This window comes from Sarcophilus harrisii, chromosome 5 (genome assembly GCF_902635505.1).
Source record: "Sarcophilus harrisii chromosome 5, mSarHar1.11, whole genome shotgun sequence".
Taxonomy (NCBI): Eukaryota; Metazoa; Chordata; class Mammalia; order Dasyuromorphia; family Dasyuridae; genus Sarcophilus; species Sarcophilus harrisii.
Window position 1 is genome coordinate 141,567,775 of NC_045430.1, and position 72,089 is coordinate 141,639,863.

General features: G+C 33.3%; 1 pseudogene; it reads right to left on the reverse strand.

Annotated features, from left to right (window-relative positions):
* Positions 1 to 23,807: 23,807 nt before the first annotated feature.
* On the reverse strand, positions 23,808 to 26,025 carry LOC100918748 (annotated as a pseudogene).
* Positions 26,026 to 72,089: the final 46,064 nt, after the last annotated feature.

Below are 72,089 nucleotides of genomic sequence, written 5' to 3' on the forward strand. Positions count from 1 at the left end.
GATACTCTGTTTTCACACTCTTGGTTTGATCTTTGCTGCGGTTATTGACTTAGAATGACAGAATCATAGATCCACTAAATGGTATCCAGAATTCTTATTGAATTTCTGGCATATGTGCAACTAGACTATTTGGGAAATGGGGATTTTATTTACAGATACTTTGGAAAAAGTTTGGTGTAATGGAAAAAGTGTTAGATTTGGAATCAGATGAATTGGCTTCAAATTACAGCTCTCTTACTGAATATATCTTGGTCAAAGTTTCTTAAATTCTTGGTTCCATTATTTTCATATTTTTAAGACCTAAGAGCTTTTCCTTCCCCCTTTTCCTAGCTAGGCCAATTGACCTCATTGGTTAAGCCGATGCCCCTCACTCTAAGGGTTCACAATGAATCCTCACTCTGGCCATATTAATGCCATATTTAGTGCAAACACCTTCTCAGCTCAGCCCATTACAGTTTACAAATCTTCAACCAAAGAAATATGCAAGCCTGAACTACCCAGGTAGCTGGGACTGCACTGTCTCAGCAGTGTAGACAGATACCTGCTTATAGTATTTTTCACTTCTAAAAATGTTGGGATGTATTTAGATGTATTTATCTAGATGATGTATTTAGCTATCCAACTCCAAATGTAGGATCCTAAATAAATATTTCTATAAATAGATATTAAGATTTTTTGCATAATAGACATTATAATGGAAAATTTTATCAGTCTATGTCACATGGAATGGAAAAAAAAAACAATTATTTGGCATCTATTGTGTTCTAAGCACGATACTTTATGATTTAAGGATACAAATAGAAAAGCAAAGTAACTTTTTACTACCTAGTAAGTCATATAGTAATGGGGATGACTAACACAGGAAAAAGGTCTGAGTGTCAGTGTGGAGTTTAATTTAATCTGACAGAGGTGAGAATGGGACAAATCAGATCCAGCTGAGAATAGGTATCCAGAAGTAAGTGGGCCATGGGACTGGATTAGGCAAGAAGAAGATCCTTATAGAGGATATTTGTGGTACAACTCTTGAGTATATTTGTAGGGGGACTGCTCTCTCTCTCTTTCCCTGCAAAAGTAGGCAAAGGATTATAGTCACTAAAAGTAAACCAGGGAAGGGAATATAGGGTCCTCTGAGAGCAGGGCTGTGCTTCTCTTAGAAGAAAAGGCTACTCAGTCAGGTGGACCATTTAACCAACTAGAAAACTGAGGCTCAAAGATGTTAAATTACTAGTGTTTCCCCATTTAGCAAGTGTCGAGAATTGCATTCAGACCAGGTCTTTCTTGATTCTAGTCCATTATAACAATTCATGTATTCATGAAGTAGCTACCTCTTCTAAAGGCCAATCATATGCTGCAGCATTACTAGGATGTCCATTAAGATAAGATAGCTGAATTTTCTGCTCAATCACAAGGGTTCCCACTGCTTTCATACTCCTAAGAAGCAAGAACCCATGGACTCCTGAGACCAAAATACACTACTAATATGGAGATTTTTTTTTTCCCACTCTTACTGCCAATTTCACAGTGGGAGGTTTGGCACATTTGCCAGGCCCAAAATGCATTCAAAACCAATCTTCATGGGGATGGAAATCTTCATTGTTGCTATTCCAAGAATGCATGCCTGAAATGCTCATGGTATGTTCTGTAAATACTTCTCAGAGCAATAAATGTTTATAACTCTGCTACTGAAAATTGATATTCCTTTTTTTTTTTCTTTTAGTAAATGCGGACATTTCCTTGAGTGATCTCCTACAGTAGGACAAGCGTTTACATTTTACAGACCTGCGGGTAGACACAGCTGAGCTGACCTTTAGGTTGTTTTAGTTTTTTCTTTATATGATACATTAACAGCTGCTCTCCTAAAGGGTGGGACAAATCCAGTTTCATTTTAGGCCAGAACACTTTTCAAAGAATTTGTCAAGAATTTTGCCAGTCCAGTATTTCTTTAAATCCCTATGTTTTTGGAGGAAAAAATTGAATGCACATGTTTCTGATTCATTTGCCCTGCCTTATCCTTTCCCATTCCCTACTCCACCCAAGAAAAAATTGGTATCCAAAATAGCTTACAGCACACTCTTCATATTATTAGCTATAGTCATATCCTCAAAGGGCATATGTTTCGAATGGATGTTATGGCTGGCAATAGAACTCTGTCCTTTATAGGTTTTTTGGTTTGTATTAAATAGTTGCTATATTTGGATAAAAATGGAACCACTGTACAGATAGCATGTCTTATATCTGAAGCCTTTCTTTTCCACATGACAAATGACAACTTTGGTATTTTGTGGACATGTCTTCTAAAAAATCTTTTATTATTATTATTATTATAGCTTTTTATTGACAGAACATATGCATGGGTAATTTTTCAACATTGTCCCTTGCAATCACTTCTGTTTCAACTTTTCCCTTCCTTACCTCTACCCCCTCCCCTAGATGGCAGGCAATCTCATACATGTTAAATATGTTAAAGTATATCGTCAAGAAAATCTTAAAAGAAACAAAGCAAGAGTCTGTGTCAGGTCTGTTCATACAAGAACAAAAAAAAAAAATTGCATGGAAAGAATGGATGAGATTTCAGTCATTTTCTAATTATTTAATGAAAATCCATGACAAATGACATTAAAAATTTAAGGAGAGAAAGCAAATTTAGAGCCAAAGCTTATATATACAGTGACCTTATCTTTTTTATTTTTTTTCATGGCATTAGAAATAATGAAGTTTGTGGCATAAATGAATTCTAGAGACAAGAGGAAGAAAAGAGAAACAGGGTGAAGAAAGAATCTTAAACATCAGTTTCCTTTGGTTTCTAGCAAACTGTGAGCCATTTCTGTAACTTCAAAATACAAGTAGAGAGATTAACAGAAGATCGGGTATGAGAATTTGCATTCCAAATAGCAAAACAGAATCCTTATAATCAATATATTGGGAGACTAGTGGGTTGAGCTTGGATTATTTAAACCTCTTTATGTGATCACCATCAATAAAGTGCTTTCAGAGAGGTCTTGTTAGTCAATCCTTTCAATTAAGAAGCAAAGAAATAATTCCAGAAATACTAAGTGACCTGCCCAGGGTCACAAAGGTAGAAAATGGAAGAGATTGGGGTTAAAATCAGGGGTCTCTGATCCTAAATCTCAGCACTCTGCACTTCAATGGTGAAGACATAGGGATCAAATTTGAGAGGCAGGTTTCTAGTTACATCATGGTGTTTTATTCTTGTTTGTTTTTCTTGGTGGGTCATGCATAGCTTCTTGTGGAAAATAAATCCCTGAGGTCATGTTTATCTTTCCTGTATGTGTGTGGGACACAATATTATGTGGCTACAAGTTCAGGCCAACTTAATAATGCTAAGAAATAAGCAATATCATGTAGCTTTGACCAAAACAGGCCTTAAATTTTTTTTTCTCCAAATTTTGAAAGTGCTCAGTTAATTTGGCTAATTTGTATTGGAGGATGATAGACTTGTCAGTGGAAGGAAGCTTACAAGCCACTGAGTTTAATCCCCTTATTTTCTAAATAAGGCAAATGAGGCACAGAAAACTTTAATGCAATGTCCTGAGTCACATGGCTAGGAAAATCTGAGGTACTCTTTGAAATCAGGTATTCAATATTCAATGATACCACTTATAGAAGTTAAAAATGGATGAAGGCACCACTTCATTTGATAGCAATGCATTCCCAAGCTTCCTTCAACCTAAATCATTTAGAAAAAAAAAATCTCATTTCTAAAATTTCACTCTTGAATATTATTTGATATGCCACTATTTTTAAAGTTAAAAAGAAGAGACAGGAAAATCAAGCTTAACAATCATCTGCTTTGATATATTTTCCCTCAGTCTATGGTTTTACTTTGGAGTAAATGTTAAATTGAATGGAAAAAAAAAAAAACAATTTCCAGAACTAATAAAAAATCTAAAGAGCTCTGAAAATAATCAGGTTATTGATTGCAACCTCACATACTGAAGAGAGTGCTGGAACTGGACTCAGGAAAACTGAGTTTTAAATTATGCCTCATTCACAGCTGTGTGATGTTGGATAAATAACATATGTTAGAAGCTTTAGCATCTTCATCTGTAAAATAGGGATAATGACTCCTATGGCACAAAATCTAACAAATGGATGGTCAGGCTCAAATAAGATGAATAATATATGGAAAGTTTTTTCTAAACTTTCTCAGACTACTATATAAAAGTTATTAATATTAATGGAATAGGCATAAATGTAAATAAAGTTGTTTCAAAGAATTTAGTTTTATAGGACTTTCACTCCAGGAATAGGGACAAGATCTCTGATTTTACTGGTATAAGGATTTCAGGAAGCAAAAAACTTTTACTACTTCTGATGATCATTTTGTCTACAATTCATAGTTTTAGAGACGGCCTGGACGTGGAGAGGATAAAAAGCCTGCCCAATATCAAGCAGGCCAGTGTTTCTTTCTTTTCTTTCTTTCTTTCTTTCTTTCTTTCTTTCTTTCTTTCTTTCTTTCTTTCTTTCTTTCTTTCTTTCTTTCTTTCTTTCTTTTTTTCTTTCTTTCTTTCTTTCTTTCTTTCTTTCTTTCTTTCTTTCTTTCTTTCTTTCTTTCTTTCTTTCTCTCTTTCTTTCTTTCTTTCTCTCTCTCTTTCTTTCTTTCTTTCTTTCTTTCTTTCTTTCTTTCTTTCTTTCTTTCTTTCTTTTTAATAGCCTTTTATTTACAGGTTATATGTATGGGTAACTTCACAGCATTGACAATTGCCAAGCCTCTTGTTCCAATTTTTCCCCTCCTTCCCCCCACCCCTTCCCCTAGATGGCAGAATGACCAATAGATGTTAAATATATTAAAATATAAATTAGATACACAATAAGTATACATGACCAAACCGTTACTTTGCTGTACAAAAAGAATCAGACTCTGAAATATTGTACAATTAGCCTGTGAAGGAAATCCAAAATGCAGGTGGGCAAAAATATAGGGATTGGGAATTCAATGTAATGATTTTTAGTCATCTCCCAGAATTCTTTCGCTGGGTGTAGCTGGTTCAATTCCTTACTGCTCCATTGGAACTGATTTGGTTCATCTCATTGCTGAGGATGGCCAGGTCCATCAGAATTGGTCATCATATAGTATTATTGTTGAAGTATATAATGATCTCTAGGCCAGTATGTTTCAAAGGCTCATGTCTTCTGGCTACATATCAACTCTCAATCCACTGTGACATAGTACCTATTTCACTTCAAATTGAATAGATGTTAATCTGAATGTGAAAAAAGCAATGTGATTATGATTTAAAAAAAAAAAAAAGAAGTAACTGGGTAAGGGGACAGTGATAATCTCATTAATGCTGTAAAAAGGAGAAAACCAATTCTTTGTCTTTTTAATTGTTTTGTTTTGTTTTTGTTGCCTGAGGATTATAACATTGTAACAAACTCTCAATGAGGCAATTCTTCCAAATTCAGACAGAAAGATGGACAACTGCCCTACACATTACAATGTAATGTTGCCAAGAGCATTGAGATTAAGTAATTTGCTTAGGATCCTTCAGCTATTTGAAAGAATAATGAAGTCAAGAGGAACTTACTTTAAATCCTAAACCTACAACTTCAATCAATCAATTTATTTTATTTTATTCTAAAGCTTTATTGATATTTTTGTCATTTTCAGATAGTTCCTACTTCATGAGAAGTTTCTTATAATAAAGTAGTTAAATTTCATTAATAATGATGACCTCATCTGAAAATACATGCAACACTTCCCATCTGTAGCTTTCTCCTACATTTAAGAAAATTAACATTAATCTGTTTTCTCTCCATTCCACCATACCCCTACTTCATTGAAAAAGGAAAAGTAAATTTCTTGTAACACATATGCATAATCAAGCGAAATAAATTTCTTCAATTTGAAAGTATATCTTTCATTCTGCACTCCCAAATACAGGATCTTTTGTAATGGATATATTTCTTTACTGGTTCCATTGATTATTGTTTTTACACGATTCAAAGTTTTTTCTTTGTTTTTTACCATGTTGTTGTTATTGCATAAATTATTCTAGTTTTGCTTATTTTCTTTTTATCAGCTTATTAAAGTCCTAAAAATTTGTTCATTTTCATATTCTTGATGCTATAATAGAAAATGTTCTGATTCTGCTTACCTCAATTTGTATTAGTTCATATAAGTCTTTTAGTATCTCTTTGATCATCTTTTTCTTCATTTCTAACAGTAAAATAGTACTGCATCAACTAGCATCTCAGAAATTATCCAGCCATTTCTCTGTTGACTGATATCCCTTTTAGTTTGCACCCTTAATTCCTTTGCCACCACACACACACACACACACACACACACCCCAAAAAAAATTGCTATAAATAGTTTTTGTACACACAGGATATTTTCCTCTTTGATCCGTTTTTTTTTTTCTTTTCTTTTCTTTCTTTCTTTTTTTCTTTCTTTTTTTTTTTTTTTTTTTTTTTTTTTTTTTTTTTTTTTTTTTTTGTATATAGGTCTGTTACTGGTATTACTGGGCCAAAGGACAGACACTGTTTAATAACTTTTATCACACAATTCCCAATTGCTTTTGAAGTGGCTGTACTCATGCATAGTCCAACAATGTGTCAAGATACCTGTTTCTCCACAGCCTTTCCAACATTAAAAATTTTCCCTTTTTGTCATTTTTATGAAAAAATTATAATGGATGTGGGATGGAATCTTAGGATTACTTTGATTTGCATTTCTCCAATTAGTAATGATTTAGAGTATTTTCCCCCAAATGACTAAAGATAGCCTAGGTTTCTTCCCTTAAGAACTGCCAATTCAAATCTCTAGACCAATTAGAATAAAATACTTCTTTTTCTTATAAATTGGAATCATTTCAATAGATAATCTTGAAAATGAGACCTTTATCAAAGAAACTAACTCAAAACATTTTTCTCAGTTAATGATTTTTACTTTAATCTTTACTATCTTAGTTTGTGTACCTGCGTAAGCATTATTAAAAAATTTCATGTGATAAACATTATACATTTTTTTCTTCCAAGTTCTTATCTATTCCTTATTTCATTATGGAAATTTAACAGTATTTGTTACATTCTTACTATTTGCCAGACAAGTGTGATGACCGGGGATTTTAAAATCAGCAGGAGTCAGGAATTTAGGTTAAGGGAAAATCTTCAATCTTTATTCTTTTTGAGGTGAAGGGGGATTGTGATAGCAATATGGGCAGCTGCGACAGGACCCAGCCAGAAGAGGTGAAGGGGGATCATGATAGCAATGTGTGCAGTTGCAACAAGATGCCAGCCAGCAGCAGTCTCTTTCCACTTCTCTCTCCTCCCCTCTGCCTCCACCCACCAAAATCGTCATTTCCTATACAACACATCAGGACTTGCACAAAGAGTGGGGCAGGGGCCAATCTTTTTCCAAGCATATATATTAATAGAGTATTGTTCAAATACTATTTAGCCTCATGTGCTTGGGACCTCAGTGCATCAACTCGAGCTTCAGCCCATTACGGATAAGGTGGTTGGTATGAATATAGATATGAAAATAAAAATAATGAATTTATGCTCTCTGGGCCCTTACATTATATCATGAGAAACCATAAATAAATAAGTGTACAAAAATAAATACAAAGTGGCTAAATGTAAAAGAGAAAGGGCATTAAGAATTAAAGGGATCAGGAAAAGCTTGAATTCTGTCTTGGAAGAAAACAAGTATCCTATGAAGTAGAGTTGAGAAAGGAATTGATATCAAATGCTGTGTATGGTCATAGTGAAAACACAGAAAAAGGGTTGTGGAACATAATACTATGTTTGAGGAATAGAAAGAGAGCCAATTTGTATAACTTTATACTCAAGAAAGAACAATATATAGTAAAACTAGAAAGCTTGTTTAGGGCTAGGTTGTGAAAATCTTTCATAGTGAAAAGAATTTATATGGGATTGTAGAGGTAATAGAGATGAATGACTATATTTTATGAAGTAGGGAAATGACACAGTAATACCTGGGCTTAAGGAAAACCACTTTGGAACCTATTTTGAAGACATATTGAAAGAAGAAAAACTTGAGGCATGGCAACCAATCAGAAGTCTACTGCAATTGTTTAAATAAGAGATGATGAGGTATTCACCTAAAGAGTTGGCTGCCTTGGATAAGTAACTTTAACTCTAGGGATCTTAGTTTTCTCCTCTGCTAAATGACAGGAAAAAAAAAAAAGATCACAACTTTCAGCTCAAAATACTGGATTGACCTATAACTGCAAAAAACCACAATTTCTCTATGAATCCTTTATGCAATTTTTATAGAAACAGAAAATGGGAAGGAGGACAAAGTAAAAATGCTATTAATAATGACTAATGCATGATTCATTCAACATTTAATATGGCCATAATACAAAAACACAAATAGTAGTTAAATTTAATCCATACCTCTGGTTTAGGAAAATATTATTTTATATAGTTGGGATGTCTTGCAATATAAAACAGGCCTACAAGGAAAAGCATGTATGTTCTTCATTAGTATCCACTATATACAAAAAAAGATAAGAAACAAAACAACCTGTCTTAAATATAAATTGGCTACAAGTGGATTGTTAGAAGCAATGTTTCTTGTTAAAATGTTTATGTTAGGAACAGTTGATGGATTTTATCTCTTTGTGTTTGATTGGGATACTGGACATTATAGTGATTGATCTTCTCTGCTTTTCATAGGAAACAATATTTTCAAAATTAGAATCCTGACATTTTTTAAGGTTTAAGAAGAAGATGGAGACAGTTAATAAATTTGCCCTTCACAAAGTTTATAAATATAGGTATTTGAGTTTTTATTTTTGTGTACATGTTTTTCATTTCATTTCGTTTTGTTTTGTTTTGATTTTTTTACCTTACATGCTTTGTCCTTCTTAGCAGTGGGTCATGAGTGTCTGTTCTACATTTTTACAAAATCCATCTGATAACTAAAAGAGGAACAGATTTTGGATGCTGTGCTGTCATAGAGAAAAACAATAGCAAAGAAGGTTTTAAAAAGGTAATTCTAATGGAGTTGACAGAGTGAGAGAACCCCCAGATGTCAATGAATCTGCAAAATAAGATTCCTCCAGCTGCAGTGTCTCAAAAGTTTGCCTTTTGAATGGCCTTCAAATTATCTTTTCCTTCATAAATCTCCTCTTTTTGGTTTTTCCCCAGATGAACATACCATTGATGTTTTAAGCAGTAAACACCCATATCACTTTTAATACTCTCTTTAACTCTATTCTGGCTTTCCTGAGTTTTCCTATATCTTCAATCTTACTGAATTTCACTTAAAAAATTATTCAATTTCTGATTGCTTAAACTTGAGTATAGATACAAATCATTATGAAGTTAATGTTTTTAATATATGTTATTTTGATATTTTCCAATTACATGTAAAAATTTAACATTCATATTTTAAAATTTTGAGTTTCAAATTCTCTTGGGCTGCTCCTCCAACTCCCTCTTCCTTAAGACAGCAAGCAATTTCATATTTACTATACATGTAAAATCAGGATAAGCATATATCCATGTTAAAATATTAGAAACAAACATAGGAGGAAAAATATAAAATATTTAAAAAAATTTTTAAAGTAGGTTTCAATCTGCATTCTGAGTATATTAGTTCGTTTCCTGGAGATGCATAGCATTTTTCATCATGAATCCTTTAAAATTGTCTTGAATCTTTGTGTTGATCAGAATAGTTAAGCCTTTCATACTTGATCAGCCTTGAAATAATGTTGTTGCTATCTCCATTGTTCTCCTGGTTCTGCTCTCTTCCCTTTACTTGATTTACCTTTACTTGACTGCATATAAATTTCCCAAGGTTTTTCTGAAAGCATCTTGATCATTATTTCTCACAGCAAGATGATATTTAATTACAATTATATACTACAACTTGATCAGTCATTCCCCAGTTCGTGGACATTCCCTCAAGTTCTAATTCTTTCCCATCGCAAAAGATTTTTGTACAAATAGGTCCTTTTTTCTTTTCTTTGATCTCTCTGGGATACAGACCTTGTAGTATCATTTCTGGGTCAAAGGGTTACTACAGTTATATAATCCTTTGGATATAATTCCAAACTCTTCTCCAGAATGGTTAGACTAGTTTACAACTCCCTCAGCAGTACCTGGAGTCCCAATTTTTCCACATCTCCTCCAGCACTTGTTACTTTTTCTTTTCTGTCAATTATTAGCCAATTTGATGGATGTGAGGTAGTTTGTTAGAGATGTTTTGATTTCTATTTCTCTAATTAATAGTGATTTAGAATGTTTTTTGATGTTACTGTAAATAACTGATCCTTTTTAATCTAGCTGTTCATATCCTTTGATCATTGATCAAATTAACAATGAATCTTACTTTTATAAATTTGATTCAGTTCACTATATATTTTAGAAATGAAATCTTTATTAGAAAAAAATGCGATAAATATTTCTAGTTTCATGTTTTTTCTAATTTTGGTGCTTCATTTTGTTTGTGTAAAGTCTTTTAATTTCATGTAATCAGTTATCCATTTTACATTCTAGGACACTCACTCAATTATAGAGTTTTCCTTTATAGAGCTGCCAGGTATATTTTTTTCAAGCTTTCCTAATTTATTTATTATATCACCCTTTATGTCTAAATTATTTATTTATTTTTACTTTATCTAGGTTTATGGTATGAAATGCTGAACTATACCTAGTTTTTCCCAAACTACTTTCCAGTTTTTCAATAACTTTTGCCAAATGTTGGGTCCTTACCCCAAAGCTTGGTTCTTTGTGTTTATGAAACACTAGATTAGTATGGGCACATCATCTTGTACTGATTACCACTTTGCAATATTGAACTAATCCTGAATTGATATAACTGGTATAACACCTTGGTCATAATGTATGATTTTTGTGATATGTAATCTACTTGCTAGTATTTTATTTAAAATTTTTGCATTGATATTTCTTTTTATATAAAGCTTTTTATTTTCAAAACACATGCATGCATAATTTGACAACATTGATCCTTGCATAGCCTTGTGTTTCAGATTATCTCTTGTTTCCCCTTACCCCTTTCCCTAGATAGCAGGCAATCCAATATATGTTAACCATGTTAAAATATATGTTAATTCCAATATGTATAAACATATTTACACAATTCTCTTGCTGCACAAGAAAAATCAGTTCAAAAAAAAAAAGAAAGTAAATGAGTAAGAAAACAAAATGCAAGCAAACAACAGCAAAAAGAATGAGAATGTTACATTATGATTCACATTCAATTCCCACAGTCCTCTCTCTGGGTGTAGATGACTCTCTTCATCACAAGATTTTAGGAACTGTTATCAATCATCTCATTCTTGATAAAAGTCATGTTCATCAGAATTGATCATCATATAATATTGATATTGACGTGTACAATGATCTCCTAGTTCTGCTCATTTCACTTATCTATCATCAGCTCATGTAAGTCTCTCCAGGCCTCTCTAGAATTCATCCTCCTAATCATTTCTTATAGAACAATAATAATAATAATAAAACAATAATATTCCATAATATTCATATACCATAACTTATTCAGCCATTCTCCAACTGATGTTTCAATTTCTTGCCATTACAAAAAGGGCCACCACAAACATTTTTACACATGTGGGTCTCTCTCCTTTCCTTAATGCATCAATATTTCTTTGGCACTTTGGTGATTCAGTAATTAGAATGCTGAACCTGAAATGAAGATAACTCATCTTTCTGAGTTCAAGTCTGGCTTCAGACATATACTAGCTATTTGACTCTGGCAAACAACTTAACCTTATTTGTCTCAATTCTCGTATCTATAAAATGAACTGAAGAAGAAAATGGCAAACCACTCCATTATCTTTTTCAACCCCAGTGCATCCATGAAAAGTCAAACATAACTGAAGACAATAACAGCAAATTTATTAATTAAAATTTGGTATTAAATTTTTATTCTTTAATTTTGCTCTCCATGATTTAGGTATCAAAACCATATTTGTGTCATAATACACATTTAGTAGGATTTCTTTAACTTTTTTTTCCAAAACATATAATTTTGGGATTACTTATTTTTTAAATGGTTCATAGAATTCACTTGTTAATGCATCTAGTTCTAGCGATTTTTTTTCTTAGAGAACTCATTTATTGCTTGTTCAAGTTATTTTTCCAAGATAGGATTGTTTAAATATTCCATTTTCTCTTCTATTAATCAGAGCAATTTATATTTGTGTAATATTCTTTGATTTCATTTAGACTGCCAGTTTTATTTTCATATAATTGGGCAAAATAACTCCCAATATTTTCTTTTATTTAATTTTCATTAATGGTTCATCACTCTATTTTCATACTAGTAATTTGGTTTTCTTCTTTCTTTTTTGTTTTAATCAAATTAACCAATGGATTATCTAATATATTGATTTTCTCCCTAAAATCAGTCTAAGTTTATATTTTTACTTTGAATTTTATAAATTCTTTGATTTTCAGGATTTCTATTTTGGTGTTTAATTGAAGATTTTTAAATTGTTTAAATTTTTTAAAGTTGATGTTTCAAAATAACTAGTTCCATACAAAGTTTAAATACTTTCTTGTTGTGCTTTTATATTCTTAATACTAGTTTCAAATGTTAACGTGCTTCTTTTAATAAACATAGTGCTTGAAGTGCTTGGTATATAATGGCAGGTACTTAATGTGTGATTGTTGACTGACATGATACTTTTGAAAATTTTAAGTAGAAATTTTCAATTTAATTTGCAAGCATATGTGCATCTAATTTTTTTTCTCCTCAAATTTCTGTACTTAATGTGTTCTTGCTTCCTCTATATTAGGTAAAGACCTGGATGGGCTGAGACTTCTAACCCTAAAAAGATAGATTTCATCAGAAGATTATAGTCATAGATTTAAAGTGGAAGTGAAGAAAAGGTCTTTGTTAAATATCTTTAAATGAGAAAGTCTTAATCTTTGGTTAGAACATTTATGAAGTACATAAAATAAAAAGTATAACTTCCTCTCATGTAAAGATTTGAAAGTAATTGACCAAAATTGTCTAATGCTGCAATAAAATAGTCTGAGGATAAAGTTGTAAGTTGTAAATATAACAGTCTTGAAACTGAAAAAAAAAAAAAACAATACATGCAATTGAGAGTCAAAGAGAAAAAAATGATTTTTAAATGTTTTTTATCTCTAAACTACTAAGAGATTAAGAATTTTATCAGGAATAAGAACACGGTACACAAGAGATAGCTTACCACTTTGTCCAGTATTTTACACCAACCAGAGCCACAGCTACAAATTTATCAAATTGGGGTCAGGGGTTAGATGGATACAAAAGAAATTTACCTGAGACATGGCAATTAGAGAGTGTGTAAAAGCATGCATGTTTAAGAAAAAAAGTGTATGTAAGAGGACATAGTACTCTTCTATGCTGCTGAATGACTCACTACGGCTGGAAAAATGAAGTGGAAAGGGATGAGAAAGCTAATGGTTTATATAGGTTTAGGCTGCAGGCTATGATTTTGGGTTAGGAAATTTATCCTGGTCAAACAGGGAAATCACAGCATGTCCTGGAATAGTGCTTAGAGAATCATTTTTTGTTACTGTTGTGAAGCTAAGTGATATAGAAGTACTGAGCCAAGAATAAGGAAGACTCATTTTCCTCAGTTCAAATCTAGTTTCATACATTTATTAGCTATGTGACCCTTGGCAAATCATTTTGCCCCAGTTTTCTAATCTGTAAAAAAAAAATAAAGTGTAAAACTGGAAAAGGCAATGACAAATAATGCCAGTATCTATGCCAAGAATCCTCCAAAAGGGGTCATGAGGAGTTGTACATGACTTAAAATGAATATACATTGTCCAACATCAGTAAACAAATGAACAAACAAAACCCCATTTTTACCCTTAGTCTGGACTGGTTACAAAAATCACTTCAATAGGGAATGGAAAGAAGGAAGTGATGGTAGAAAAAGAAAAAGGTAATATCATTTTACTGTCTATAGCAATCATGGGATTATGTGTCTGTGATGTCTGCTTTAATTGCTGAATCAATGATATGTCACACAGACACTGCATTGGATTAAAAGTTGGAAGGAACCACAGAGATCACTCAATCTAACCCCTATTATGAGCTGTCTTTGAAAACTATAGCAGCTGATTCATTTTGTCTTTAATCAGGGGAGAAGAATGCTCAGGAAAAACATTTCTGGAGTCATCTGACCATTAGAAATTACTCCTTGGGGATATGGCTCCCGGGGCCTGAGGTTACAGAACACCTGTTATAAGAAAAAATGTATTCTCTCACTGATTTGGGCAATGGCTTTTGCCTCATGAACTCTATAAACCTATTTAAACTTCTTGTTCTTTTTATACACAATATGATTGTAAAGTAATGTAGCCTGTTTAAAATGGGATATTGGGGGGAAAGGGTTTGGTTTGACAGTACCACAAAAAAGGTTTCACATATTCAGAAGAAAGAACTACCATTGGCCAGTTACCCATTGCAATAGCATAAGAATATGATAGATTTTGAGATCTTAGAGTTCATCAAATACAACCTCAATACTTTTACAAATGAGGATATTGTGACTCAGGGACATTAAGTGAATTTTATAGGGTCACACAACTCATGTCTGAGGCAGGATTTGAAGCTAGATATTTCTAAAGTGAAAAACACTGTACTATCCACTATAAGATCTTCCCTAACAAAGTACATATATAGATTGAGAAACAAAATCAAGTCTCCTGTAAGGCAGACAAGAATCTGTAATAGAACCCACTCAGCCATGAGTTCTGAAAACATCGTTTCCATTTTTTCTTATAGAAATCCACTCTGAATTTGCTCCGTAAATAAGAAAAGGTAGCTAATTCAAATTATGAGAATTCACACTTGGTTCTCAGCTCAGTTTCTTCCAGTCCTTGGATTATATGCTGTTTAGGTCACTACAGAGGAAGCCTGGAGAATAAATTTACTATTAGGTTTTTGATAGCTAACAGAACTAATTTATAAACCCTTGAGGATTAAAAATGGCATGAAAGTTGTACATGATGGCTACCGGTTAATTAACAATTCAGGTGAGTGGCTGCTATTTTGATAATCCACATGAAGAGTAAACTGTGGCAGATGGTTGCCATGTAGAATTTATCTTGTTAATATTTATCTTGGATGCTGAATAAGTCTCTCTTTATCCTGGTCTTTTAGAATAGAATCTATTTTTCCATTCTCTTCCTCTGTCCTCTACTCCCTTCCTGCTTTTTCCTTTTCTCCTTTTTCTTTTTCTCTCAATTTCCTTCTGTTTCTTTTCATTCTTCTTCTCTACCTATAACTATCTTTTTTCTTCTTATTTGATTTTCTTTACCTGATCAGTCAGTAATTTTAAAAATATTTATTATTATTTTAATATAAAATTTTGTGCAATCTGTTCTTAATTTAAAATCCCATAAAAGTTGATTTAAAATATTTAATCTTTCAAAGAAAATAAAACTCCAGGGGAAACTAGAATAAGGAGGACTGCTGATTAATCTTTTTGCAAGTGAATGTTTTTTAGAAGACCAAGTTTGTCAATGTAGGGTTTCAAACATTTTTGTAATGATAGATGATGCATTCTTCAATGACATCATTGGGGAAGAAGTATTTATTTTAAAGGAGAGGCTATTTCAAGGATGATTCATAGGGAAAAAAATGTGTAATGTTTAATCATTTCCTACCACACCTTCATGTTTCATAGTGGTTTTCTAACCAAGTATATTCATCTAGCGCTCAGAATCATCATTGGCAAGTTTAAATGGAAGGGGATTGATGGAAGGATCTAGTCAAAATCCTTGACTTTTTTTCAGATACAATAATATCAACCCCATTTTACAGATAAGGTTGCTTAAATGAAGTAAATCATGATATTGGCTTTTAAAATTAAATGTAAATATACTCAACATAGTCAGCATATCCAGCAATACAAGCATAAGGCAAGTGATTTGGGAAGGTACCAGAATAAAGAATTTTGAAACTGATGACAAAGAACATAAGATGAAACACAACTTTCCAATTGCTATGTGTGTTACCCTACGTAAGTCACTTAATTTAAATGAGCCTTTGTTTCTTCATTTGTAAACTGAATAGATTAGAATAGCTGACCACTAAGGCCTTTTCAGTGTCAAATCTATGCTTCTATGACCACTGTGTCTTAGTATTTACTGAAACATATCTCATTATTTCAAACAATCAATATTGCCCCAGTTCTCTATTGTTCTGAAGATATAGATTTTAAAGATTCATTAAGTTCAAATCCTTAAGAAATATCAACACAATCATATAACAAGTGAAACTTGTTATCTTACAATTTTTTCTGTGTAGGAAGTTATCAACAGGGAAGAAATAGACATTGGGCTACAATTTTAAGATCAAGAGTTCCTTGGAGTTCATAAATGAAAAGGAAGCTGCCTAAGAAGCAAAGTTATCCATCAGTGCATAAATTATGAATAAAGTGTTGTTTTCCTAGAGTGGTACTATTATGATTTTATTGATGATATCCTTTTATATACTGTGGTTTCCTTTGTTTAATTAGGCATGAGGGAATGTGTGAACTTGAGTCTACATCTATTCTCCAAGCACATTTTGGATCGTCATTATAATAAACATTATTATTATATACATTGTAGATATATACATATATATTATATACATAATAAATGTTTATTCATTCAACAGACATAGTCAATGGTTTCAAGTGTACATGTCTTTAAATAAGACCTAGGACTACTATTCTTGACAGGAAGTGATGAGTAATTATGATGCCTGATGCTCACAGCCAAAAGTGATCTCTTCCTCTAATTCCCAGTACTTAGTGTATACATTACTCATATGGTACTTATCATACTGTCTTTTAATATGAACTTAAATCATCTGTAAATATTAATTCAAATCTGGAACTATAAGGGACTAAAGGAACATTGATGAAGATAAATCATTCATACATACATGCATATTTACATATTCATAGTTTTAAAGGTATAGGGGACACTAGAGAACATCTGCTTGATCCTTTCCACTTCCATAAACTGAATCCTAGAGAAGAGTTATGATTTGCCCAAAGTCAAACCACCTAGTTCACCATTCCTTTGCCAATTTTCCAAGTAAAAAGTGAAGAGACTTGGAACAAAGTCATATAAAAAGAGACAGAGATGAAGTTTAAATCTATTTTTTATGTCACAAAGTCTAAAGACAAAGCATAGGTACTTCTCCATTCCTTCAAAAAGCATGGCATAGTGAAGACCAAGCTGAATCTGGAGAAAGAGCACTTGAGCCATTCCCAACTCTGCTTTACTTATATGTCATTAAGTCACATATGGTCTCTGGACTTCTCTTTCTCATGTGTAAAATGAAAGAATAGACTAGATGGCTGCTGACTTCAGTGAGTTCACAGAGCTCACACAGAGCTCAGAATCTTTGATCAGCTAAGAGATCCAATGGATCAAGTCCTAGATTTGGAGTCACAAATACCTGTACTTGTCACAGCCACATGCTTGTGACCCCTGGGCAAGCCACTTCTGTGTGTCTCAGTTTCTCATTTGCAAACTGGGGATAGTCACAGCACCCATCTCACAACCTAACTGTTCTAAGGATCAAATAAGATAATATATGTAAATACTTTGCAAGATATAAAACTTTATATAAATGTTAGCTATTATTATTGTTTCATTTAGTTCCAGACTTAGGAGTTCACCTGTGAGAGAAATGCCAGTGTGTAAACTCCATGAAGATGATATATTATTCATATTAAATTTATCTCTAACTTACTGTATATAATTAGATAAATTTATATTGTGGTGTTATTAAATAATTGCTTGGAACTCGAGGTAAAGTGATTTGATCATGGTCCCACAAATAGTTTCTTTCAGATGAAGGACTTTAATTCATATTTTCCTGATTCCAATGACTTGCCTCTATGAATTGTAACATTTATTAAAATGGTTCAATTCTTTCAGTTGAATCCAATTCTTTGTGACCCTATTTGGGATTTCCTTGACAAAGACACTAGAATGGTTTGTCATCTCCTTCTCCAGCCCATTTTACATAGGAGGAAACTGAGGCATATAGAATTAAGTGACTTTCCCAAGATCACATAACTAATAAGAGTTTGAGGCTGAATTTCAACTTCAATCTTCCTGACTCCTGGCCCAGTGCTCTATCCACTGTGTCACCCAACTACTATCAGGAACTAATCTAAAACACAGAGTAGAAAGATAATATTCACAGGATGCCAAAGTAAAATAAAAATTGACCAATGTATATAATGTCATTAAGCAGGTTAATCTAGAAAATTTCAGGCTTACTACAAATTTTAATTGGTATTACATTTTGTATGAAGTCTCTAATAGTCCTCCATTATCTTAATATTTTTTCCTACAAGATTAATCTGAATATATGTTATATATTTGGCTTCAGATACTTACTAGGTATATGACCAGGGGCAAGCCCACTGACCCCTGTCTACTTCAGATTCCTCTTTTGTAAAAGGAGGATATTAAGAACACCTACATATCTGGGTTGCTGTGAGGATAAAATAAGATGACAGTTTTAAAACTTAGCACAGTACCTAGCCTATAATATAAATGTTATTTATTGATTTACAGATAACACATTATATACATACATATATATATACACATGCACATACAAGCAAACATATTTGTGTATATGTGTGCACATATACACACACATATCTGTAAAAATGGTGCACAATATCCGCATACACAGTCACATCAAATTTATTTGTATATTATGTCCCCCAGTAGAACATGGGTTCTTTGATAGAAAAGGCTGATTTTTTTTTCTTTTTTGGATTGTGTTTATCTTTTTAGCTTCTTTGCTTAGAGTAGTACCTGGAACAAAGTAGATACTTAATGATCCTGGTCTACTCTGGCTGGAATAGGGGTACTTGTTCATAAGGTAACCATGTTATGCAATTTAGCAATTTTATAAAGTGATAAGTCATTTCTATTTTGCCTAGATAAAATTCTTTTGAATGAAAGACCTAATGAATTCAGTTCTCAATGAAAGATTTGCATTTCTACTCAGAAACTTCCATCCCATTTTCAATGTATTACTGAAGCACATTCTCTCTAGCTCACTACCTAGAATCACTCTATTTTTAGTCACATCTCATGTTCTTCTCTTATTCTGATCTTTTCTTAAAGATGGAATCCAATAGGAATAAATAATTGGCCCCATTTTTTGCCTTGGATCTTTTTTTTCATGGGGAAGATCTGGGAAGATGGCAGGGTAGATTGGTAAATTTTCTCCCACAAATAGAACAGATTTGTGCCTCAGAAGGAACATAACTAGTGAAAAACCAAGAAGATTTGTAGCAAAACAAAGGGTATAACCTAAGAAGTTCTGAAGAAAGAAGTTAGATATATTTTCTGTGGTGAATTTATGGAAAAACATGAACAATATTTTTACAAGATCAATTGTGGACAGGTTGAAGTTTTTACCTTTGGAAGGAACATGGATGAGATCATAACCTCATTAAAATATCAAAGGAAATATATCTATAAACCTAATGTTTTTATAGAGGGACAGTAATTCCAGAACAGAAAGTTAAAACACTTCAGCAGCATAAATGAAGCAACACAAAATAAAGAAAGGAATCAAATTATTTCATACTAGACTCACTGTCACTTGAGACATCTATGGAGACATGGATTTTTGTGACTTTAACTATGCTTAACATTAGAAAGAAATATTCTATATATATAATAGAAAATATGGCAGTTAGAAGAGGTCAGATAAGTGCCTTCCACTTGGTTTGATGTGTGCCTAAAGAAGAGAAATTTTCTTTTCACCTAATAATTTGTAAGCTTATCAAATCCTTTGGTAAAGGTCTTTAAAATTTTTAGATTGTATAACTTAATGCTTCTATTTTTATTATTTATAAAATGTAGAATTTAAAGAAAAGCTCAAAAGAACATTAGCCTGGGAGACAACTTTTGTATATATTCATACTTCATAAATGCTGCCATTTTATTTTTTATTGATCTCTTGCAAATTATTTCAAGATTGGTAGATGAGGATAGTTATGGTTATTGAAGTCACATCTGTTATGTCTGGAAACAGTATCTTTTTAATTATGACTACACATATGCATCTAATAAAAAAAGAGAGAGATCACTAACTGATCCTGAATTTTGGTTTCTTCTCTTCTCAAAAGATTTATCCATTATGTTAGGGAAGGAACACCAATAACTAATCACTTTCCCTAAGTGTAGAAATTTTTTCTGTCTCAAGATATTGAACTAAATGTACAGTATGTCAAAATAAAAATGACCTTTATCTTCTTTGATTCTTAATAAAGATGATATGCCATCTGGTGATGAGTGAAATATTTCTAACTAAGAACAAAACTAAGAATGAACTTGGAAAAGCAGTATATATATATATATATATATATATATATATATATCTTCTTTATTTTTTTAAATCTCTGCTTTCTATTCTATTCTGAATATGGACAAGAAGAGCAAAATATCAAATATGATTAGTTCTGCAGTATAATCAAAAAATTATGTTTTTTGATTTGTCAACATGTCCTCAAAATTAGCTAGTACTTTGTAAAACATCACTCAGAGTAGAACTTTGGAAAAATATCTTGTACCTACAAGCCCTATTTACAGTGAATTTGCAAAGCATTCTACTATTCTGGCTTTCTCCTGGTCCACAGTAACGGGGCATCATTGACCCATTATAGGCTCTGCAGGCTAAAGCTTTATGCATGACATCTAGAATTCCATCCTAATTAGTGCAGAGGTTCATAGGCACACAATATTTGGAGACACTAACCACCTACTATGTAAACAGCTTTCTAATAGAAGCTGTGATGGTGATTGATACTATCTCTTATTTCCCTTAAAACTGAGATCTTGAAATGGTTATGGAGAAGAACAGAAATGGACTTAAAGTGTAGGACTACATCAAGAAGAAATATTTTTTTGTGTGGGTGTGTCACAGAGCTTCTATCTCTGAAGACTGATAGGCCAAAGGATTTGTTGTTCATTCTCTATTTCAAAGGTTCCAGTGACATCATGCAGTGACCTTGACTTGGGTGTAAATTGGATTTAAGGCAGACTGCCACAAAGTTGTCAGCATTACCCCCTCTTCCAGTGTCACTAAAGTCCACTGGCAAAACTAAAGTACTACTAGTATCCCTGAGAGTGGAAAGGAGATTGAGAGGGGGCTGTGGAAAAAAAAAAAAAAAAAACACTGGCTTTGAAGGTTAAAGAACTGAGCTTAGTTTGATCATAAATTCAAAGATGATCACAGCATAGCTGTGTGATAACTGATGTGTTTATATATCTATATACACATAAGTTATATATGAGAAAAGCACTTCACAAAAATGGCAAACCCTCATTATATCATATTTAAAAAGAATTTATCCTTTGAGATATTAGAACATATGTTTATGTTTTCCTTAGTTTCTTTTATATCAGTCAATATATTTCTTTATCATTAACAATTAATCATATTTTTAACAGAACAAATTATGAACATTGGAGCTGTTACTTTTGCAAATATATCATATATAGATGTAGGTAAAATATATGTGTATTTATAACAATGATATGTTATATATATATACAATGATATATATACAATATATATATATGATAACATATAATAGTTAATTTAAAATTTTAAATTGTTTTGCATATATAAATTAATTTGAGCCTCATAGTAAACTTATGAGGAATAGTCACTATAAATTTTGATGATGATGAAACTCTGTCTCATAAATGTTGAATGATTTGTTCATGGTCACATGACTAGTAAGTGTTGAGGGTAAGATTTGAATTACTATTCTGACCTTAAACAAATCATTTTACATTTCTAGGCTCCATTTTCCTCTTCTAGGCTTCATTTTCCTCATCAATAAAATGAAGTTAAGTAAAATATTTTAGATCCCTTTCAAATGCTAATCCTATGTCTTTTGCCTGATCCTCCACCTCCATTTGAAGGAAAGATCAATAGTGCATATGGTCACTGACCTCTATTATTGCATTTGCTCATGCTCTGGCACTTTAAAGAAAAACCTGAATATCCATTCAGTTTCAGCCTGTTGCATTAATTATTCATTCTAGCTATGTACAATATACAATAGACAAAACACAGCTCTTTTACTTTAACACTATACATGGAAAGTATCATATATTATTAATGGGTAGAGACAGCGAGGGCCAGTATAAAGATCACTGGATCTGCAGAATCACAGCATCCAAGCTCAAATCCTGTGTGTCATCAATTATGCCATTACAGATAGTTATGTAATCTTTGTAGGCCTCAGTTTCTGGAGCATTAAAATAAAGGAGCTGCACTAGATGACCTATAAGTTCCTTTTCTACTTTATAAGCATCATTTTATTATTTATTCAATGAGTGAATTTCACTGTAGTCCTCTGAGAAATTTCCAAGAGCCAGGGCTTGAAGGATTAGATTGCTTCAGCCTTCCTAAATGATCCCAGTTTGTCTAGCTAATAATAAACAAAAAAGACTGGAGATAGCTTTAAATCTCATAAACCTTCAATAATTTCAGCAGTAAAAATAACTCCAGCAGACTGAAAGGTTCTACCTATCCAGAAAGTCTTCCAGAATAAATCTGTTGATGGACTGTCCACTTATTGATAATAATACTCTATCTTTAAAAGATTAATCATCAGGTTGATTAAAGGATGATTAAAACTTTAGTTGAAGTAACTTTCAAGATCCATCTATTAACTTTCCATGGAAGACTGGAAAACTCACACTGATAAAATTAAATATCTTTCATATGTTGATATCATTTAAAACAGATGTATCAGTTTAAAATCTTCATCTTTTTTCACTTTTACTATGAAAAAAATACTGTTTTTCTCTCACATTAACCAATTAAAGAAACATGATAGATAGAGTTGACCTTAATCTATTTTGAAGTTTCATCTTTGACACATACTAGCTGTGTGACATGGGCAAATCACTTAATGTCTCAATGCATTGGCATAGGCTTTCTGGGTAGGTAGATTTCATCTCTCTTTTGAAATATGCTTGAATGTTATGGCAACTACATATTAAAATAAATCATTGGAATAGAATTTTTGTAGAGCCTATTATAATCTTGGACTTGATCTATTATTTTATGGGCATAGATAATCTCTGATGAGGGAACCCCCTTTACCATTGCAGATCAGTTCCCATTCTTTGTCTTATTGAAGACAAGACTTTTCCAAGGACACCCAGCAAGGCACAACTGGAACCCCGGTTTCTCTGACTCCTAGGTCTGCTCTTTATTCATTATGTCATGCTTAATGTATTAATGTAATGTTTTTAGTTTTTTTCATATCTTTACATAATTTGTTACTGTTTTTCAGTTGTGAGGAAAATGAATTTAAATATGTATTTATATGTAATGGTGCTTTGATATATGCCTGGATCATCTAAGATAAAGACATTCATATGGGAGACAGAAGGGACTTGTTCTAGGGAGTAGACATTTTGGTTCCTCCAATGACAATACTAGGAGCAACCTCTTTCTATTTGTTGTGTACTCCTTAAATCTATCTAATGGAGGCACAAGCATTCTATCTAATGGATGGTCTTCCTGGATGAGTGACTTGTTCACCTGAAGCAGGAGTGTTAAGCACTAAACTGGGTGAGAGAAGGGATACATTGTCCTTCCTAGGAGATCATTTTCTATTAAAATGTAGAAGTTATTGCAAAACCCTAATTGTAAAAACGCACCAATATAATCGGACTTTGTAGTAGCTAAGAAGTAGCTACTTCAGTAGCTAAAGAACCCAAACTCTTCAGTGAAATAGCGAATTTGTCAAATTGACAAATTCCCATCCACTCACCCTCTTAAAAACAAAACAAAAAATGAAAAAAAATCATACAGCTAGAATTTTGATATCTGAAATATTTCTATTCTGGGATCTAAATAGTTGAGTTTGGAAGTTCCCAAGGCAATCTGTTTGTTCTCCCTGTCAGTGGCCTGAACCTCCAACTTCATCAACTGCTCCTCCAGCTTCTGAACAGCTTTCTTCTTAGTTTCTACCACCTTTTTAGATTTGACATCCTTTCGGACCTTGGCCTCAGCTTTGGCACTTTTCAGATCTCTTTGAGCATCAGTGAGCTGGTCCTTCTTGGCATCAATCTTAGTCTGCAGGTTCAGCATGGACTTCTCAAAAGTTTTTGGTGGTGCCCTCTGATGGTTACACAGAATTGCAACAGCTCTGTTGGCACGGTTATAAGAAAGGATCTTTGCTGGGATATTTTCATCCGGGGCAGTAAGCTCCTTTAGCTGCTGCTGTAGCGTGATAGAAGCATTGTATGTATGGAAAACCTTGATTGTCAAGCCCTCCATGAGATCTTGAAGGTGTTGAGGATACTACTATTTAGTCTATCAAAAAGATCATCCTCAGGCTGCTTGTTCTCCATAAATAGCTGAAGATTCTTAAAAACCCTCTTCTCAACAGGGACCTTGTTGTAGTATCGGATGGAATCCTTTCCTAGGAAATCAAACTCAACCACGTATTCCTGGCCATCCATCTCTGGATGTAAGTTGATGTGCTCTACTTGGAGGGAACAGCAGCCCACAGTATCAGCTGTTTCTCCTTCTTTCTCATTGCCAGCTCTCAGAGCAAGCTTGTCAATGAAGTATAATGCTACAGCCCTCTGTCGGACTTTCATTTCCTTGGACTTCCAGTCTTCTTGGTATTGGTTCTGGATCTTGTCTACGCACTTCTTCAATATACGGGCTGTCTCATACTTCTGCCAAACCTTCTCCCCCTTGATTCATGAACTAGGGTTCAGCATAATGTACTTGATGTATCCTTGGATATTCTCAGTCCAGGACACCAGCCAGGTAACCTTGTTATCATGTCGAACTTCTTTCCATTTATGTCCAGGGGGAGGAGGAGGAACCTTGGCATCTTTGCTACAGTTGATAATTATATCTTCAGGCATAATCTGCCTTTTCAACATTCCCATCTTGGGATGGTTGCCTCGTGCCTCGAAAAGAACTGGAGGTTCAGTCTTGAAGTTGGCAATTCTCTCTCTGTGACTGTCCATCACACAGAACCCATACTCTTTCAATAGCCTTTCATTTTCCTCTTTGCTTTTCAGTTTCTCTTCCTTGCTCATTTGCTTTCTTGCTTCCAACTGGGCTTTGAAATACTGGCTTATCTGGTTGAAGTCACACTTGCTAAGACTGGTGATATTATTTTTCTCTTCATTTGTCATCTCCTTTCTCCAGTCTTTGAAGAAATTTTTCCTAAAAATATCCTTAGTAGTGTATTCATGGCCAAGCATTTTTTCAAAGAATGTAGCCACTTCTTCTGCTTTGGGATTCAGCTTCATGACTTTACCATCATAGTAGAACTTGACATTTTCTGGCAGAGGCTGGTAAGGTGGAGCAAACACAGGGCCTTTATGTTCCAGGAATTTCCAGTTGATGCCTTCAGGATAGGGCTCTTCTTCCCACCATTTCCATTTTTGCTCCTCCTTTTTCTTGGGCTTCTTCTGCTTGTTATCTGGTTCAGGAAGTTTCTTATCTTTGTTCTTGATTATTTTTGTTTGTTGTCCTCCTCTTCCTCTGGTTTCCGCTTCTTCACTTTTCTGATATCTTCTGTTTTTATTTTCTTGGGTTTATAATCAGCATTATCATCATCTCAAGGTCTCTTTAAAGGCTTGATATCTTCTTTAGGTGAGGCAAAATAACCATCATCAACTGGTTCATCTTTAATAAGAGGAAGGCTAGAAAAAACATTTTCTTTCTCCTTTATTTTTGCATCTCCAGATGGTCTTCCCCTTTCTTCCTTTCGTTTCTCTTTGTCTCTATCTTTGTGTTTGTCTTTGTGTTTGGTTTTCTCCTTTTCTCTGTTTGTGCTCACTATTACTGTGCTTGGACTTTTCCTTGTCCTTCTTGTGCTCTTTGTGTCGGTGTTCATGATCTTTGTGTTTATCTTTGTGTTTGTGACAATCATTCACTCAGAAATCCACATCGATCTGGGAGTTGTTGCACAGTTGATCCCCACTCATGTCGGATGTAGCCGCGGCACTGGCAGGACTGGGAAGGGGGCAGGCGATAGAAGGCAGACTGCTCGGAACCTGGCCTTGAGTAAGGAGATCAGGCCTCGGAGCAAAGGAGGTGGTGGATGAGTGAGGCCGAGGAATCAGCAACAGCAGCAGGGTTGCTATTCGGTCACCAAAATGTGGAGTTCTTGTTCTTTAAAATATAATATGAGGTGGTTCTCTCTGGGAGAAAGCAGGTTTCTCAAAGAGGTTTTCTGGAGGCAGCCTTAGTTTCAGTTACAATCAGTAATTACTCCAAAATACAGCCAGCTGGTAAAAATGCAAACGTTTATTTTCTCCTTCCAAAATAGCCCGGCTAGTTGAGAGCCCTATCTCTTTGCTTGGTTTTAAGAGCTCTTGCAGCTTTGTCCTTTGCCTCTGCTTTCTTCAGCCTCCAGCCAGCACCAAGATGGAAGATGCAATGACTCTCTCTTGTCTCAGAGGGCTTGTGGGCTTCCTTGCAGAGTGCTCCTCTCTGACTCCAGTCAATGTTCCCAAGTACTTCTTTTAAGCTCTAAGAGCTTCCTCCATATATATGATCTCCCAAAGGTTAACTCCTCCTTCTGGAGGCAGGGCTTAAGGGAGGTGTAAATTCGGATATCTCATACTAAATCGTGTGAACTCCAATGAGTACTTAAATATTTCTTGCTTCTTTCTATGAGCTCTCTAAAGGTGTGAACACAAGCATTATGCTCTATCAGTATTAGCAACCCATCACCTTGCAAGGATTCCCTCTAAGGTGTGCACCAACAAGCACTGTATCAATTCTATTGAGTTAACACCAGAATTCTGACATCTCCCTTGAGTTTTCACTTTGTTTCAAGTTGAGTTGACACTAGGATTCCAATACTCTGATCCCCAAAATAAAAATGGACTTTTAGTCTGATTTGTTTTTACCCTTCAGTTCAAAGTGGAAAAAAAAGTATCATCCTAAATTCAGTAGATTGAGCCATCATGTTCTTGGAGCCAGGATTCCCAAGCAGATACTACTATGGGATTGGCAAGAGAGCCCTAAGAAGTCAAGGTACCATGACAGGCTGAAATAGGAGTGACTTGGAATTTGGAGGGATTATGTCTTATATTATCTGAGTTAAACTGTGAACCTAATTTCATCCTTTCCTCATAGAGTGAGGCAGTTTAGAATGGAGAGGATTTTGCTGGTATGGTAAAATAAAATAGTCTTTTAGAGTGGTGATAACACTGAGAAAGAATGGTCATACATGATTATGGAGAATAAGAAAAGAACAATAGCATAAAGACAAAGGCAAGAGTAAATATGTAAGAGGAAGAAGCAGATGGTATGGAATTCTTTAGACAAGTTAAATGTAGAGCCAAAATGGAAAAAAATAAACACAGGAACTCTCTGAGTTGTCCCCCAAACTGCTCCAATATCCTTTAAATCAGTGGTTCTCAAAGTAGGGTCTAGAGAATCTTGGGGATCTCTGAAACCTTTTTAGGGGGACTACAAATTCAGAAATAGTTTTTATTTCCAATATGGTAAATGTCTATAAACATAATCCAGATAAGCAAAAATTCTTTAGAGAGATCCTCAATAATTTTTAATAGGATAAAGATACTGAAAACAAAAGTTTGAGAACCACTGCTTTAATATTAGTTCTAAAGGCATCAAAACATGAAAAAAGCATTTATTTGCAGCCAAAGACAATTTAGAAGAACATCAGAAAAGATTTGTGGTGACAATTTTCAGATGAAGAAATTAAAAACCATTTCCAGTCATATGAAAAAATGCTCTAAATTATTATTGATCAGAGAAATTCAAATTAAGACAACTCTGAGGTATCACTACACACCTCCCAGATTGGCTAAAAAGGAAAAGATAATGGTGAATGTTGGAGGGGATGTATAAAACTGGAACACTAATACATTATTGGTGGGATTGTGAACTGTTCCAACCAGTCTGGCAAGCAATATGGAACTATGTCCAAAGGGCTATCAAACTATGCATACCCTTTGATCCAAAGGTGTCCCTATTGGGTCTGATATCCCAAAGAGGTCTTAAAAGAGAGAAAAGGACCCACATGTGCAAAAATGTTTATAACATCTTTTTTTGTAGTGTCAAGGAACTAGAAACTGAGTGGATGCCCATCATTTGGAGAATGGCTGAATAAGTTATGGCATCTGAATGTTATGGAATATGATTATTCTATAAGAAAGGATCAGTGAGATGATTTTAGAGAGCCCTGGAGACACTAATATGAACTGATGCTAAGTGAAGTGAGCAGAACCAGGAGATCATTATACACAGCAACAGTAAGATTATATGAAGATCAATTCTGATGGACTTGGCACTTTTCAATAGAGAGGTGATTCAGGCCAGTTCTAATGGTCTGGTGGTGAAGAGAGCCATCTGCACCCAGAAGGAGGTTTGTGGGGACTGAATGTGAACCACAACATAATATTTTTACTTTTTTTTGTTGTTTGCTTGCATTTTGTTTTCTTTCTCATTTTTTTTCTTTTTGATCTGATTTTTCTTGTGCAGTACAATAAATGTGGAAATATGTATAGAAGAATTGCACATGTTTAACATATATTGGATTACTTGCCATCTAGGGGAGGAAAGTAAGGGGAAGGGAAAGAGAAAAAAAAATGGAACACAAGGTTTTGCAACAATGAATGTTGAAAATTATCTATGCATGTATTTTGAAAATAAAAAGCTTTAATAAAAATATTAAAGAAAAAAAAGAGAGAGAGAGAAGAAAAGGTCTGTAGCACCAGTGAGGGAGTTTGGCAAAGTCACAGTGCAGGCCTCAATGCTGCAATGCTGGCCCTACATTCAGGACCAGCAAAGCAACAACAGGTGTTGAGCTTCTAACAGCCACAGAACTAGCAATTTCTAGCTTTCTCAGCACAGAGACACCAAAGATAACTTGAAAGGTCAGCAGAAAATGTTTCAAAGTAGGGGAAGAGAGCCTCAGGAAAGCAAGATTGGGCATGGAGTAAAGAGAGGGGCAGCAATTTCCAAAGCTTCAGTTCACACACTGTCTCTTTATTAGCACTGAGGACTCTGCTGCTTTAGCACACTAGAACTTACAATAAAAGAGGTCAGGTCTTTAAAAGAATCTCTGAAAACATCTCCATCAACTCCTGAAGTTTAGAACAGTGTACCATTCACAATGGAAACTGAGCCCTAATTTAACATTGAGTTTAAAATGTAATAGTAAAATACAAACAAACAAACAAACAAAGCCTTAATATAGAGAGTTCTAGGAGTAGAGCCAGGAAGCTGTTCAATTTTTCCCAGTTTCCTTCAAAAACCATATGAAATCAAACTTCTATACAGAGTCTGACAGAAAGAAATCACTCTCCATTTAAAGAAAGATTGGAAAAACTTCAAGAAAGATCAGTCTTGTTGGCTAAATGGGGAGCTCAGTTCAACTCAGCCCATGTCCCAGAAAGCCAGTGAGAAGATCATAATCACAAAGATAAACAACTGAGAGTGTCAGTCCTGGCTTAGTAGCAGAACAATCCAGTAGGGAAGACTGCAAGCACAGATCAGAAGGCAAATTGCCTGTCTGGGAAAACCGGCTGAGAGAGCAAATAGAGCTACTCTCTGCTGGGAGCAAGACACCAAACACAAGGAGTCCCTGTGCTCAAAGGCAAGAGGGTAGAAATAGAAAAGAACTTCATACTATGGTGACAGGGAAGACAAATATACCAACTCAGACAAGGAAAAAAATGCCCATGGAGAAAACTCAAAGATAATATGAATTGGTCTCAAGCCCTAAGTGGATTCTTAGAAGTGCTCATAAAAGATTTTAAAAGGCACATAAGAAAAGCAAAAGAAAAACTGGAAAAAGAAATGAGAGGTATTAAAGAGAGAATCAATAGCTGGGAAAGGAAAACAATACCTTAAATAATACAATTGGGCAAATACAAAAAAAAATCACCAAAGAAAAAACACCTTTAAAAGTACAATGAATTTGATGAAAAAAAAAAAGTTACAAAAGCTAACTAAAGAAAATGATACATTAACAACTAGAAACAGGAAAATGGAAGCTGATGACTCTGTGTGACATCAAGAATCAGCTAAACGAACTAAAAAGAACTAAAAATCAAAGAAATTGTAAAATACTTCATTGGAAAATAGCTAACCTAGAAAATATGTCTAGGAGAGACAACTGAAAAATTACTGGTTGAGAAATGCAAATTAAGACAATTCTGAAGTACCACTATACAGTTCTCAGATTGGCTAAGATAGCAGGAAAAAATAATGATGAATGTTAGAGGGGATGGGGGGAAACTGGAACACTAATACATTGTTTGTGGAATTGTGAACTTATTCAACCATTCTGGAAAACAAAAAGGAACTATGCCCAAAGGACAATCATACTGTACATAGCTTTTGATCCAGCAGTGTCTCTAATAAAAAAAGGAAAAGGATCTATCTTGGCAAAATTTTTTATAGCAGCCCTTTTTGTCATGGTAAAGAACTGGAAACTGAATGGATGCTCATCAGCTGGAGAATGGTTTAATAAGTTAGGGTATATGAATGTTATGGAATATTATTGTTCTAAAAAATAATCAGCAGGATTTCATAAAGTCCTTATAGACAGACTGATATGAACTGCTGCTAAGAGAAGCAAGTAGAACCAGGAGAACATTGTACACAGCAATAATAAAATTATATGATAATCAGTTCTGATGGACATAGCTCTCTTCAAAATGAGGCCAATTGTTCTTGTGATGGAGAGAGCTATTTGTACCCTGAGAGAGGACTGTGGGGACTGAGTGTGGATCACAACATAATATTTTCACTTTTTGTTGTTTGCTTACATTTTGTTTTCTTTCTCATTTTTTTCTTTTTGATCTGATTTTTCTTGCGCAGCATGATAATTGGGAAAATATGTGTAGAAGGGAGTTTCTGAGGAAGGAAGTCAATATAGCAGAGTAAAATCAGGAAGCTGCTTGAGCTCTCCCAATTTCCCTCCAAAAATTACATGAAACGAAGTCTCTGAACAGAGTCTGATGGAATGAAAAAACTCTCCAGTTCATGATATACTGGAAAAAGTAAAAAGTTCACTATCACTGGGGTGAAAATGGTAGTCAGCCCAGTTCAGATAGATCCTGGGAAAACCAGTGAGTTGCAAATCAGAGTGGCAATTTTCAGTCCAGCTTAAAAGGCAAACTCTGGGAAATCAGGCTGTTGCCTGAAAAGATCAGGCAAAGGTACTTCCTTCAAACAGAAGGAGCCCTTTTGCTTAAAACCAAGGCTCAGAGCTTCACAGGAAGTGTGAGACAGCACCCCCTTTACCATAGGAGCAGAACCTGACCCATAAAAGTAAGAAAAGAAGAAATGCCAAAAGCAAAGAAAATGAACAAGAAATGGAAAAGAAATTTGACCATAGAAAGCTACTATAGTGATAGGGCAGACCAAAACACAAACTCAAACGAGGATAAAATGTGCACAAAAGATATCTCAAAGATATGAACTGGTCTCAAACTCAAAGATGTTTTTTTGAAAGTACTCATAAAAGACATCAAAAAGAAAATAAGAGAAGAAAAATGAGAACAGAGATGAGAGGTATGCATTAGAAAGTCAATAGCTTGGAAAAGGAAGGAAATTTTTTTCTGAAAAAAACAACTCCTTAAAAACTAGAATTAATCAAATGGAAAAAGATACAAAAGCTAACTAAAGAAAACCACACATAAAAACTAGAATAGGACAAATTGAAGCTAATGCCTCTGTAAGATAGCAAGAATCAGTCAAACAAACTAAAAAGAACTGAAAAAAATGGAAGAAAATGTAAATATCTCAGTGGAAAAACAGTTGACCTGAAAAATAGATCCAGAGGAGACAATTTAAAAGCCTACCTGAAGATCATTACCAAAAAAAAAAAAAAAAAAAAAAAAAAAAAAAAAAAAAAAAAAAAAAAAAAAAAAAAAAAAAAAAAACAAAAAAAAAAAAAAAAAAAAAAAAAAAAAAAAAAAAAAAAACCTGTTTAGCACTCTTCAAAAGATCATTAAGGAAAACTGTGATATTCTAGAAACAGAGTGGGAAACACTCATTGAGATGATCCATCCATTATTTTCAGAAAGAGCACCCATAAGGAAAACCCCAAGGACCATAGCTGCAAAATTCCAGAACTATAACCTCAAGGAAAAAAAATACTACAAACTGACAGACAAAAACAATTCAAATATAAAGGAGCAACAGTCAGGATCACCCAGGATCTGACAGCTTCTACAATAAAGGATTGGAGGGCCTGGTATATTATATTCTTGGGAAAGCAAAGAACCTAGTGTTACAACCAAGAATTAACTAGCCAGAAAGACACAGCATCATCTTTCAGAGGAGGCTATGGAGCTTCAATGAAGTAAGAGACTTTGAATCATTTCTCTTGAAAAAAGCAGAAATAAAAAGAAAACGTAATCTACAAACACAAGATTCAAGAGAAGCATAGAAAGGTAAAGAGGGGGAAATATACATACATACATACATACATATATATATATATATAATTTAAAGATTAAACTGTTTACATCCAGATGAGAAAACAATATATTTAACTGTTGACAAAGATATCTATCACTGAGGCAGACTAGGGAGGAGAGGCAGAAGTAAGAGGTAAGAAAGTAAGAGGAGAAAGAAGTAAGAGGAGAAAGAGGAAAGAAAAGGGAAGGACAGGGTAGAAGGAAGGGCAGAAGCACAAAATTTATTATGCTTCAGCTGAAGTAAAAAAAGCAGAGACAGCAATTCTGATCTCAGATAAAGCAAAAGTAAAAATAGAGCTTATTAAAAGAGATAAAAAAGGAAAGTACATCTTGATAAATGGTGCCATAAACAATGAAACAGTAACAATACCTAAATGTATATGCACCAATAGAGCAGCCAAAATCCTAGAGAAGAATTTAATTCAGGTACAGGAAGAAATAGACAGCCAGATTATACCAGCAGGGGACCCTTCCTCTCTCAGAATCAGACAAATTTAACCACAAATCAAACAATAAACTAGGGAGGTTAATAGAATTCTAGAAAACCTGGGAACATACCATACAGTACTGTGCAGCAACAACAAGATTATGTAATGATCAATTCTGATAGACATGGCTCTCTGAGGTGATTCAGGCTAATTTCAATAGACTCATGATAGAGAGAGCTATCTGCATTCAGAAGGAGGACTGAGGTCTGAATGTGGATCACAACATAGTTTTTTTTTTTTTTTTTTTTTTTTTTTTAAAGCTTTTGTTGTTTGCTTGCTTTTTGAGTTTTTTTCTCATTTTTTTTCTTTTTGATTTAATTTTTCTTGTGCAGCATGATAAATGTTGAAATATATATAGAAGAATTGCCCATGTTTAACATATATTGAATTACATAGCAGGGGTCTTCAAACTTTTTAAAATAGGGGGCCAGTTCGCTGTCCCTCAGACTGATGGAGGGCCAGACTCTAGTAAAAACAAAAACTTTGTTTTGTGGGCCTTTAAATAAAGAAACTTCATAGCCCTGGGTGAGGGGGATAATCGTTTTCAGCTGCTGCATCTGGTCCATGGGCTGTAGTGTGAGGACCCCTGAATTGCCTAAGGGACAGACTGGGGAAGGGAGGAAGAAAAAATTGAAACAGAAGATTTTGCAAGAGTTAATGTTAAAAAGTATCTTTGCATATATTTTTAAAATAAAAAGGTATAATTAAAAAACATAATATTAAGAAATAGAGTGGCAGATGAATGGAATAGGTTAACAATATATGACAATAATTAGTTATTAATCCACTATTTGATAAACCCCCAAACTTTAGCTTCTGGGATAAGAACTCAATATTTCACAAAAATTGCTGAGTAAACTAGAAAACAATATGTCAGAAACTCAGCAAAGACCTACATCTTACACTCCATACCAAAATAAGGTCAAAATGGGTACATGATTTGGACATAAAGGATGATATCATAAATAAATTAGGAGAACAAAGAATAATTTACCCATAAGATCTTTGGAAAATCTGGAGAAGGAATTTATGGCCAAAGAAGAAATAGAGAACATTATGGAAGGCAAAATGGAAAACTTTGATTTCATTAAATTAAAAAGGTTTTGCACAACCAAAACCAAGCCAAGATTAGGAGGGAAACAGAAAACTGGGGGGCGAAGGGGAATTCACATCTAGTGTGCTTTTGATAAAGCCTCATTTATAAAATATATAAAGAACTGTGCCAAATTTAAAACAACACAAATCATTTCACATTTATAAAAGGTCAAAGGATATGAAGAGACGATTTTCAGATAAAGAAATTAAAATCATTTAAAGTCATTTGAAAAAATGCTTTAAATCACCATTGATTAGAGAAATGCAAATTAAAATAATCCTGGGCTACCACCTCATACCTCTAACTTTGGCTAAAATGATAGGAAAAGATAATGATAAATGTTGGCAGGAGTATGGGAAAACTGGGACACTAATGCATTTTTGGTGGATTTATGAAATGATCCAGCCATTCTGCAAAGCAATTTGAATCTGTGCTGAAAGAACTATAAAATTCTATATAATCCTTTAATCCAGCAGTGCCACTACTGGACTTATATAAAAAAGAAATCATAAAAAAGGGGAAAAGACTCACATATGCAAAAATGTTTGTAGTAGCTCTGTTTGTGATGGCAACAAAGCAGAAAATTAGTAAATACCCATCAATTGGGGAATTATTGAATAAGTTATGGTATATGAAAATAATGGGATACTATTATTCTATAATATGATGAACAAACTGATTTCAGAAAGCCTGGGAAGACTTACATGACCTGATGCTGAGCAAAACCAGTAGAACCAGGAATACACTGAAAACAGTAACAGCAAGATTGTGTGATGATCAATAATGAAAGACTTGGTCCTTCTCAGTGGTTCAGTGACCCAAGGCAACCCCAACAAACTTTGGGTGGAAAATGCTATTTGCATTTAGAGAGAGAACTATGGAGAATGAATGTAATTCAACACATGTTATATTCACTTCTTTTTTTCTGTGCATTAGATGAATTTTTAAAATAAATAAATTCACTAGAAAAAAGATAAATGACAAAAAGGTATGAACTACTCCCAAAGACCTATAAAATCATTTCTTTCATTTGACCACTACTAGACATGAATCCCATTAGGTTTTGTTTGTTTATTTGTTTGTTTGTTTGTATTTTTAAAGAAAGGATCTATAAGTACAAACATATTTATAGCAGCTCTCTTCTCAGGACAAAGAATTGGAAATTGAGGGGAGGTCCATCAATTGGGAAATAGTTGAATCAATTATGGTTTGTGATTATGATGGAATATTATTGTTGTATTGGAAATGATGAGCAGGATGCTCTTAGAAAAACCTGAAAAGTCCTCCATGAACTCATGAACCTGCAAATCTTTAACTTATGTTTCTTTAAGTCTATAAAAAGTAGAGCCTATAGTGCCAATCTTGCTTTTATGACCTTCATCATCATCATTATTATTATATTTGCTGAGGCAATTGGGGTTAAGTGTTTTGCCCAGGGTCACATAACCAGGAAGTGTTATATATTTGAGATCAGATTTGAACTTAGGTCCTCCTCACTTCAGAGCTGGTGCTCTATCTCACTGCACTACCTAACTGGCCCACCTTCATTATTTTTAACAAGATATTTCAGTCACACTCTTCTCATTCTTAGTTTTCTTTTGCCTCATTCCTATCTGCCCTGACCCTCCCACCCAACAGAACAATTCACATGTACATTAGTAGGCCTATTTTCCCACAAGCCATGCAAACATTTTTGTTTTCCAAATTCCAGTGGATATGAAGTGGAATCTGAGAGTCCTTTTAATTACCATTTCTTTCATTATTAGTAATTTGTAGCCTTTTATCATATATGGTCTTTGGTAGGTCACATTTCTTCCTTTGAAAATTGCTTGTCCAAAGAATTGAAAATCGAGTGGATACTCATAAACTAGAATTAAAGAATTTGAATAAAGTTTCTTAAACTGTGTATTGCAACTCCACATTGATGTAAATGAATGTGGAGTTTGTGAAATGATGATTTATTACCAGTAAATGTTTGATTGGTATGCCTATTTTACCTACCTATATATCTGGGGGTCACATAAAAATTTCTTGGGTGAAAAGATTCAAGAAATACTGGATTAGAGAATGGCTGAAGAAATTGTGCTGTATGATTGTGAGAGAACACTGCTGTGACCAAGAAATATTATTGTGCAGGTTGGTTTCTGAAAAACCTCGGAAGACTTATGTGCTTTGATGTAAATTGAAGTGAGAAGCCGCAGAACCTTGTAAATAGTAATGAAGATACTGTAATGTTGATCAACTTTGAAAGACAGAGCTACTCTAATGAACACTTTTATAAAAGACAATTTCAAAGGACCCATAATGAAAAATGCTAACTACTGATAAATCTATGAACTCTGTGTGTAAGGGTATCTATTTTTTTTCATATTCCTTTTGTTCCTTGCTTTTTGTTCTTTTCTTTTGTCTTTTGCAACATGGCTAATGTCTAACTATGTTTTACATGATATCACATGTATAATTGATATCATATTGCTTGCCTTCTAAATTGGTAGTGGGCAGGCTAGAGGGAGTTGGAAAAGCTGGAAAGGAATATTTTTAATGAATATTGAAAACAAATAAATAAATAGAAAAAATGACAAGTCAAGAGTAATGACACTTTTTACACAAAAAGTGAATCATTGATGATGTAATAAGAAGGGATCAGGCAGGCTTTTGTAAACTGTATTCTACAGAAGATTCCCTTTTTATAGTCACACAACTGACAGCAAGATTCAGGAAGTATTAAATTCCACCAATTATTGTTTATTAATTCCTTGAGTGAGGAAATAGATCCAGTAGAGCAAAATGCTGTCTCAAGAGTTTATTTTTTCTTTCTAATAAGTTGTCTTTCATGCATATTAGAATTAAATGAGAGTCCTTGAAATATCAAATAATTTTGTTTGATGGTAGATTATAAATATGAAATCACGCATTTTTTGTGAATTTAATTTAAACTCCTTCTTGAAAGGTCAATCTTTTAATGTCAACATTGTCTTGTAAATGCTATGTGGTTGTAAGTCTTGGAACACAAATCTTTAAAGAATTAGTAACAATTTATCCACAAGGCAGTGGAGAAACACATACTAATTTTAGTTGGATGTAACATGTTACTATCCTTATGGTAACACCTGGTTTCTGGGATGAGTGGCAAAGCAAAGGGAATTGCCTTCTAGGATGATGGATGAGGGTAGAGGCCTGGAAAGGAAGCAAAATAAGTAGTAGTTAAGGGTAGGGCTCTGGAACTACTAGTTGGTGGTAATTAGTCAGCAATTGGTGGTGGTGGTGATGGTAAGGCAGGTGGACTTCTCCACAGTAACTGTTTTCTTCAATAATGGCTTTGGGGCTGTGGCCTAGAGCAGATTCTGTGGTTTGAGGGCATTGCTATTCCCAGAATTCTTGAATTACAAGTACTGGGCTATCTCCATCATTCTCTAAGGGGAAGTGGTAATCAAGACCATAGAGACAGTTTAATTTGATGGCACAGGCTACATCCCATCCCTTCTTACACTGATTTTCTTTTTCAACTAGTAGTGATTATAGTATATTGATCTAATATCTATATGCTTAGCTTTTGATTAGGTAGGCAGAGACATCATCATTCTTACCTCTTTCAATTCCCCCAAACATTTTAGAATCAGATCACTTCTCTCTTTGGGATGATTTCTTTTTTCTAGTTCAACATCCCCCACTCTCCCCGGTGGATTTTCTTTTATTATCAAACTGCCAAAATTGACTTACTTTATTTGATCTTTTTATTTCATTTTGCAGGGATAGAGGGAACCACTTATTCAGCCATCTCACCAAGAAGTCATGGGATCATAGGTTTGAAAGTAATGGGATAGTAAATGTTTTGAAACATATTTGAAGGGGGGGAAATGATTTCATTTTAATTAACAAGAAAAAGCAGATGGCATGCCTGTTAAATCATATCAGGTATTACTCCTCCAAGAACTAAATAATTGCTTTTAAGGAAAGTGATTTGGTTTCCATTTATTCATTTATTTATATATCTATTTTCAAGCTTTGAAAACAAAAATATGTTAGCTACTAATGAAAATCAAAATACATTAACTATAGCTAAGCCATAGTATGGTCAAATAGCAAATATTCAGAGAAAACAATCAGTTTAAAAGAATATTTTAAATATGAATATAATTTGAATACAAATTTAGGGTACTGGGTTTAGCTTATTTACTTTTTGTGAAAATTATTTTTTTTTCTGTTTTTAGCATTGAGGTAAAAATTTTTATCAAGCAAATGAAAACATTTTAATCAATTCAAAATAATTTCTCAAACTTCTGTGTGTCTAGTGTTTAGGTTTATATGTGTACTTTAACTAATACATAACCAAGTCCATCTCTCACTTCTGGAAGAACTGAGTTATTTGGGAAACAGGATCTTACAGTGTATATATATCTTTTTGACCATTTCATATCCCCATGATTTTACTTAAGAATAAATTTCAAAATGGGTCTATCCTTGGCATTTGCTATAGGTAATTATTTTATCTGTGTTGCTGCAGAACTACTTTTATTGCTTGTCACTTGCTTTGCTATATCTCTAAAGGATATTACAGGCCCCCTTTCCCCCTTCCAATTCTACTCAAGATTCAGTTTTTTAAGTATTTTTCTTGGGTCAAAGGCCTATCATTTTGCAATTGTTATATATTGCACATCCTTAGTATAAATTCACATGAGACCAAAATAAGTTTGCCTTTAGAATCTTAATGTCAGAAAGTAGTGTTTTGAATTAGTAATGGGAACTAGTACTCTAGTCCTATTGTCTTCTTTTTTTTTTTTTTTTTCCAAGAGGGCTTACAGCCATATGTGACTGAATTCATTCAGGTTAGGTCTTTTTACATTCCTTGGGTAAACAGAATGAGGCAGCTCGGTTCTATTTTCTTTTGAAGGGTGATCTTTGTAACTTTATCTTTAGAAATCAATCTCAGGCATATTGCTCTGTTCAGTCACCTTTTGGATCTAGTGACACCCAGATTTTGACAGCCATGGAAGATGGGTCACCTGTTATGGAAGTGAATGCCTTTTCCCATGAGATAACATCACACTCCTTATTTCTAGTGACCCAGGTCAGGACTCAATGATACTTACAGAACAAAGCTTTTCAAAAACTACTACCTCTATGCTTCACTGGTTCAGAAAATCTCTTGGCAAATGTGCACATGTCTACATTTTCAAGTCATCTGCACTGAGATCAAGAGCGGAAACACACTTGTCTGATCAATGTATTGCTAAATGGAGGACATATACGTATGTAACATTTGTGTGGCTTTTCAACAACCTAATTTTTGAGTAGTTACATCCAAGATTCTATTGAAATATTTTCTGTATTGGGTGGGAAGAATTCTTTACTAATAGTGAAGAAAGTACAATGGCCTTAAATGTTCTTGATTTCCCCAGTTTCATTTGAAAAATAATGTTTTAATGTTCCTCCCCACTCATTGGTAATACTATTCCTTCCTCCCAATTACTTTTTGCAAATAATGATTTCCCCCAGTAGATGATAAGCTTCTTGAGGGTAAGGTACATATATATATATATATATATATGTCTTTCTACCCCCAGCTTCTAATATAGTACTTTTAAACAGGGAGAGGACCAGAAAGATAAATGGAACATAAAATGTCTACTTTATGCCAAATTCTTGGCTATACTTGGGGAATATTAGCTCAAACTTTTAAAAATTACCTTCAAAGGGCTTATATTCTAATAGAGGACTGCAACATATAAAGGGAATTACAAAAGAAAGCAGGAGAGGTGGCAGTGAGGAATGAAAATGATAAGGGAGTGGTGTGGAGTCATGGTTCTGGGCAAGATAAGTTAAAGATTTACCTATCAGTACTAGAGGCCTAGATGGCAAAGTCTAAGGTTTCATTGTGGAGGAGAATTGGGATGGTGCTCTCAGGAAAAATATTATGGTGTGGAGACTGCCAAGAGTTATTATGATATGGAGAAAGAGGGAAAGAGGCAATAATAATACTTATCTTACAATATGTTGCACAGTTAAACCACATTAGGCATTTGATAAATGTATGCTGAACTGAATTAATTCTATTTTGAATACTTTTGAGACACAAAATAGGTGTCAAATTAAAAAAAAATTCATAGTGAAAAATAAAATCAATGTGGGAATGTCGTTATCATAACAAGTTGGATTTTCATATATTTCATCAAACATTGAAGAAATTTCTCTGCTGCCGTATTTCACTAAATTTTATTGTTTTACTTATAATTTTTGTTGTTGTTGTTGTTCAAAAATGTTGTAAGCAGTATTGCAGTTATAAGCAGTGACTTCATTATTTCTTCTGGGAACTTGAAGTCATGGTCCTAACTTCTATTACTGCCAAATGGCTCTAGAAAAGATGGGAAGGAAGAAACTGAATCTTTATAATACAATCCTGATGTCTAAGCAAAGATTAGATTTAGAATCTGGGTCACATTGCCTTGAAAATTCTCAGTGTGGAAAAATAACCAATTAAAGTTAATCCAGTAATTAAATATAAACTAAACAAGCCCCAAAGTCTTTTCTCAATTTGCCAAATGAGTAGATAGTTTGAAGTGCCATACAACTGAACTTAGAAAATGTTCAAGGAGTACAAAATTATAAATTTTCAGCAGAGATTAGGTTTAAAAAAAGATTGATGACCCACTTGCTAATGTGGGAGTAAAGAACACAGTGCATATTGAATTACCTTAGTTCAGTTTGATATGTAGCACTATGTTCAAACCACCCTCCTTGACATGTTCTCAGAGTTATATTATAAATGTGAAGCCCAGACCTTCCTTAGAAAGCAGATTCAAGACATTTCAACTGGCTGCTATTCAAACTAGTAAAGAAAAATTATACCTATCTTTTAGTTTTAAAGGTGGAAACATAAATAACTTTTTCAGGGAATAGGATCTTTTATTCCACTCTCACAACTAGACCAAAAAAATTCAATAGTGCTTTGTTAGGAAGTGGAAAAGAAACTTTTAATGTCCTTTTTATTCCGTGAACAAGATTAAAGAAACTAAACAAAGTCTTTTGAAATGAAGCTGGACCATTTAAAAAGAGAATTTTCCAGACACATGAGCCTACAATACGTTTGTGTCCTTAAAAAAAAAAAAACAGTTAAATAGGCACTTCAGGGACTTTTTCATTATTTTGTCACTTTTATTACCAAATACATATTAAATTATGCAAATGTTAGTTCTTATTTGTAGCTCTAAAGCAATAAAACTTCTTTTATACATAAAATTTAGGAAATAACTAGAATTCAGTGCAAATTTTATTCACAATAAAAAAATTAGCCATTAAACAAAATGGTCACTTGGAAAGCTATTGTATTTCTAAGAAATCTAAGGACATGCCCATGCTTTGAAAGTCAGATGCTATTACTCTGAAGATGACTGAGCTATCCAGAGAAAAACATCTGAGAGGTTTCTGTATCTTAGTGTATATCCATGTGTATTGCATTCATGTGTGCCTACATGTGTGGGTTTGTATATTTGTGTAGGAAAGAGACAGACAGACACAGAAACAGAGACAGAGAGAAACAGAAACAAGAAAAGACAGAGAGACTGAGACAGAATCAAAAAGAGACAGAGAAATAAAAACAACTTGTAAGCCAAGAGACAGTCAGTTAGCCAAGTTTAGGTGATAATTTCTCAGTTTTTTGACAAGGGAATACAAAAATTACTATTAGAACCACATTCCTCACATCTAGAAAGTTAGCCATCTTATGGTTTAGCTTTTTGTTTGTTTTTGGCCGAAGCTTCTCAGGAAACATATTTATTAAGATATAAAATTGGTGCTATCAGAAGCACTGAAGGAGTTATCCATATTGATAAAATATGAAGAACAGAAGTATTGAGACATAGCTATGGCTCTCCAATGATGTAGCAGTGGTAGTAGTAGTCATAATAATAGTAATGATAACAATTCTATTATATTATCTTTAATATGTTATATCAATTATACTATTAATAATTATTCAAATATATTACATATGTTTATAACACATGCCACAAATTTTATTCAGTATTATCTTTTTATAAAATATACAACTTATTTTATATTTATTTTCAATAAATTTTATTTATCGTATATTTCATTATGGTTATATAATGAGATGAATATACTTATAATATTTATAATAAGTATAATTAACAATAAAAATTTTATAACATAATATTAACTTAGTATTTATATAGTATTTTAGTGTTTGCAAAATGATTTACATGGCTTCTCATTGAATCTTTACAGTAATATTTGTAGGTAAGTTCTCTTACTATGTCCATTTTTCATAGGGGAAAATAACCTGAGAGAGATTAAATGACATAACTAAAAATGTTTGAGGCAAGATTTGAACTATTCTTTCTAACTTTAACATATGTACTTTGCCACTAATGGATTATTCTTTTTAAAAAATATTTATGTAATATTTTATTCTCTTCCTGCTATCCCTTCCTCATTGAGAAGATAAGAACTTTGATGGGGTTAAACATGTGCAATCAAGCAAAACATTTCCATACTAGTCAAGTACTGAAAGGAAACACAGAATTTAAAAAAAAAAGGAAAAAAATTTAAAAAGATGCTTCCATTTACATTAAGATTCCATCAGTTCTTTCTCTAAAGATGAATAGCATGTTTATAATAAGTCCTTTGGAATTCTCTTGGGTCACTGTATTGCTTAGAAAAAACTAAGTCATTCAGGGTTGACAATCCTTACAATATTGCTGTTGTTTTGTACAATGTTTTCTTAATTCTGCTCAGTCACTGAATCAGTTCATGTAAGTCTTTTTAGGTTTTTCTGAGAGCACCCTACTCATCAATTTTTATAGCATATGAGTGAAACAAGCAGGGCCAAGAGATCATTATATACTTCAACAACAATACTATATGATGACCAATTCTGATGGACTTGGCCATCCTCAGCAATGAGATCAACCAAATCAGTTCCAATGGAGCAGTAATGAACTGAACCAGCAACGCCCAGCGAAAGAACTCTGGGAGATGACTAAGAACCATTACATTGAATTCCCAATCCCCATATTTTTGCCCACCTGCATTTTTGATTTCCTTCACAGGCTAATTGTACAATATTTCAGAGTCTGATTCTTTTTGTACAGTAAAATAACGGTTTGGTCATGTATACTTATTGTGTATCTAATTTATATTTTAATATATTTAACATCTACTTGTCATCTTGCCATCTGGGGGAGGGGGTGGGGGAAAGAGGGGAAAAATTGGAACAAGAGGTTTGGCAATTGTCAATGCTGTAAAGTTACCCATGCATATAACCTGTAAATAAAAGGCTATTAAATAAAATTAAATTAAATTAAAAAAATTTTATAGCATAATTGTATTTCATCAAAATCATATACCATAGCTAGTTCAGCTATTCCCCAAATGATTTGTACTGCTTCAATTTGCAATTCTTTGCCACCACTAAAACGACTGCTATACACATTTTTTTTTTTTTTTTTGCACATTGAGGTATAGGTATCTTTCTTTCTTTCTTTTTTTAATCTCTTTGAGATTAAAAACTTGGTAGTAGTATCTGAGCTGTTTTCATAAAGAAAATGTATTTTATATTTTTACCTTTAAATAGTCATCTAAAATCTGTAACCTCTTCAAGTTAAACACAAGTTTAGGTGCTTCTATTATTTATCAGTTTTTGCTAGAATAAATGGAATAGTCTTTCCAAGATTTGAACACTGAGTATATTGAGGAAGAGGGAATATGCCCCCCCCCCAAAAAAAAAAGAAAGAAAGAAAAAGAAATATCTCAAGTAATCTGGAGAAAGAAGATAATACACATATATGGTATTATAGAATTATAAGATCATGGACATAATTTTGGAAAAGAAATTGAAGGCTATCTGTTCCACTATCCTTATTTTCTAGATGAGGCACAGAAAAGTTAAGTAACTTATCTAAAATCACTTAGACATTAAGTGGCAGAGCCAAACCATGTGACAGTCTTTCCTTTTCCTTTAAAATGACCCTGTGTATTGGAGAACTTAGAGTTTCCAGTTGTCACGTCATTTTTGATGAATCCATATTATGAGGATACAGTAAAGAAATTGTGACTTTAACTTGCAGAAGAGAAGTTCAAATAAGATATGGGAGTTGTGATTTAGTACTTGAAGTTTACCATATGTAAGAAGAATTAGATTTGATATGTTTGGTTCCAGAAAGCAAAATAAGGGGGAAAGGGCTATAAAGAGACACGTTTAGGCTTGATTTCAGAAAAAGAAATCCTAATAGTTGGAGCTATCTAAAAAAGAAAATGTATTGTCTAGGGAATAATATTGAGTGATGGGTTTCTCTTCATTGGAAGTCTTCCAGTAAAGATTATGTAGGGATTATTTTTGAGAACAGGTTAAGCAATATGACTGCTTCTAGTGCTCTAATGCTATTATTATGTGGATTGAGTTAAGAAATTCAGGCTAACACATATAATTACTAAGTCCAAAGAGGAAAAAATTAGGGGCAACAAGGGCATCTCAGTGTATACTGAGTACTAGGAACCATCATTAAAAGCTGCCACCAGAAAGCAACTGACTTTTTATTTTGTTTGCACTTGTCCTTAGTGGCCATAATTGTTATCACTAACATAATCGATCACTCCAAAGTACTATGGACATATTATCCAAAAGGTTCTATAATCCCAAAAACCTTTGATATTTTTATTTTCTTTTTTTTAAACATTTACTTATTTATTTATTTTAAAACACGTTGCTTTAATCAGAACAAAAGGGAAAAACCATGGGAGAGGGGAAAAAACAGAAAAAAGAAGTAAACATGGCATGTGTTGACTTACATTCAATTTCCATAGTTCTTTTTCTGGAGACTGATGGCATTTTGTATCCAAAGTCTATTGGGATTCCCTTGGATATTTATTTTCTTATTGATCATTCACTTCTTGATTCTTACATCCTAGTAACACTCCCCTCACCAAAAAAAAGATATTTAGACTGAAATTACTACATTAATATTTTTTAAATTTCTTTTTTTATGGTCCTAGACTTGTTCAACTTTAATTTTCTTGCCAGATTGAGAGATTAAATTTTAATAAATTTTCCAGGTTGATAGTTGAATTTGAGTATATAGGACATATTAAGGTTTCACTGTCTATTCAACACTCTCCTAAAGCTCATATATTGTCCAGACTGAGTATTGCCAGCACCATGTTTATCTGAAATCTAAATATTATAAATAGTTTAGTGTAGAAACATATGCGAACCCTTGAGGCTCAAAGTAGGATATGATAACATTGATATTGTTGTTTTGACTCTCTTTAGAGTGTTAAGAAGACTTACTGACTGGTGATCTGCTTTTATTTTTTCAAGAAATATATTTACAACATAATACTAAATTTATCAAAGAAAAGCAAGAAGAAGAAAAATTAAAATTAATACAGATTCCCCAATTGATATATGTTCAACAGATATGAATAGGCAGTTTTCAGAAGATGAAATTAAAACCCTTTGTAATCATTTGAAAAAATGTTCAAAATCACTATTGATGAGAAAAATACAAATTAAAACAACTTTGAGTTACTGCCTCATGCATATCAGATTGCCTATATGCCACAAAAGGAAAATGAAAAATGTTGGAAAGGATGTGGAAAGACAGGAACATTAATGCATTGTTGGTGGACTGTGAACTGCTCCAAGCATTATGGAACTATGTCCAAAGTACTCTAAAACTGTGCATACCCTTTGACCCAGCAATACTACTACTATGTCTGTATCCCAAAGAAATAAAAGAAAAAAAGGGCAATATGTAAAAATATTTATAGCATTTATGTTTGTTGTAGCAAATAATTGGAAATTGGAGGGAATGTGCATTAACTGGGGAATGGTTGAACTAGTTGTGGTAAATGATTGTGATAGAAGATTATTGTGCTATAAGAAATCATAAATATTAGGCTTTCAGAAAAAAAAATTAGGAGGACTTTTATATGAATTGATACAAAGTGAAATGAGCAAAACCAGGAAAACGTTGTACATTATAACAGCAATACTGTAAGGATGATTAACTGGGAAAATCTTAGCTACTTTTGTCAAAACAATAATACAAGACAATTCTGAGGACTCACAATGAAAAATGTTATCCATCTCCAGAAGAGAACTGGTGGATACTGAATACAGATTAAAGACAAATTTATTTTTTACTTTATTATTCTTTTTTGGTTGGTGGTATTTTCTTTTATAACAGACAATGTGAAAATGTTTTGCATGCCTGAATAAGTATATAATCTACATCAAATTGCTTGTCTTCTCAAATAGAAGGGAAGGAAATGAGGGAAAGAAAGAATGTGGAACTCAAAAATTTTAAAAATCAAAAGTTATTTTTTTATATTTACATGAAATTGAAAAAAAATGTAAAAATAAACATTAAAAATATAAAATATGGGGGAGCAAGATGCGGAGAAACAAGCGACTTTCTAAGCTTTCTTCTCTTCCCTCTTTATCAATATTATATCAACTCAAAAATATCTTGACTGCTACAATTCATAAAAGATAAGAAGGAACAACCACCAGCTGAAGAAAATCCAGTCTCAAAAAGGTTGGTTCCGGCCAGGGGAAGGCCCGACAGGGAAAAAATTAGTTCTGAGGAGAGCCTCAAACGGGGCACAGATCTCACACAAGCCAACCCCAACCCACAGTACAGGACTTTTTCCTTGGGGATTTGATCCTGACACAGGAGGGGCCCACCGGTTAGCCTCAATCTGCGCAGTGGGGGAGCTTGGGCCATAGAGCTTTTCAGGGCGATTTGCTAGGCGAATGATGGGGCGAGTTGGGCATTCGCATCGCTGCTTACCTTCAGTCCCCGGGAGGTCCGGTTGGGGCAGTGACACTTTCCCCCTTAGCTCTGGGGCAATCGCCCACAGCCCAACTGGGCCTTTTTCTGCCATCTGAATCCACTTCCTGGGGGGGAAGGGAAAAACTCTCTCAGAGCACTCCCCATCCTGGGCCAAGTGGTTTACATCTCCTGCTCAGCAGAGGAAGTTGGTAACCCGTTGCCCTAGGAGACATACTCTGGCTTTAAAACATGAATAAAAAATGAAAAAAAGATCGACAGCTTCTTGGAAAAGAGCAGGCCAGCAAACCTGAAGGACCTCAAACAGCAAAATGCATCAGACTGTCCTCCTTTACATGATGCTCTAGAAGAGACCATTAAAAGTTTAAAGAGTTAGAAGATGAATGGGGAAAGGAAGAAATTTTACAAGGGCAAAACTTCCGAAATACGAATTGGAAAAAGTAAAAAATTCCCAGGAAGTGCAGGGAAACAAAATTGGTGAATGGAAAAAAATTAAGAATTCACTAGAAAGTAGGATTTATGAATTGGAAAAGACAAAGAACTCTCAAGATATTAGGATCTGTGAATTGAAAAAAAATAATTCACTAAAAAAAAATTGGTGGAAAAAAAATTCACAGACCAAAAACAATACATTTAAAAAACTCAATTGACATATAAGAAAAAGTAAAAAAAGCTAATGAAGAAAATAATTCTTTAAAAATTAGAACTGAACAAATAGAAACTAAATTATTGAAGACACAAGAATCGTCAAGCAAAAAAAAAACAAACTGGAAAAAACCATAATTATCTACTTCAAAACGAAACTTGAAAAAAAATCTAGGAAGAAATCCCAGGATTATTGACTTTCTGCTATATGAAAAAAGGCCAATACTATTTTACAAAAATCATCAAAAGAACTTAATCAAAAATAAAAGGTAAAAAGCATTGAAAAATTCAAACACCCCCGAAAAAACCTAAAAAAAAACCCCAAAATATTGTCAAATTTCAAACATCAATTAAAAAAAATTTTACAAGCAAAAAAAACATTTAAATACTGATCCACAAAAATCACCCAAAATCCCCTCTACATTAAAGGAAAAACCAAAATATTCAAACACAAAACATCAAAATCAACATCTAAAAACCATCATAACATCATTATGAAAACAAACTCAACCCCCCAAAAATCAGTAAAAAAGGCCCCACTATCACCGTTACTTTTAAAAATAACTTCTTGCAAAAGACAAAAAAAAAAAAAAAAGCAAAAAGCCAAAATCACTCCCGGACCAATGATACAAAACCCCAAATTCTTAAAAGAAAAAAATCCACAACAAAAATTGCAAAAAAAAAACCCACCAAATCATCACATTCAAAATCACTCCAAATCCAACAGCAAGTTAAAAAGAAAATTTAAAACAAAATAAAATATTTAAACTTCTCCAAAAAATCAAAACTTTAACAAAAACAACCACCACACAAATTGCATCAACAATTAAAAAAAAATTCTTGGGGGCAAAAATAAAAAAATAACCAAACAACATTTTTTGGCCAAACCAATCAATAAAACTTTTTAAACCTAAAAAAAAAAAATTCAGGCCAAAATCAAAATTTAAAAATGAAAAATCAAATATGGGGAAGCTGACCAATCTAAAACTTTTATAACAGTTACCAAAACATTTGAGAAAAAAAATTGATCAGGGAAAAAATTATTCAAAATAAAACACAACAAAACAACCTATCGCAAAACCCAAAATCCCACTTTTAAATAAAACACTTTTATTTGCAAAATTAAACTAAAGGCGAAAACTAGGCATTATCCATACAACCCTAACCAAAAAATCAAAATTTCAAACCTGGGCAAAAAAAAATAAAAAAAAAAAAAATATTTACCTCTCAACCTGGGGGGGCCAAAGAAAAAATTTTACTGCCGAAAAAACAAAAAAATTTTGTAAACAAAACAATCAACAAAAAGGGCAAAAACAAAATAAACCCCAAACAAAAAGGCCCACCAAAATAAAAGAAACCAAATAAAAATAACCATTTTTAATTAAAAATTTTAAAGGTATAACAGCAATTCTCAATGAAAAATTAAAAACAAAAAAAAGCTCTCAAATTAACAAAAATGCAAAAAAAACTCAAGTACCACAACCCCGTCAATTTTAAATACAAAAAAATAAATTGGAAAAGGGGAAAAAATGGGCATTACATTTTGGGGATTGGGGAAAAACCATTTTAATATTTGAACTATCTCAAAAATTTCCCTTTTAACCCCTCCCATGACTACATTAATTCCCAAAAAATTATAAAAAAACCTGGGAAAATTTTTGGGACCCGTAGGGAAAAACTAAACTGAATGGATGTCCATCAGTTGGAGAATGCTGAATAAATTGTGGTATAGAAAATGGAATATTACTGTTCTTGAAGAAATGACCAAAGGATGATTTCAGAAGGCCTGGAGACTTAAAAGAACATGCTGAGTGAAATGGCAGGACCAGGAGTCATTATATCTTCAACAACAATACTAAGATGACCAGTTCTGATGGATTGGATCCTCAGCAAAGGACAAACCAAATCATCTCTAATGGGAATGAACTGAACTAGCTTCCCAGAAAAAAGAACTTTGGGAATGACTAAAAAATTTTGAACCCAATCCCTATATTTATCACCCTGCATCATTTCCTTCACAACTAATTGTACAAAATTCAAGTCATTCTTTTGTACAGCAAAGAATTTTTGTCATTATACTTATTTGTACAAATTTATATTTTAATATATTTAACATTCTGGTATCCTGCCATTCAGGAGGGCCCAGGGGAAGGGAAAAAACAAAGGGTTTGGAAGTTAAGCTTAAAACCATTTATTCCAAAAAAAGGCCAAAATTAAAAAAAAAAAAAAAAAAAGAACTTGGGATGGCCAAAAAAAATACCCCAAGCAACAAAAAAGAAATATTTAAATGAAAAAAAATTCCATTTTTCAAAAAACCAAACTAAAAAAAAATTTTACCAACCAAAACTCAAAAAAAAAAAAAATAACCGAAATTTATTTTCTGGGGAATCAAAAAAAATACTGTATAATTTATTGAGAAAAACAAAAAAATAATTGGAAAAAGGGATATGGCAGAAAATGGGAAAAAAAAAAACCCCTCCACAAAAACAAAAAACAATCAAAAAGAAAACCACCCACAAGGGCCAAAAAAAAACATTTGGAAAAATTTCCCCCAAAAAAAAGGGGGGGGGAAAAAAAAAGGGAAAAAACCCAAAAGGGGGGGAATTTTAAACTTTGCAAATCAAAAAAAGGGGAAATCTAATCACCTTTGGGTTGGGGAAAAAAAACAAAAAAAAAAAAATGCCCCTGGGGCAAACAATATCAAATGCCCCCTTTTGCCAAAAACCAAAACAAAAAAGGTAAAAACGGGAAAATCCCAACAAAAAGGGAAATTGCAAAAAAAGCAAAAATTGCAATTGGAAAAAACACACCTCAAAGGACAAAGCCGGCCAAAAACAAAACCAAAAGGGGGCAAAAAAAAGTTAAAAGTTCAAGAAAAATAGCCAAAAAGTTAAGCCCCTTCCCTTGGAAAATCCCCAAAACAAAAGAAAAAAATTAAAAAAAAAGAAATTAAAAAAATTTGCTTTAAAAATTGAAATGGGCCCACCGCCTTTTAAAAGCCAAAAAACAAAACTCAAAAAAATCAGAAAACAAAATGAAAGCCTTTTCACTGACAATCTACACAACAATTGGGGAAATGGCCAAAAAGGAAACAAAAATCTCATCTTAAAAAATTGGGTAAAACCAAATTAAGTAAATTAATAATTTTCCCTCAAAAATGCAAAGAGGACATCATCCAAATTTTAAAAGAAAGGGCCTTAGACTTACTTAAAAACAAAAAGAAAAAAAAATTGGGTTGCAACAAAACAAAAAATCCTTAAAAACCACCAATCCGGAAATTTAAAATTAAAAGGGAAAATTAAAATAGGAAAACTTTAACAATTAAAAAACTAAGGGGCTTTACCAATAAAAAGTAACCTTTGGAAATCAAGGGAAAAATGAAATTGATTTAAAAAAAAGGGGAACTTTCCACCAAAAGGGAAAAAAAAAAAAATTGGGCCCCAACTTTATGCCTAAAGAAAAAGGAAAATTTACCTCCAAAAATAAACTTCCCCAATAACAAAAAAGTAAATTTTTGAATATCCCATTTAAAAAAAAAGAACAGGCAATTAAACAACTCCCTAAGAAAAAATCCCCAGGACCAGATGGATTTACATGTGAATTTTACCAAACATTTAAAGAACAATTGGCCCCAATGCTATATAAATTATTTGATAAAATAGGGAATGAAGGAGTCCTACCAAATTCCTTCTATGACACAGACATGGTACTGATACCTAAACCAGGTAGGCTGAAGACAGAGAAAGAAAATTATAGACCAATCTCCCTAATGAATATTGATGCTAAAATCCATTTATATTATTATAGTCAATGTGTGTTAGTGTTTTCCTATTTCAAATTATTTTACTTCACATTTGTTCTTAAAAATCTTACAATTTTTCTCTCTTTTCACATTTATCATTTCTAATGACACTGTACTATTTTATTACATTTATATATTAAAATGTGTTTAGCTATTTCCCAAATGATGAATATCTACATATATAATGTCTGGGCTAGCTCTCTGGAGGGTCTCAGGATCAGTCAGAGTCAGGATCAGTCAAAGTCCTTGGTCTTTAGGAGGAGAAGTGAAGGAGGCAGGCAAGCTGCCACATGGTTCATCAAAGATGGGGCCTAAACTCTAAAGTCTGAAGCCTGAAGTCTTTCCTACTGAGCATGCTGTGAGAGAGACTCTGACTCTTTCTCTCAGCCCTCAAATCCTTCCCTACTATTACCTCACCACACTACATTCAGCAATTGTAAGGAGAGCCATCACATCACCATATCATTTAAGTATATGTTTATAGAACCACTATATCACATTGAGTAAGTACTTAGCCTTCAGTACTCTGCTGTTCTGGATTCAAGTACATCTTTTCAGAGTTCTAGCCCCCTACATAAAAATTTTTTTCAGTCAATCTTTTTCAGTCAATAGTTAAGTGGATAGGGCACTGGACCTGGAGTCAGGAGGACGTGAGTTCAAATTTGGACTTGGGGATGTATTAGTTTTGTGACCTTGGGGAAGCCATATAATCTCACCAGCCTTAGTTTCTTCAACTATAAAATGGGAACAGTCTTTATATCTCAGGGTTGTTTTATCTTAATATTTGCAAAAACACAGCACAGTGTCTGAAATGTGTTAAGCACTACACTACTACTTAAACCTAAATATTTTGACATTTATTGGACTTTGACCTTCATAGATAAGGTGATTGGCAATGAAATCTCTGAGTTAAAGGCTATGGGCACTTAAATAATTTTCTTACCATAATTCCAAATTTCTTTACCAAATTCTTTGTCCACTTAACAGTTCTACTTATCAGTGTTTCTGGTTTCCATAGCCTCTTGTAAGTGGCAGGCCTGATGCTGGCACCTTGTGATTTCAGCTTCCTAATTTGAATGAAATGAGTGCTTAAAGATCAGTGGCATTTAACAAAAGGAGGTTTACTGAGTCTTAAAATATCAAAAATATGTAATAATAAGGCAATAATACTTGGCTTTTATAGAGATCCTTCCCACCTGTACCCTCCTCCCCACTTGCTCCATATGGTAACATGTCTGTTCAACTGTTGACATCCACAAAGCCTGAATGGTAACCATATGGGTGAAAACTCATGCCCCTGAGTGAATTAAAAAAAATATATCAATACAGCTAGAGGACACCAAGAAACTACCCTTAAGAGGCACCCCTTCAGGCTTGCCTTACCCCCAGGCCAGACTTGGCTTTTTTGCCTTCTACCAAAAAAAAAAAAATCTAGTTTAATATGTTAGAAGAGAAGGGAAAACTATGATGCATATTGGTCTTATCTTGCCTTTACAATATTGACTTTTCCGGTCTTTTATCATCTTTGGCAATTTTCCAGGAACAAGGTAATTTTTTTCCCCCCTAATTTTAATTTATCTTGTTATGATTTGGAATAATATTTTATGTGGATGTTAAAAGTATGCAAATATTCTTTTGAAAATTTTTTTCATAATTTTTAATCTATTATCTTTTGGAAAATGGCTCTTAAATGGGGCATTGTTAAAAGATAATCTCTCAAAGTATATCACCTAGAATTATGACCTTAAGTGAGGTAAACATTGTAAATGTACAAGAAAGATTTGTGATTTTCTCTTATCCTTAAATTCATGTGGGAAAACTCCCTCTACCAAGGCGGGCAAACTGTCTGCAATTTACACAATTAGCTCTCTGAGATACACAGAAGTTGATTGACTTGCATAAGATCCATATAAAGTGTCAGAAACACACATGAACCCTTGTCTTCCTAAGTTGTCATAGTATTCTTTCCATTTTGCCAGAACAGCAACTATTAAATAATTATTAAATCATAACATTTGACATCTTCTGAGGAAGACCTTGAGACATTGTGTTATAATGGAAATAGAATTGGAATTGAAGGCACTGACGGACATTTTCATTTTAATTATATTCCAGAAGCTGAAGTAAATCTCTTAAACCCTATGGGTCTCAAGCTCCTTATGCATAAAATGGGGGGGGGGGAGTCTGCACAAATGACTATCCATAAACCTCCTAACTTTAAATTTTAGCACCCTACAATGTGAGTCTTTGAGTTCAGAAAATATTATAAGTAGGAAAGAAGTCCTGAAGACTTAACTTCATAGAGAAATAAGTAATGTAATGTCTATGAAGGAATTGTAAAGAAATAAGAGTTGCCTATAGCATCTATTGTTCCCTCAATAGTATTTTAATTTTTTTCCACTTACATGTAAAGGTAGTTTTCAACATTCAAATGAATGTAAAATTTTGAGTTCCAATTTTTCTTCCTCTCTTATTTCTCTCCTCTCTCTAAGATACTAAGCAATATAATATAGGTTATATATGTACAATCATTTAAAACATTTCCATATTAGTCATTTTGCAAAAAAAAAAATAAAAATAAAAGAGAAAAGCCTCAAAAAGAGAAAACAAACAAAATAGTATGTTTTGATCTGTATTTAGTTTTCACAATTTTCACTCTGGATGCAGATATGATTTGATCTGCATTTTGTTTTCATAATTTTCACTCTGGACACTGATAACATTTTTCCATCCCAAATCTATAGGATCTATTTTTAAAAAGTAAAGAGATGAGATCATTTTTTCATCATTTACAAAAAAAGACCAAAACTTAGTCATTAATAATCTGCCTTCAAACTCACTGTTTGACAAAAATTGCTGGGGAAAATGGAAATTAGTATGGCAGAAACTGGGCATTGACCCACACTTAACACCATACACCAAGATAAGATCAAAATGGGCTCATGACCTAGGCATAAAGAATGAGATTATAAATAAATTAGAGGAACATAGGATAGTTTACCTTTCAGACCTGTGGAAGAGGAAGGAATTTATGACCAAAGAAGAACTAGAGATCATTATCAATCACAACATAGAAAATTTTGATTATATCAAATTAAAAAGTTTTTGTACAAACAAAACTAATTAAAACAAAATTAGAAAGGCTCTGGGAAAACATTTTTTAATAAAGGTTTGAAAAGGCCTCTTTTCCAAAATATATAGTGAATTGACTCTAATTTATAAGAAATCAATCCATTCTCCAATTGATAAATGATCAAAGGATATGAACAAACAATTCTCAGATGAAGAAATTGAAACTATTTCTAGCCATATGAAAAGATGCCCCAAGTCATTATTAATCACAGAAATACAAATTAAGACAACTCTGAGATGCCACTACATACCTGTCAGATTGGCTAGAATGACAGGGAAAGATAATGCGCACTGTTGGAGGGGATGTGGGAAAACAAGGACACTGATGCATTGTTGGTGGAATTGTGAATACATCCAGCTATTCTGGAGAGCAATATGGAACTATGCTCAAAAAGTTATCAAACTGTGCATATCCTTTGATCCAGCAGTGTTACTGCTGGGCTTATATCCCAAAGAGATCATAAAGAAGGGAAAGGGACCTGTATGTGGAAGAATGTTTGTGGCAAACCCTTTTATGGGAAACTGGAAACTAGTGGTGCCCATCAATTGGAAATGCTAAATAAATTGTTTATATAATATTAGGAATTATTGTTCTGTAAGAAATGACCAGCAGGATGATTTCAGAAAGGCCTGGGGAGACTTACATGAACTGATGCTGAGTGAAATGGGCAGAACCAGGAGATCATTATATACTTTAACAACAATACTATATGATGATCAATTCTGATGGACGTGGCCAGCTTCAACAATGAGATGAACCAAATCAGTTCCAATAGAGCAGTAATGAACTGAACCAGCTACACCCAGTGAAAGAACTCTGGGAGATGGCTATGAACCACTACATAGAATTCCCAATCCCTCTATTTTTGTCCACCTGCATTTTTGATTTCCTTCACAGGCTAATTATACAATATTTCAAAGTCTGATTCTTTTTTGTACAGCAAAATAACTGTTAGGACATGTATATATATATATTGTATTTAATTTATACTTTAACATATTTAACATGTACTGGTCAACCTGACATCTTGGGGAGATGGTGGGGGGAAAGAGGGGAAAAATTGGAACAAAAGGTTTTGCAATTGTCAATGCTATAAAATTACCCATGGATATATCTTATAAATAAAAACCTATAATAAAAAGTAATTTTAATAAAAAAATAATTTGCCTTCATTCTTGTGCTGTTGCAGTTTAAAGATTTATAGTACTAAAATGACCAGATCTCTCAAAAATCTTGCCACTTTAGAACTCTATATTTCTCATGGTGCAATGAGTCTGTTTCTTTAATTATATCAGTCATGCTTGTATAAACAGGGAAATAGAAGGAAAAAAAAGTGAATTCTTTGATCATTAAGATTTGAACTCATTACTGAGGTTTTTAGACTGCCACAAAGCAAAATGATCTGTGAAGCTTTTCATTTTGGAAATAAGCTTTTCTTTTTTTTCTCCACACTCTTCCATTTTCCCCCTTGTTTCTAGATCACTCCATTGTGATCAATTTCTCTTTCCTTATTACTTACCATTTCCTAACTATTCTCTATGGTCTGTCTAAGTTCATTACCTAAGTATTCCCTGGTTGCCTTGTTCTTTAGGGGCTGAATACTTGATCTTTCAGTAAAAAGAAAAAAAAAGTAACTTTTAAATTAAAAAAAACATATATTTTTAAAAAAATAAAGAATAGTGCATTTATGGGAGTCCTTCAATGGTTGTTATTCATTAACTAGTTCTTTCCCTAGAGTAGCTTATTTATGGGGACTTTTGAAGAAGGCAGCTTTTGTTCCCTTCTCCTCCTTTTATCTTTGGTCCCACCACCCCCAGTCTCAACCCCAAACAGTCCTTATGCCTGAATCAGTAAGTGTTCTTTCTTATAGGTCAAGCTCCTACAATTACTTCAACATTCAGCTGGAAAAGTCATTACCTGCAGACTCCTGCCTAGTATGTATATATCATCAAGCAGTGCCATTGTGTATGTTGATCTCCCCACCAAGGAGCATTTTGATCAGAATCATGACGTGACAAATGATTAAAATTCTAGCCTTGATGAAATTTTTACTGAAAAATTTAAGCTTTAGGGTCTGAACTTTTTCCTTTACTTGTATATAGTCTTGAGAATTAAAAAAAAAACACTTTATATGTCATTAAAATGAGGAAGGGGAAACATTACAAATTACATTATTACCAAATATCTTAGGATTCTAAACCTATCTGAAATCAACTAACAGGTATATGAAGTAACCTGCTAACCTGCCTAAAATGCTAAGCAACTTTAAAGTAGTAAATGAGAGCTTTATTTTTTCACCTGGTTCTGTTCCAATTTCCCCTTCTATCTACAAACTTGTTCAGATTCCTCCAATCCAAAATAAAAAAAAAATTAAAGAAAAGATTTCACTTAACTCATTCATCCTATCTATCCATTTTATTACCAAACATTTTTAGGGAAATGTCTATCCTTTCTGTCTATATTATTCTACTGAAACTTCTTCCTAAAATTCACTTATGATCTCTTAATCCTTCAAATTCACTGCTGTTTTCTAAACCATCTTCCTTTACCTCACTTCAGCTTTTTGCTCTGTGGACTACTCTTTTGTCCATCTTCCTTTTTTGGCCTTAGAGACTCCAGTAATCTACTGGAATTCTTTCTATCTTTCTTCAGTATCTCTTTTTCAGGTTCTTACTATTGTGGAGGGTAGAGCGAAATGGCAAAAAAAAAAAAAAAAAAAATGTTGTCCAGAGAGATTAAAATGTACAAAAGTCCTCAGAACCCAAACCTGTCTTTAGAATTTTTACACAATGTTCCAAAAGTCTTAATACAATTGTTAAGCTATTAAAGCCAACTCTGAGCTACAGACTCATATTATCAATTTCTTATGGGCCATCAACTCCTTTTAAAAATTTCCATTGACAGCACTTTAGAATTAAACAATAAATAGGCATTATAGGTAGCATTGTGGTTAAAGTGCCAGAGTCCAAGTCAAAAAGACCCCCCTCCCTCAGTTCAAATCTGGCCTTGGACACTTAGTAGCTGTGTGACACTGGACAAATCATTTAATCCAGTTTGCTTCTGTTTCCTCATCTGTAAACAAACTGAAGAGGGAAATAGCAAATCAATCTAGTATCATTGCTGAGAAAACCCCAAAGGAGGTCATGAAGAATTGAACATGAAACAATTGAACAATGGATTATTGTTGGGATCAAATGATAAAATAAATGAAAAACTTTTAACACAGTGACTAGCACATAGTGCTATTAAAATGTTAGCTATTATTAGTTAATTTTAATTTTTTTTTTTACCAAGGACCTATTATGTTTCAGGTACTGTGCTAATTGCTGAGAGGGGAAAGTTGAAAAAATAAACATGAAACAATCCTTACTCTAATAGAGTAAGAGATTGGGGAAACAATAGGTAACAGATACTTGTACATCCTAAACATATATAGAGTAAATAACAGGTCATTTCAGAGATGGGAAAAACAACAAATAGCAGATGGGAGAAGGAAATAGCAATCAGGAAAGGCTCTCATTATTCTCACCTGAATAATTTGAAGAGATTTGCCATCCCCCACTCTCTTTACTTTACCCTTAGTCCTTCAACTTATCCAGCAATCATAAAGTTTATTTCTGGCCACATATACTATGAAATCAAGTAATACAACTAGGCAGAGGGAAAACAATATTCTTTTTGGCTCCCCAAAACTATAGAGTTGTAAAATAGTTCTGTTGGCTTTCCTTGGCAAAGTCTGGACAAATTAAGCAGCAAGTTATAGGGACCATTTGGCCCTAAACCACATGGAGAGTCCTAAAAAAGGACACAACTCTTGGGTAGAGGAAATATAAACTAAGAATCAGATTTTAGACTGAGGGTAGTAGTTAACTTGCAAAGTCTGCTCAATGTTCCAAAAACCTTGGAGCCAGAGGTGAGGAATCTTCTAGACAAGAACTATCCTTACTGGTTAAGATTAAGAGAAACAAACAGATCCTGCATTATAAAAGAAAAACTGGACTCCTTTCCCCTCCAAACACACTCAGTCCCCAAACTCAGGTTAGCAGGGAATTTTGTATTATTCTAAAAAGAATTATATTTTATATTGATACAATATGCATTGGGGATACAACAATAAAAATCAAAGTCTTTGACACCAAGGAGTTTTCATTCTCTTGGGGAAATACATTTTAAAAGGTAACTATATAACCTATGGACTCATAAAGATTTGTCTCTGTGCTTGAGGTAAATTCTCAAGGGGATTGGTTTCTCTCTTTGATACCCAATATTTCCATTATATTTGGTATAACTTGTGCCTAGATATCTTCAAGGGCAGCTAGATGGAATAGTAGATAGTGCTAGGACAAGAGTCAGGAAATTCCCAGGTGGATCTGGACTTAAACAGATAATAACTGTGTGATCCTGGGCAAGTCACTTAACCCTGTTTGCTTCATTTTCCTCATCTGTAAAATGAGTTGGAGAAGAAAATGGCCATTCTATTCCAATATCTTTATACCTCCCCCCAAAAAAAGGTTTTTTTTTTTTTTTTAAAGTATCAGATATCAGAAACTGCTAAAATGAGTGAACAATCTCAAGTTTTCTCCAAATGTCAATATCTGAATCTCTGATATACAGATTTGGTCAGTATACAATAGGAAACATTTTTTTTTATTTCACCCCACAGAAAATTCATAAGATATCAATGAAATTCATAAGACAAATAATGATGGAGATCCTATGAACATATCCTATGAATATGTTAAATAAGGTACTTCAAATAATCAGTTCTTCCTGGACAAAAATAAACTTAATCATTTGAAATAATATTTTATCAAAAGTTTATTAAACCTATTAAAATGAGGCCCTTTACCCTACAATACTATGCAACTTCTCCGTGACTCATAATACCAGCTTTGAGTTAGAAACAAAATTTACCTTTTGCTGAAAAATCAAATCCATTCTTATAAGACCTGAATTTCTCCAAATAAATCAATTGCTCTCTAATTAGGATGTTTCATAGGAACAATGTGAATTGTTCTGTTTTCTCTAAGATTACAGGATAATTGGCAATCCTTTCTCTTTAGATGTGAGGTTGTCCAAGAGGCAACTCCAAAAGCCCATGTAATTCAGGAAATCTCCCTTCTCTAGCTAGAGTTCTGGAGGGATGATGCTGCTGAGAGAATTTATAATTGCTTTTTTTACCTTAGTAAATCTAGTCAACAAGTGATCCTGCCTTTCCCTATCAGACTACATGCAAGCACAACTCTACTACTGTCATGTCCTTCTAATATAATGGTGTCAAACTCAAATTGAAAGAAGGACCACTAATCTATATATAAGAATCTTAGTGGGTCTGATATGGATTTATTTTTTAAAGTAATGTTATCTATGTGATATAGTATTTTTATTTATTTTCTTAAATATTATTGAGTTACATTTCAATCTGGTTTGGGGAACATGTTGGTGTTATGATCTTGTTTGATTCCTCTATTAAAACCAAACAAAACAAAACATGAAACTTGCTTTCACAGTAGTAATAATGAAAGGGAAAGGAGAGTTCTGAAGACAATAAATATTTATTAATTGCTAAGCATTGGGGATAAAAAGAAAGGCAAAACCATAGTCCTGCCCTGAGTAGTTCGTATTTTAATGGACAAGATAAAATACAATTACATATATTTAAGTTCTGTACAGTTCATATGTCTGTCCAAGTTTTTTGAATTCTTTATATTATTTCTTAAAATGCAATAAAATTTAATCACATTGTTATATAGTTTACTAAGCCAGACGTTCCCCTGTTTAAATTCTTTACTACTGCAAAAAATTCTGCTACAGATATTTTTGTTTATGGCAGTAGACATTAAACAGATGTTTGTAGGATTGAATAAATGCATGTTTGTTGAATTGTGAATTTTTTTTGTCTTTGGATAGAATTGTTATTTAGTTCAGTTTTCCTTATTTAAAAAGTTATGATCATAATTTATTTTATTAGCTTTGAATTCATAAGCTATATAATGATAATCATAATAAGGACTTCAGTCTTGATGACTTGAGAATTGTCAAAAGAGAGAAAAATAATGACCATGAATTTACACAATCCCTTAAAGTACTGCACAGGAAAAATCATGCAATAAAAAAATAGAGACCTTATTGGCAAGGAAAATTAGAGACTTTTTTTTAAAGTAGCAAAGTTTTATACATTACATTTTATACATTAAACGATTAGAAAACACATAAATACTATACTATCGTATAATAGTAAACAGTAAATAGTGGCTTATCTGTGGCCTTCCCACTTTATTTGAGACCCTAAGAAGTAGGACCAACCTGAAGAATTGGTGGAGCTAAAAGAGGGAGTTGGTGCAACCGAAGCCTCCTCAGCCCTCTATTTCCATAATACCAGGATATACACAATAAATATGGTGTTTTTTCTTGACAAAGACCTACAATTGCTTGTAGTAGTAGGTGCTGAAAAGGTCATAGCTTGTGAACTGTTGTGAAGTGGGCCCATTTTCTGTGTTCTTTGGAATGGAAGAAATCCAATGGAAGCTAAATTGACATTCCCATTATGCTAAAAATGTCCCTTAATGCATCGGTTGTATTGGAACAAATTCAATTTTTCCAAACACATAGTTTTAGATGAGAGAGAGAGAGAGAGAGAGAGAGAGAGAGAGAGAGAGAGAGAGATGGAGTTTCCAGTATCTCTTTAAATCTCAGCATTAGGCTAGAAAGTAAAGCCCCTTCCAGTTCTAGAGTTATGACTCGGTAGTCCTATGATTCTGTCCCATTTGGGAGCTCCTTTGCTATATATCAGAGAGAGTCTTCTTAATGTTTACATTTGATAAATTTCTCTAAAGCATAGAAATATCAAGCCTTGAGGATACAGTCCTTCTTGCCCTGGGCCAAATAGAATATAAACCTAAAAAACACGCTTAAGCTCTCTAGTGGGAGGCTGGGTTTCCCTCCCTCCCCCCCTCCCCCGGAGCTGGTCACTGCTCAGTTCCGTATTGTTTTACTTCCACCCAACCTCAAACATACCTTGGGGCGACTGGAGATACCCACAATTCAACTACAGGAGCTAAAAGGAGCAAGCACTATTCCTGCAACAGGTCAATAGGTAAACTTTTTTTCCTTTTTTCCCCATCTTCAACCAAAGAAAACTCCTGTGCTCTTAGACACCTGACTATTAATCTTCCAAAGAAGATACTATAAGAAATTTGAAATTTGGGTTGCTGGAATGTTCTCCTCTTCACCCTCCATCTTCCCTCTCCTTTCCCCTGCTCATGTCACCTTAGCAAGGAAGAGTAATCCTATCTTTCTTTATAATATAGCAAAATTAGTCAGTAGATTAAAAAACAAAAACAGATAATTACTATGGGAGAGACACTGTGCTAATTGCTGGGCATAACAAGGACAGAGAGTTCTTGCTATCAAGGAGTTCACATTTTAATAGGAAAGAGAACATGCAAATGACTGTCTGCAAGCAAAATATATACAGAATAAATTGGGGAATAAGTGTTTATATATGCATCTATTACATACCAGGTAGTGTGCTGAGTTCTATTTACAAATATTTTCTCATTTGATTCTCACAAACACTCTTCAAGGGTATTTTTGGAAGCAAGGGAATGACACTGAGAAACTAATGTAAATGAATTGAAATTATACACACACACATATGTGTACACAAATACATATACACATATATATATGTATAAGTATGTACATACACATATACACATACATACACACAGACACACACACACACACACACACACACACACATATATATATATATATATATATATATATATATATATATAATCAACTGTTTAGCAATCTCCACATTCCATTTTCTGCATTGGTGAGCAAACAGAAGTGACAATAGCTTTGCATAAGCATTTCCAGTAGGAGTTAATATTGATAGGCAACTACCATTCTACATAAGACATTTTGTCCCCAGCCATATGCTGAATTTGGCCACCTGCTGACCTTTAAAAAGTTGGGTCAAAGGACAATTAATTTCAGCCTCTGGTGTTGAGTGCTTTTCCACCCTCCTGCAGCTCTTGCTACCATACTTCTCACTTGCAGATGAAGAATAGTAGACACAGCAGCTGCATGATATTTTTCACTTTTGTGAAGGTACTAACAGCTGAACTAATGAACATTGTCAGCAAGAGATAGTTATATAGTAAAGTGATCAAATAAGGCAATCAATGCTTATTTATTTTATTTGACACTGAAATTATAGTGACAAATTAAGATGTAGGTATGTGAACAAATGGTCTCATCTTCCCTTGCCTTTCTTTTAGTGTAAAATGTACATCTTCAGAAAGATTGCAGATCAGTTAGATACAAGATTTTACACCAAATAACAACAGGAGATCACTCACAATGTATTTTTGGATAACAGTTACACTATCAGCATCAATCTCTATTCTTATCTGAATTCAATTTTATGAGACATCACACAGATATTTTAGGACATGAATGCCAGTCAATTATCACTAAATGGGTTAATGTGGAATTTAAAGTCTTTGGAAAAGTGAACGAGTGATTCTACAAAGGCAAAATAAACATTTTTTGGGGGGGAAAAAGATCACAATTCTTTCTGGCATCCAGAAAAAAATTTCTCAAGTGGCTCATATATGTCTGCATTGACAAAAACTATGTTAATTTAAGAGAGAAAAATGTTTTAGCTGTCAATGATGTAAAAAAAAAATTTACTATGGCAGAATCATGAATAGGATTATTAGTTAGTAGATCTAGAATCAGAAGGAATTTCTTAAATCATCTAGTACAGTGACACGAATTTCTCCAATTGCAAATTATTTTCATGGTTCCTTGTTTTTTCTACCTCAGTTTGCCCTGTGAGCCAGTATAGTTATGTAAATTAAGAGTTGTCCACACTTTGTGGTGTTATATGAAGTGTTTTATTGCTATTATTACTTCAGTTGCCTTCTTACCAAACTATAACTAATAAAGCTACTTGTTCAAATATCCTAACTGATTCCACAGCAAATGCTTTGTGTTTTTTAAAATTCCAAGACTGAACAATTACTTTCTTTGTTCCTCCTGTAATCTCCACTAATCTCACTTAAAGGTCTTGGTGCTTTAATGGACCAGACCCAAAGGGGTGGGAAAAAAAATTAAAAATGCCCATTACATCTTCAACGCCTCTGGTACTTGAGCACCTCTGGTACTCTCCAAAAGGACTACACAGTGAAGCCCAAAGCAGCCCCTCATGCATTTCATGAATGTGAAGTCATGGAGGAAGGGAGAGTATAATTGATTCTACTTAAGCTGATCTATTGAAATAATAAAACTGATTTATATACATTAATTACATGCTCCAAAATTTATCATGAGAATAAGAGCAGTATATCTTTAAACTATCTCTTCCACACATAAATCCTTAGGGACATATTCAAATTAATTTTATTCATATGCCTAAAAGTAAATAAAACACAGAATAAGTCCAAAGACTCCAGTTAATGGTGGTAAGGATTTTTTTTAATTGCTAGAAAAACTGGAAGTCTAAATCATTAGACCCACTTGGATTACACCATCTCTATAGCAGCAAGCCAACTTTTCATACACTTGAAGACAACAGCTATCGTGACTTTCTAATTCTTCTCTTACCACCCTTAACATGGCCAGTTCTTTCAATCACTTCAGATAAGACATAGATTCAGTGACTTATTTGCCATTCTCTGTACATTCTCCAGTTTATCAATGTCCTTCTTAATTTGGAGCACTCAGATTTGGATAGGAGATAGTTCTCACATTTTATAAGTGGATCATTCCATAGTCCTCTATAGCAAGAAAATTTCATGTTCTATGTATGTAATGCAATGTGAATATGTGATGTAATGACCCATTTCACTCATCTATATAAAAAGAAAGCATATCCAAAATAATATCTTTAAGCAAACCACAAAATGTACTAAGATGCAGATATTTTAACTATTGTACCATTATAATAAACAGAATTTGAAATAAAAAGTAAAGTTAAGGATATATGCATGATAGTATATGGTAAAGTTAACATAGATATACAGTATGCTGCCCCTTCCCTTTCCACTGAACCTGGCCTATCATTCCTGTTTGACCATACAACTTTTAAATTATTATTTAAAGAGATTAAGAGATTGTTTAAGAGATTAAGAGATGTTTAGACAGTAGCTCACTTTTAATCCCTCTTATCCGATGATAGCAAGCAATATTATTCTCAGATAATCTTTGAACTTTTAAAATTTTGAAGTACTTTAATCCATCCTTTCAATACAAGAAAAAAATGTACTAAAATGATGTGCTTCTGCCAACTTTTTTTTTCCTTTAATTAATTAATTAATTTTTATTTAGTAAAGCTTTTTATTTATAAAACATATGCATTGGTAATTTTTCAATATTGACTTTTGCAAAGCCTTCTGTTCCAAATTATTACCTCCTTCCCCCCAAATCCTTCCCTAGATGGCAGGTAGTTCAATCATGTTAAATATGTTAAAATATATCTTAAATCCAATATATGTATACATGTTTATACAATTCTCTTGCTGCATAAGAAAATTGAATCAAGAAGGAAGAAAAAATTGAGAAAGAAAACAAAGTGCAAACAAATAACAATAGAAAGAGAGAATGTTGTGTTGTGGTCCACACTCAGTTCCCACAGTCTTCTCTCTGGGTGTAGATGGTTCAGTTCCACTGAACAATTGGAACTGGTTTGAATCATCTCTTTGTTGAAGAGAGCCATGTCTATCAGAATTGATCACTGTGTAGTCTTGTTGTTTCCATATATAATGATCTCCTAGTTCTTCTCATTTAACTTAGCATCAGTTCATGTAAGTCTCCCCAGGCCTCTCTAAAATCATCCTGCTGGTCATGTCTTACAGAACAATAATTTTCCATAACATTCATATACCATAATTTATTCAACCATTCTCCAACTGGTGGATATTTATTCAGTTTCCAGTTTCTTACCACTACGAAAAGAGCTGCCACAAACATTTTTGCACATGTGAGTCTCTTTCCTTCCTTTAAGATCTCTTTGGGATATAATCCCAATAGAAACACTGCTGGGTCAAAGAGTATGTACAGTTTGATCACTTTTTGAGCATAGCTCCAAACTATTCTCCAGAATTGCCGGATCTGTTCACAATTCCACCAACAATGCATCAGTGTCCCAGTTTTCCCACATCCCCTCCAAAATTTGTCATTATCTTTTCCTGTCATCTTAACCAATCTGAAAGATATATAGTGGTACCTCAGGGTTATCTTAATTTGTATATCTCTGATCAATAGTGATTTGGAGCATCTTTTCATATGACTAGAAATAATTTCAATTACTTCATCTGAAAATTATCTGTTCCTATCCTTTGACCATTTATCAATTAGAGAATGGCTTGAAGTCTTATAAATTTGAGTCAATTCTCTATATATTTTAGAAATGAAGCCTTTATTACTACCTTTGAATGTAAAAATGTTTTATCAGTTTATTGCTTCTCTTCTAATCTTGTCTGAATTAGTTTTTATTTTGTATAAAACCTGCCAACTTTTTGATGTGAACTTTTTTGATATGGCCTTCTTGAATCTTTTTCAGCAATCTTTGTGACTAGAAGCTTATCCATATTCTCATTCAACTTTTTTTTTTCTTCATGAGACCCAATGAATTTCTCCATATCATTATCATCCACTTTCAGTTCCCCTTCTTGGGCTAACTGGATAATCTTATTACTCACATCATTGATAGTTTAATTTTTGTCAGATCTATGAAAATTTGTAATGAACCATAAATATACTTTTTTTTAACCAAACTCTTTTCTGCTGTATCTTCTCATGCATTTTAAGTCAAATTTGCATAATGTGAATTTACCCAAAGTGAAAATTGGATGTACTTCAGAAGAGTTTTGAGCAAGAAAAAATATGAAGGAACTAACATTTCCTTATTTCTGAAAGCTATACACTTTTCTTAATGAAGGCCAAAGTCATATTAACTTTTTTGACTATCCCAAAACACTGCTTGTTTGGCTGGAATTTGACAATAAAACTAAGATCTTTTTTCAAACAAGATTTTATCCTTCCATCTAACAAAAGAAATCCAAGAATTTATATTGCATTTCATCTTACTTGATTTGGCTCATTTCTTTATCTAATGTTATAAATGATGAAACTAGAACTCAAAGAAACTTATGTGTAGAAATCACTACAAGATCATGTAAATATAAGTATTACTATTAGGTCTAGAACCTAGCAATCCTAGGTCAATTGTTGTTGTTGTTGTCCATTTGTTCAGTTGTGTTCAGCTCTTCATGACCCTGTATGGGGTTTTTGTGGCAAAGATACTGGAGTGGTTTGTCATTTCCTTCTCTAGTAGGCAAACAGGGACCAAGTGTCACAGCTAATGACTATATGAGGCTGGATTTCAATTCAGGTCTTCCTGACTCCAGGTCCAACATTCTTAGCCATATCACCTACATGCCTTTACTGGTAGTATTACATACCAGTGATCTATCATATAAGATTGTAGAATACAATGCTATAGAAATTCAAGAAAAAAATATTTCATGGTCCAGAGTTTGGGAAGCAAATCTATGATACCTTGTATGAAGTTCCCAGAGATTTGTTTGCAAATACAAAATAGAACCTTTTAAAAAATGTATATTCTGAGATAGTATCTGGGAACAAAGAAAATTTCAAGTGATTTGCCCAGGTTCACACAACCATATATATCGAAGGAAAGATTTAAATCTAGATATTCCTAAGATTATCTTTATAACTTCTCTTCTTTGCTGCCTTACATGTTTAGCTCTTAAGGAAGCTTAGAAAGAAGTATGTTCTCATAGAGAGGAAATAGGACATATCTCTCAAGGTAAATAGCATGAATAAAATATGCAAAGGAAAGCATGCTATATTAAGAGAACAGTAAGGAAACCATTCTAATCTAATGTCAGTTTATTATGTCAAACTTAATTTTCATTTTCTTTAGTAAATTTGCTATTTGAATACATCCCTAAATATGCTACCCTAGATAAGGTAATTCAATTATTATATGCATTGAAAATGAGACTCAGGAAAAAATACGTAATATGTATTTAGTCACTTAATCTTAGCCCAAAGTTTATTTGGGCTAAGATTAAGTGACTAAATACATATTAAAGGCAATTTTATTAATTTAGTGGGCGCATTTTTCTTTTTACTTATTGTGGGAGCAGGTGACTTTTTTTCTCCTTTTATAGGGTCATTGAAAAGATATTTTTTATTGTTTTATATTGTATGGATAATTGACTTTATATATATATATTGAGATTGTGTTACTTTTCCTGGATTATTATTATTACCTATATATTCAGAAAAATATTTTAATCATCATGATGTAATAATAGTTGTATATTTAAAATATTAATTGAATAAATTCAAAACATCCATTCTATGCGACTTAAGGAGTCTAAAGGTGGAGAGAAAATATAGGCATATATGAAACTGTAATTTCAAGAAAAATATAATCTATGATAGAATGACCAATAGAGAAGGAATTCAGAACAATCTTTTAGGCAGTGGTCACTTTAACTTTATCAAGAGGTATGGACTAATCCCCTTCTTACTTTTCTCCCCAAAACCTACATCCACAGTAGGACTTGGACTTCGGTTATTGATGTATGTCCCAAAACAACTGCTCTTCCTTTGCTAAACCCATCCAAGAGAGGGACAGTGGAGACTGTTATTTCCTGTTGATGAAATTTCTTCCAGAATAAGGATCTAACTCTCTTATTCATTCATTCACTTTGTTACTCAAACTAAGGTAACATGACCATTTTTCAGGGATATTGTGGAAAAGATTCCTCTATTTTATGAAAGATTCGATTAATAAGCTCAAATAACACTTTCAGTTCCAAAATTCTATGATTCTGTTAGCTGAATATTAGGTGGGTTTTGAAAGAAGTCCAGATTTTGTTTTGACAGAGAGAAAGTGAAAGAGATTCAAGGTATCCAGAAGAATTTGAGGATTAGACATGTTGAACAAGACAAACAATTTAAATTTCAGTATTACCATAGTGATTAACTAGCCTGAATAAATGAATAAGTTTCAAGTCACCATTTCATATGAATACAATATTGTATTAACTTAGGCTTAGATCTAAATGGCAATTACAAAAATGATTAGATTGGAAAGAATTGATCAGTTCAATTTACGACAAATTCACCCAGTTTATACCTGGAATCTTTGGCTTTTCCTTCACTAAGACAATGCTAAATGAATAGATGTAATCAAATGTATGTAACTTGCTTTATCTACATATGAAATAAATGTGGTAGGGTATACTTGTAAAATTTTAACAACTGACTAAAATGTATTCATGACACTTTTAAGTTTAATCTGAATTTTTTTTCTCTATCAATTATTAAGTCCAGACAGTCAATAGAACAGGAAATTAAGCCCTGTAATGCAGCATAGGCTATTTCCAACATGCAAATGTTCATAATAAAAATGTAACAATTAATTAACATGAAGAGGTTAGCTCTAATATACCCCTAAAATATGTATATCTATAATTAAAACTTCCACCATTATAAATGTCACAAACAATAATTGGATACAAAGGTCCAATTCACATGGATCTACCCAAATACTCATGTCTATTTCATTTCATTATTATATAAATTGAAATGTTATCAAATATATTTTAATTTAATTCCATGCTTAGCTTGAATAACTTTATAGTAAGGGTTAATGTATTTTACAAGCATACTTCTTTGTGTGCAGATATTATAATTTCATATGAAATGTATCAAACAACTTTCTGTCACTTTTTTTTGTGAAGAACTGAATAATGTTTTAGAATGCTTGTTTGTTTACTTTTAACTAGTATTTTATTTTCCCAAATACATGCAAAGATGATTTTCAACATTAACTTTTGCAAAACTTTGTGTTTCAAAATTTTCTTCCTCTGCTCCCTAAGAAAGTAAACAATCCAATATAGGTTAAACATGTGCAATTCTTCAAAAGATATTTCCATATGCATAATAAAGATCAGATAAAAAGGGGAAAATGAGCAAACCAAGAAAACAATATCAACAACAACAAAAAGATAAAAATAGTATATTTTTATCCATATTCATTCTCCATAGTTCTCTCTCTGGATGTGCATGGCTCTTTTCATCACAAGCCTATTGGATTTGCCTTGAATCATCTCATTATTGAAAAGAGCCAAGTCCATCACAATTGATCCATCAGTTCATGTAATTCTTTCCAAGTTTTTTTTTTTTTTTGAAAATTCAAGGAAAAAAGCAATGACAAGGACTAGGAAGATAGCAAAGATGGTAGAGATTGAAATAAAGGGGCATAAGAGCAGTGTGTACCTTTAATTTTTCCAAATTCATACAAAAATGGTTTTCAACATTCACCTTGGCAAAATCTTGTGTTCCAATTTTTTCTCCCTTACTTTTCCTCCCATGGACAGCAAGAAATTCAATATAGGTTAAACATGTAATTCTTCTAAACATATTACGGTATTTGTCATGCTACACAAGAAATATCAGATCAAAAGTTGGAAAAATAAATGAGAAAGAAAGAAAAACAAACAACTATAACAAAAAAGGTAAAAATGCTAAGCTTTGATCTGCATTTAGTCTCTGTAATTCAATCTCTACATATGGATGGCTTTTTCTAGCACAAGTCTGTTGGAAATGCCTTGAATCACTTCAACTGAAAATAGTCATAATAGTTGATTACATAATCTTGTTATTGTGGATAATGTTCTCTTAGTTCTACTTACTTCAATTAGCCTCAGTTCATGTAAGTCTTTCCTGAAATTAGCCTGCTTGTCATTTCTTATAGAACAATAATATTCTATTACATTCACATCCCATAATTTATTCAGCCATTCTCCAACTGATGAGAATTCACGCACTTTCCAGTTCCTTGCCATTATAAATGTGCTATTTTTGCACATACGAGTCCTTTTCCCTTTGTAATGATCTCTTTTGGATGCAAACCCAGTAGGGACACTGCTGAAGCAAAGATATGCACACTTTGATAATCCTTTGGAGATAGTGCCAAATTGCTTTCCAGAATAGTTAGATCAGTTTGCAACTTTACCAATAATGTATTAGTGTCGCAGTTTTTGCACATCCTCTTCAAAATTTATCAATGTCTTTTCTTGTCATTTTAGCCAATCTGAGAAGTGTGAAGTGGTATCCCAGAGTTGTCTTAATTTGCATTTCTCTAATTAATAGTGATTGAGAGCATTTTTTTATATGACTATAAATAACTTTAATTTCTTTATCTATAAATCATCATTTATATCCTTTGACCATTTATCAATTGGCAAAGGCTTGTATGTTTATGAATTTGAATCAATTCTCTATATATTTTAGAAATGAGGACTTTATCAGAATCCTTGAATGTAAATTTTTTTCCATGAGATATTTTACATTTTCTTCTATTTTTTTTCATTTTTCTTTAGTTTTGCTTAATTCTTGATGTCTCATTGATTGATTCACTTCCATTTGTCCAATTTAAAAAATTTAAGTGAATTATTTTCTTGTTAGCTTTTCAACCTGCTTTTCCATTTGGCCAGTTGTACTTTTAAAGGAGTTGTTTTGTTCAGTGCATTTTTTTCTTTCCCCAATTCTATTTTTTTGGGAAGTTTTTCTCTTTTTTCCATTTCACCAATTATATTTTCCAATGAGTTTTTTTTCCCCCATTTCACTAGATTTATTTTTAAGCAATATTTTCTTCATTTTCTGCATTTCCTTTTCTAAGTTATTGACTCTTTTCCCAAAAATTTCAAACTTCTCCTGAATAGCATTCATTTCTTTTCCCCATTTTTATTCTATCTGTCTTTTGAGACCTGTCGTGAACTCTTCCAAGAGAGCCTTTTGAGCTGGAGCCCAGTTTATATGCCCCTTTGAGGCTTTACCTGAAGGTATTTTGCCTTTGCTGTCCTCTTCTGGGTTTGTGTTCTCATCTTTCCTGTTTCCATAGTAGCTTTCTATAGTCAGAGCTCTTTTTGCTTTTTTGCTCACTTTTAAACATTGAGCTGTGCTGTTAGGACTTAGGGGGAATTGTCCCAAGCTTTTGTAGGAGGACAGGAGCCTCTCATTGAATGGCCTGGGATGGGACTGGGGCTGGTGATACTTCAGGATTTCTCATTGCACTGGGTGGGCCTGGCCAAATCCCTCCAGTTATACTGGAATTTAGGAGCTCATAATATGCCCTCTGTAGTTGTGTTGGAGGTCTCACGGCTGGTCTGCTGATCCACTGGCCTTGTGAACCAGGAAAGAGTAACCAAAGCTGCTGTATTTTGGCAAGGAACCTCCTGCTAGATTTCCTGTGTCAAGCCTATTTGGACCAGGTCTTATTGTGCTGGGCTTCCCCACCCTGCACTTGTGCTGGGCCATGTTTCTCCCTGCCCAATGAGACAGACCCTTCCTGAAATCCTTCCAAGATATTTTAAAGTGGAAAATTATTACACTTTGAATGTTCGTAGATTTTGCCACTCCCCAAAAACCATTCAGTAGTAGCTTGATCTAGCATTGATTCTGAGCCAAGCTGAGGAAAGCTCAGGAAATATCCTGTATACTCTCCAATCCTGGCTTCTCCTCTCCCTATTCACTACATTTTGACCTGTGATCTTTT